Source organism: Schistosoma haematobium, chromosome 1, assembly GCF_000699445.3.
Source record: "Schistosoma haematobium chromosome 1, whole genome shotgun sequence".
NCBI lineage: Eukaryota > Metazoa > Platyhelminthes > Trematoda > Strigeidida > Schistosomatidae > Schistosoma > Schistosoma haematobium.
Window position 1 is genome coordinate 67,952,720 of NC_067196.1, and position 72,089 is coordinate 68,024,808.

The 72,089-nt window shown below is 35.7% G+C and overlaps 3 protein-coding genes across 4 annotated transcripts; 1 reads left to right on the forward strand and 2 right to left on the reverse strand.

Annotated features, from left to right (window-relative positions):
• Window positions 1-5,210: 5,210 nt before the first annotated feature.
• On the forward strand, window positions 5,211-7,323 carry MS3_00000895 (uncharacterized protein). The gene has a single exon (XM_051208478.1). It carries the CDS (start codon window positions 5,588-5,590, stop codon window positions 6,275-6,277), a length of 690 nt encoding a protein of 229 aa, XP_051074921.1. The 5' UTR covers window positions 5,211-5,587; the 3' UTR covers window positions 6,278-7,323.
• Window positions 7,324-7,650: 327 nt separating this feature from the next.
• Window positions 7,651-44,324, reverse strand: MS3_00001943 (uncharacterized protein; the record flags this gene model as incomplete). Of its 2 annotated transcripts, XM_012939741.3 has the most annotated exons (13): window positions 42,918-44,324; window positions 37,359-37,457; window positions 34,722-34,781; window positions 29,036-29,110; window positions 26,188-26,294; window positions 22,918-23,098; window positions 22,257-22,389; window positions 20,760-20,852; window positions 18,716-18,789; window positions 17,541-17,653; window positions 15,207-15,309; window positions 12,439-12,543; window positions 9,253-9,345 (listed from the first exon to the last, which is right to left on the reverse strand). In XM_012939741.3, the coding sequence occupies exons 1-13, from the start codon at window positions 43,245-43,247 to the stop codon at window positions 9,253-9,255; spliced, it is 1,566 nt and encodes a 521-aa protein (XP_012795195.2). In that variant the 5' UTR covers window positions 43,248-44,324. The 2 variants fall into 2 exon arrangements, with proteins under 2 accessions (XP_051074922.1, XP_012795195.2); XM_051209464.1 differs by having other exon boundaries at window positions 7,651-12,543; window positions 29,036-31,419.
• An 8,628-nt stretch (window positions 44,325-52,952) lies between these two features.
• LSG1 (large subunit GTPase 1) lies at window positions 52,953-66,513 on the reverse strand. Its single transcript, XM_051209465.1, has 7 exons — window positions 66,411-66,513; window positions 66,247-66,376; window positions 65,453-66,212; window positions 64,789-65,019; window positions 59,319-59,735; window positions 54,574-54,793; window positions 52,953-54,481 (listed from the first exon to the last, which is right to left on the reverse strand). Exons 3-7 carry the CDS (start codon window positions 65,518-65,520, stop codon window positions 54,272-54,274), a joined length of 1,146 nt encoding a protein of 381 aa, XP_051074923.1. The 5' UTR covers window positions 65,521-66,212; window positions 66,247-66,376; window positions 66,411-66,513; the 3' UTR covers window positions 52,953-54,271.
• Between the last annotated feature and the right edge of the window lie 5,576 nt (window positions 66,514-72,089).

Sequence of the window (72,089 nt, forward strand, 5' to 3'; positions counted from 1 at the left end):
TCAATATCCAATGTACTAGTGTAGTGAATGAGAACACAAGTGGGGACAATCTAATGTATTTTAATACAGTATTACAGAATATCTTAATAAAATCTGAGAGACCGGTTATAAAGAAAAACAGGATTACTCACATAGTGAAGGTCACCGCATATAAACCTTTACGGAACTAATATATAGAGATGAGTTTCAAGCTTAAACATTTTACCTTTTGTTATGTCCGAAGAATAAGTGAATAGTAACTGCTAGGATCTATTTGTGGACTATTGTTTTACATACTTTAATTTGTAACCAATAAGTAAATATATTATATGCATAGTCATATTCTTTTTATTATGAGCTTTCATTTGACTTATCGGCTATTAGTACACGATTTACTATTCTTAAGATATTTATAACTTATTACTAACAGTCTCTCACAATCACAGCCACTTTTGGGCTTGATCTTGTATAATTGTTATTTTCCATGTTATGGTATGATGCGGTTTGCTTCGTTTGTATATAAACTAAGTATTTTTTAAATATATGATTCGTATAGTGGAGTTTGATATTGATGTTCTGGACTAAGCCGGCTGGTTTAGGCGAAAAGCTACTATCTCGGTGGACAAATAAGAACTCAAAGTTGACTCTGAACTGTTCATACTGGTTTATGCATGATTGGTCTGGTCAGTAAGTTGTTGTTCTAATTGGCGATCGAATCACGTGATATAATAACCAGAGCATAAGAACATAACACTTTTGATAATCAAACTTCCACACATTGATGGTTTACTTCTGTATAACCAATTGTCAAATGAAGAAGAGCAAATTAGCAATGAAATAAGGTTACACATAGATGATAACAAAAACAATTTTATTTACATCTACTGAAACATATATAACAACAACGTTGAAGAATTTTTAATTTTGTTATTTTACAAAACATAATTAAACTAATTAATCCCTGTGATCAACAATAACTGCTGGTACATTCTCTTTAAATAATACAAAATTACTAGTCCAAATAAAATAATTCGACCAAATTAAAGTATCAGGGTCACTCAACAACAACAACTAATAAGAATATCATACATATTTGTATAAAAATTTAAATTACTTCAGGTTTAAAGTAGTTAGTAGATAATTATATGCAACTTGACTAAGCTGAAACGTATATACACTTGTCACGCTTTCTCGAAATGATCATTTAAGCTTTTTCCCAGGGATTTATCTCTGCATATTACAGGCTTATTTTGATGATGATGATGATGATGATGATGATGACATAAAACAGAAATTAAGGTTTTCTGAGGAAACCACATTTAAAGTTAGCTCAGTATTATGCTATAAATTACAGTCTCTCTATAATGTAGTTTAAAGGACGACTATCTTCGGGTAAGATAAATATCAAAGTGAAATAATTTGAAAACGTTTAACTACTGGATGCTGAATCAATAATATCGCGCATATACTAAGACCTGAATGACATGAATTCAGAATATTTTTTAAGAAATCTTAAACCAAGATTAAAAAAGCGTGATATTTATTTTTCATGAAAACTAACTTCAACCGATTACAAATTAACACACTGCAGTGATCATTTCTGCCGTTAACGAGATGACGTTTAAAACCATACTATAATTCAACAGCTGCCTTAACTATTGTAAGCCAGAAAATCCATTTGGTAGCACAAAACTGTATGACAATATATTTTCAAATTATAAATCAAGAAATCAGAACCAAAGAATTCCACTACGTAACAATATTAAATCTGAAAGAATATGTGCTCTTTACCAACAAACGAAAACTTCATTCGAATTAAAGATAAGTTGATCAAGTGTAACCATTAAAAGTAATCTATTACATCTGCAAGAGACTTTATTAAGTTTTGATATATGTTAACAAAACCTAACAGATATTATGACTAGTTTCAGTAATTATTCCTCATTACAATGAATAAGTGTACACACATTTACATAAACAAATGGATTATTCCAAAAAATGCTATAATCTAAACTCTGTATAACCCTTAACAAGAATTATATGCACAAATATGTGCAGTTATGTGTATAAGCTAACAAATATGTAAGTGTTTAGACATAGAAAAGTTTTCCCATTGCCTGGGAAAATGTTAAAATAAGTAACTCATAGAAAAAACGATGGACATATATAAAACACCTAAATATAATAAAGAAATAATTAAGTCAATTCCTGTTTAAACAATTAAACGTATATATATTGAGATGGTGAAGAAGATTTGTGGCTCAGGTGGATGATTTTGATGGAGTTTTGTTCTCTAAGCTGGATGGTTTGGTCGTGGAGCTTTCATCGTTCTTCTGAACGACATCATCAGCACAAAGATCAGATAGAAGTGAAGTGTTCGAATTTCTCCATATGCGTTCCACAGCTTGTTCTGTACACCTAGACGGTGATTGGTTCTTATTCAGTAAGAAGCTCCACGACCAAACCATCCAGCTCAGAGAACAAAACTCCATCAATATATATATATATATATATATATATATATATATATGCATTCATATAAATTCTTGTGTATTAATCAGGAAAAAAACAATTAATTACTTTGAATGATAAAATTAATGTATATAATTGCATAACAATGGATTATTATTATTACTTTATAACAAGTTTCAGCTATAACTTGCAATTTATGAAACATGTACCAGACAATAGGTATACATAATCATATACATTCTTATTGAGGAACTGGTATTTTAGAAAAAAACAATTTTAATTTGGCAATTATATCATATTTACAAATACTTCTGACTAAACGTATCCTCAACTTACAAAATCTTAAAAAGGATTGTGAATATTAAGGTCTTTAAATGAAAGTAAACAGAAGTATTATTATTTATTTGATAACTTAATCATTTGGATTGTTTTCATAACGAACTAAAATTAACTGGTAAGGCGTTAAAGACGTAGAACTTACTGACAGTCAGTTTTGTCTCTGTTCAGTGCTTACCAGTAGTATTTACTGATGATTTCTCTAGAAATTCAACTAAGAACCATCATGTATAATGTTAAGTGTATTACACTTAGATTAGTCATTTGAAATAGTCTGAAAATACAAGTTCAGCGATGGAATGTAATTACCGATTGATTCTTCATCACGATTCCACATCAACAAATACGTTTCAAAATTAAGCATGAAATCAATAGCCATATCAAACAACTAGTGATGGACTAATTTAACAACATATTCGATTGTTTTCTCGAAAAAAAATCAATTATTAACTCAAACTACGTAAAATTAAAAATAAAACAAAGTAATACAATCGTCTACTTATTACTAATCGTTGCGTAAGAATAGGAATAGAGATTGAGTCAGTTTGAAAATAACCAGCAAAATATAAATGTTTAGTGTTATTTGTAAAATACTAATTAGTTAACAACAAAGGTACAAAGAAAACTAGACAGTCAAACTATTAGGATTAACTACGTAGGGATAAAATCAGAAATTAAAATCGAGGTTAAGAGTTCACTGGCAAGACCGGAGGTCTTTAGTTCGAACCCCACGCGAGAGATCATGGATGCGCACTGTTGAGGAGCCCCGTACTAGAACGAAACGGCCGTCCAGTGCTTCTAGGTTTTCCATAGTGGTTTAGCTTCAAATGAATCATGATCTCAACCATTAAACTTACTATAATATTCACAAACCCCTATTCTGATAAAATTGAGAAACTGAAAAGTTCTAGAAATGTTAACGAGAATAAATATTAAGTCAGGTTAAATTAATAATATGTCCAAACAATTTTTGTACACAAAGGTGTAATTATGTATATTTCTGTGACTTCTGATGCATATAAAGAATGATTTCTGAAAGATGAGAAGGAGTTCGACGGGATTATATTTGCAGCTTAAAAAGTTAAACTTATATCACAAATTTATGACTGAGGATGAACAGAGTATTTTCAGCTATAATTTTAAAAATACCTTCACAAATCGATATATGCCACTTTTGAATGTTAGAAACACACTTCATCATTTGCTTAAACTAGTGTTCAAAATTAAATTTGACAGTACAAGTCAAATTAGTTAACTCCCAATAAAAAGGAGCACCCATCGTTAACGTTCCAATTTAAAAAATACATTGATTTAAGTAGACAATATGCAATACATATAGTAGTTGTAACTAGACATAAATGACAAAATGGGATAAAATTAATGGAATCAAATTTAGTCAAATCATTCTACTGACTGAACTATAAAACAAAGTGAACATTTTGTTACATTACTTTCTGATATATCGTTTTTCTATAACATTTCATTATTATTATCAACAGCCAAAGTAGTTGACACGAATTTAATTAAAATGTACATTTTTTTCAAATGACAACAATATTAGCTCAACATCGCTTTCATATGGATAAATGACTTTGAAAACATTGGTTACCAGGGCGAAATTGAAACAAAGCCATTCAATATTTTCTAGCACAATTAAAATACATCATATTTAAATTAAATATGGTAGTTCTTACTACAGGCTGACAACAACGGTTATGAAGATATCATGGAATGACATTGACTGACTGGGAGAAAGAAGCCACAATAATGAGAGATTTGCGAATCTATCTGCATTTAACAAATTGGTTATAAGTAGCACAATATTCCTACACAGACGCACAAACAAAGCTACATCAGTCTCACCAAGAAGAACAAGATAGATCATAACTGTAGCACTAAAAAGTTTAGAAAAACAATAAAAGACATGAGAACCAGGAGAGCAGCTGACATAGCTTCAGATAACCACCTAGTTGAGACCAAGATTAAGCTGAAGTTAAAGAAACACTGGTCAACCGGACAAACATCAGTAAAAAGGTTCAGTACAGCTTTCCTATGAGATATTGACAAACTCAAACAATTAAAGTTAGCTCTCAACAACAGGTCACAAGCCTTAAAAGATTTACTCAAAGAGGAAGAAACTGTTACGGAGAAAAGCTGGAAATGGATTGAAGAAACACTAACTTCAACGTGTCAGGAGGTTCTGGATAGAAAGAAGCATCATTACAAAGAGTGGATCTCCACAAAAACCCTGGAAAAGATTCAAGGAAAGAAGAAAAAAACACGGCCATCAACAACAGTAGAACAAGAACAGAGAATATCAAAGCACAAGCTGAATACACAGAAGCAAACAAACGAGTGAAGAGCAATAGAGCCTGCGAGCAGAAATACGTGGAAGAGCTAAAAATGACAACGGAAAAAGTGCATGAGGAGGAAATATCAAGCAACTATGCGACACGGCAAAGAAACTGGCAGAGAAATATAGTAAACCAGAGAGATCGGTCAGCGACAAAGAAGGCAATACAATCATCGAGATTCAAGAACAGGGGAACAGATGGGTGGAACAATTTGAGGAACTCTTGAATAGACCAGCCCAACTAAACCCATCGGATATTGAAGCAGCACCTACAGACCTTCCTATAGATGTCACCCCACCAACGATCAAAGAAATCAGTGTGGTCATCAAGCGAATCAAGTGTGAGAAAGCAGGAGGACCTAACAACATACCAACTGAAGCACTGAAGTTAGATACAGAAGTAACTGCAAGCATGCTGTAACTACCAGGAAAGTGTTGCTGAACCGGATGAAGGGTTCAGAAGATCCCGAAACTCGAGATCAACAGACTGGATTCTGTAAGGATCGGTCGTTTACAGACCAAATCGCGACACTACGGATCATCGTTGAACATTCAGTTGAATGGAACTCGTTACAATACATCAACATTATTGACTATGTGGCGTTTGACAGCGTGGATATGAGAACCCTATGGAACCTTCTTCGACATTATGGTGTACCTGATAAGATTTTCAACATCATACGGAATCCACACTGCAAAGTTGTGCATGGAGGACAGCTGACAGATGAATTGCACGTGAGGACCGGAATTAGACAAGGCTGCTTACTCTCCTTCTTTCTCTTTCTTCTGATGATTGACTGGATTGTGAAGATCTCGATATCTGAGGGAAAGCACGGAATACGATGGGCAGCATGGATGCAACTACGCGATTTGAACTTCGCAGATGAACTAACCCTTCTATCCTATACACACGAACAAGTGCAGATGAAGGCAACTAGTGTAATAGCAGCCTCTGCATCTGTAGGCCTCAGTATACACAAAGGAAAAAGCAAGATCCTTAAATACAACACGGAGAATGCCAACCCAATCACATTAGGTGAAGCTCTGGAAGATGTGGAGTCTCTCACATCCCTGGGAAGCATCATCGATGAACAAGGAAGATCGGATGCAGACGTAAAGGCGAGGATCGGTAAATAAGGGCCGCATTCCTACAATTGAAGAACATTTGGAACTCAAAACAACTGTCTGAAAGCCAAAATCAAAGTCACAATCTTCAATGCGAACGTCAAGACAGTTCTACTGTATGGAGGTGAAACTCGGAGAACTACCACAACCATCATCAAAAATGTACAAGTATTTATAAACACTTGTCTACGCAAGATACTCGATATTCGTTGGCTGGATAGTATTAGCAACAGCTTACTGTGGGAGAGAACAAACCAGCTTCCATCTAAAGAGGAAATTAGGAAAAGACGATGGAAATGAATAGGACAAATATTGCGGAAATCATCAAACTGCATCAGGAGGCAAGCCCTAACTTGGAATCCTGAAGGCAAACGGAAAAGATGAAAGCCAAAGAGCACACTGCATTGAGAATCGGAAGCAGATATGAAAAGAATGAATAGTAACTGGAAAGCATCGCCTAGGATAAAGTTGGATGAAAAGTGCTGGCGGGCGACCTATGCTCCACCAATAGGGGTGATAGGAGTTAATATATTATACATATATAAACCGCACACCGCAGTTTCCCAACAGTGTTCGACCTCGTCTCTTAGAATTTTCTATGAAACAAGCGAATTTACATTTCTGGCATGCTTTGTATAGATGAAAATGGAAAATCAATTTGTAGAAAGTTTCAAAGTGAACCAAGATTGTATACATCTTCATAATTTGATCTGATTAAACCGGCTAAGAAACACGATGCAACTTGCATTCTTATTATTAAGTTACTTGAATTAATCCAAGTGATAAATCTGAAATACTATGCACATTAACCGATCTCCAGTTTGCTTTATGATATTGTATACAATGTTTTGTTTATTATTTTTTCGAAGAATCTTATCCCCTATATATGGAATCCAATCATATGGCTTATCATTGAACAAAATATTCAATATATGGAATTTTCTTGGAAACGTTTATTTAACGATAGTGGCGTTGTCTAGAACCAGTTTGGCGTCGTGAACAATTACACTTATCTAGTTATATCTAAATACTTGCACAAGTGTTTCATATTCAATGCAAAATTAACCCAGGCCAAGTAAATGAAAAAATAACTGATAACTGTAAATAATCTTATACATATTTCATACTCAGAAAAGAAGCAAACGTAATAAATCCTCACAATGTCATAAATACATCTATGTTACCTTATAGAATGTAGATACTCATACTATAGTGGATATTTGGTCACGCAACTGTAATCCATATAATATATTATTTAACAATGATGAATAATATATCCATCATTCAGGGATTAGAACATGGCCACCGTATTGTTTGAATTGTCATTTAGATGGAATGTGTTTTGATGTTGGTTAGCCAGAATTAACTAAAAGCAGGTTTGAATCTAATAACTTTGCATTTAATCAACTGGGATTATTATTCAGATAATTATGCATTAACGTCTTTAGTTTGATTTATATCTAAAGCAAGTTTGACTTACAAGACTTCATAGATGCATCACAAGGGATAATACACCTCACCACTCTTGTGTACATAAAGCTGGCAACCTATGGTGATTAAATGCGTTTCACTGAGATAAATTATTCAAGATTAAGTTGTGATCCAACTAATGTTTGTCGGAATTAATGACACATAATGGAGAAGACGTAAAACACATGATGTTAAAATCAATGATTTTAGTAGTAAAGTTATTGAGTATCAGAGACATGTATCTATTAATCAGTTTAAAAATGTAATTAATGATATTGCACTTCTTGTCTTCGTCTAACAATCTTTTATTACCAGTTCTACTAAAATAAACTATGAATATCCAGCCCGTTCACTTACGTAGATACGACAATTAATGAGTGTCATGTAACAGTATCCTAGATACGCAAGTATACATGTGAACGGTACAATAGAATTCTCGATAGTCAAACTCATCAATGGCAAGAAATTGATTAGCATTAACAACCTATGAACATAGTAATGTATTGATTTTCAGGTACGCAGTTAACATTTTAGGTATCTTTTACTGCATATGCTACAAGTAGAACAGTAGAAGATTGGATGCAACATACAATGATAAGTCGGTTGATTGGGAGTCGGGTAAGATATTTGTAAAAAACGCTCAACAACAAAAAATCTTCCACATCCAAGGCTGGTTATATATATGAGTAAAATGAAAGGTAATTTTATGTAATCAAGATGTGCCATCAGTCGATAAAGTTACGAACCTGTAATTAGGACTTTGTAGACAGGTGTCGACTAGGTGGTTAGTGTCGGCCTTATAATCATAACCAGTCGTTGGAGAGATTACGTAACGGTTGAAAATCGGTCTCATTGGTGCAAATGTACTTATATGTCAAGTATTTACATGATTGAAATAAATCATTTTTTATGTTGTAATGAAATACATTAAAGCAAATAAGTGCTCCAAAGTTACTAGTTTTTTTCTCAATGGTTATTGCCATCTGGTAATATCTTAAAATAGGACATTTTTGTTTATACACTCTGGTTCAATAATTACTGTATAATCTATCAATCAAGCTTAAATTTTACTGCACACTCAAGATAAGGACAGAATTGAAAATAAATATTACTTTCAAGTGTTTTCGGCTATGTGTTTATTTGTGAATTATGTATAACAAATTGTTTTGCATCTACTCTCGTCCGAATACTCCTATTACTAACATTAGTTTATTTGATTACTGTTGCCAGAAATGGTAAAGTACGTGTTGTTTACTCCCCTTCGCAACAAATGAACGTTATTTCTACGACAATAACATAAAACTTGACCTAATCAAACTAATCTAACACTGAATTCTTTCGACAGAAGATATTGCGAAAATTATTCGTTTATTTCAAATACCACACATTTACAAAAGAAGGTACATAATACACAGATTATTGTATACAAAGAATGTAAACCCCCTACAGTTATTTTCCTTACGAAATAAAAACGTTAATTAGATAATAAAAATTATGATAGAAATTACGAAGACAACTCAATCCATATTTACAGATGAATACTCGTCCATATACCCTATTTGTTTAAATGAATCCAATAAACATTGAAAGTTCCATGCATTCATGAACACCTACATGAACATAGTGAAAAAAAGCACAAAATGTTTGCTGACATCAACTAAGATAGTGATTTCACAAAGAAAAAATGATAGAAACTTACTTTACATAAAACCATTTGTCAACTATGTCTAGTGATTCGATTAGTTATGGTTTGAAAACTTGAATTACGAGTTTCAAAACTATGGAATGCAATATTCACACAATTTGGTGACATGGTAATTGAAGTGGAATACGAAGGTGTATATAAAGATATTTAAATGAAAATGAATCAGTAAGACAGGAACAATATCATCATTTAGAATGATTCAATTATATGTTATGCATTAGGATTTCGATACAAGAAATATCCGCTAAGAGATTTTAAAGGTTGTTACAGATAACTGTTGAGGCGTTGAAAGGTGCTTCTAATACATCAACGAACTCGGGTCGCTAATAATTCCCATTAGATTTTATACATCAACATGATTAGTTGGTGCGCTCAAAGGATTTCTAATTCCAGTGTCTTCTAAAACTCGAAATTCTCTGGTAACTATAGCTTTTCACTTTTATGATGAGGTTAATTTTGCTAATCGAGCGTCAATCGTATTTTCACCATCTGATTTGTTTTAGGTTTTTAAACATATTAGACTGTATGCACCCAAATAGAAAGCAACGAAATACAATGAATTAACCATATTCTTTAAATATTCTCATTCTTGCTTTGTGAAAACGTAGAAATGGTTAACCAAGTCAGTTCCGTAAACTTTTCCAATAATAGATATAATAATTGATGACACAAAGAATTCAGAGTGACTATTTCCTTTGAACAAGTGAAAGGATTATAAGAGTATGAAAATAAGATTATTTATTTGGGTTCAGTTGATAATTACTAAAGTTTTTACACAAAAGACTTTTATATTTTAGCTATTATTTGCATTTGATGAGTTCAGGGTATCTACTCATATAGTCTTACTTAGAAATTTAATTCATGAAATTTAATTAGGCAGTTTGACTGGTGTCAAGTTTGATTCATGATTTGAATAATATGAAAATGTGTCCCACGGTAATATTGGAAAGGTAGATGATGCCACGAAAGTACAAATACATTTGAGAAACCTTGTTACTGGAGAACATGGATGCTGTAATAAGTTTGAAATTTTAAAAAAATTGTGTAGATCGCAGTTTCGATGACACGAATAATCACCGAGGTTGAGGAGAGTCAGCTCTACTTCTCAAAATACTCTCATACGACCACGCGTATTCAGCCACTACGAGGAAAGTCCTACTCACTGCCTTCTTGCGGCGGAAGCGCTGTTTACGAAATTAAGAGGACGAAAACCGAATGGCTGAAACTTTAACCGTGTTGGTAGATATCAAGGATCCATGTTCGGGAGTTCGAAAACCCTGATTCCAAGCCAATAGTGAACATGGAATCTAGGATCCTGGGGAAACAAATGAGGTATGAACCAATTATTAGTCACGAGCTACCATGGGACTGCATCTCCTGACGTCGCCCCACTGCCCTTTGGATCGGACCTTCAGGTCGAAGGCTCCCCCCCTAAAACCACCTGCTTCGGTCTGAGCACCCGGACAGTATCACAGCCCACATACAAAACAAGTGACTTGTGAGGCACATATGTATTCGGGGCCTCTTTGTACCAATATTTGTGTTAAAATAATGATAATGATAATTTGCATTTGAGAATCAGTCATCCTTAAAGATTTACGCATGATAAATATATGAAACAAACTATGTTACTAGGCACAAAGAAATACACTCGTGATCATTATAAACTGGCATTTTAAAGAAAGAAATTCATAATTTATCGCTATTTCCCAATGATCATCCTCTAAACTCAGAAGTAGAAGTCAATTTACGCGAACAGTGGACATTTATTTCGTCAGTTTTTTAGTCATTTTTAGCAGTTCAAACTAATGAATCCATTATATATCCAGAAAAGTTTGCTGGACAAAACTTTGGACTTATTTAAATTTCAATCGCTGAGATTATTTCAAATATAATTCTCACATATAATGACTTCTCTATACTCGGCGCCCAATTTTTGTCAAACTATTCGTTCTAATATTGACGAATATGCATATGATGAATCCATGTTGGACTGAACAGTTGCTGTAAATACATAATGTAGACTAAAAATCAAATCACATGATTATTACAAATTTTTTCGTAATAACTCCAACAACTGTTGATTTTTAACAGTTATATGTCATTATTGTTAATCATGTAGACCAGTGAATCAGTAAAATCTATTGATTCCAATTGGAAAAACAGAGGAATCTTCTTCTTGTTGTTCAATATGATTGTAGTTCAGCGTTATATATCATTCTTGTTACAAGTTCAAACCAAATGGTTGTTTGTAAATAGTAAATACGGTTCATAGCTAAAATGTTCTTATTACCAGTATTATAGCAATACTGACAAGAAATGTTTATAGTAACTAATAATTACTAAAATCATCACCGATGCTTCAATTGTTTATTTTTCCAATAGAATAGGAAAATATTAGACTATAGGTCTTTTTTAACTTAATTAACAGAATTTAGATCAATGATGCAAGATCATCTAGTCATGCAACAATATAATGTGTCTAATTAGAGGAAAAAATGAACCACTGAATCCCAATTCAGTAATTCGAACCATCCAAAAAGGACTTGATCTAACCAAATAATATGAAAGGTTTTTGTATATTGTATCCACTGGGTAGAAGTGATGTTAATTTGAGGGAATTGCAGTGTTTATGTAGTCTGTACATCCACCCTTCAGTCATCAATTTGCATTTGCGGGGTGTTCTGCTACCCAGTTGATTCTATATTTTCTTCTCTTCTAATCTCCAAGCTTCTGTCTTAACCATGCTTTTTGATGTACTGAAACTCTTCTCTCCATCCGTCGACTATAACAACTTTCACACCATATTCTACCATATACTACTTACAAGCAATAATGTTAGTAGTATTTACTAAATGAGGAACAATGTACGCTCACTATAAATTTTTTGATAAGGTATTCAAAAACCTCAACCGATAGTGGACAAAAATCATTATTTGAAATCAGAACAACACATTAACACCAAAAAGACGAATCGCATAACAACAAAAATGATTACCATATAAGGATATGATTCGCAATCTTTATTGATTTTATCACTTTTCTTAAGTTTGGCTATAATTCGTCTTGAAATCCAATCGCCCATTAAAGAAACTGAAGCAAGCTGTAAAATTTGGGAGAAGAAAAGAAAATAGATGGTCGTATTTTTGGGAATAGGATTATTAATCACATAAAAAACAAAGAAAGTAAACGATTATAGGTAATAAGTATTAACTGAGTTGATAGACACCTCAACGATAGACGCCCTAGTAAAAAAAAATCCGGATAACACAAACATATACATCATTTTTTACAATAATTACAAGCAAAAAAGATACATCTTTATATGTACATAAAGTCAAAAAAAACTAAACATTAATATATATATGAATTTGTATGATACTTTATCTGACTAAAATACCATAGACTTTCGATTGATAATGACCATAAAATAGGAAACTATACGATCTAATATTTGCCCAATGAAAGTAATTGGTATTTCAATGAGATAGTATAACAGTATCTCATCTTTTCAATGTTAACCCTTTATCTTATTCTTACAGACAATTTAAAATAATAATAATAATAATAACTGAATTCGACCGAAACTATCAGATTGTAAAGTGAACAACCCATTTAATCATATTCAATAAAGATACAAAAATCATTACAAAGATAATGAATATTACACTAATTGATTTATATCATATCATCTACTACTAACAAGTGTACAGTAATAAATTAATTTTTAGTTATATAATTATTTTTAAGAAGAGAAAAATTATTTTGACAAGAAAGAGAAAAATAAATTTAAAAAATAACAATAATGTTACGACATTATAACGCATAGTCCATGATGTAAAACAGAGAAACAAGAAAGAGAAAGATAAATTTCAATTCATAGAAAAAGTAAGGAATATGGTCTTTTTCAGATTTATGTATCTATGAATCTATGTGATAGAAAGATATTGTAGAATGATAAATTGTAAGTTTAAGAGGTGATAAAAGGATAACCATTATTTCGTGGAACAAACTAACAGTTGATAACAATTTCAATAAGTATTTAATTGTATAATCCGGATGATTCAGTTATGAAGTTTTTATTGTTTATTTTTTCAGATGAATTGATTAGTACATACTTCAAGAAGAAGTGAGCTAGCAGAGTTTCTCATCTACAATAGACTAAAATTTTCTTTTGTTAACCTGGAATCTGGTTGGTTGCTGTAAATAATTACATTGCATCCTCCATCTCATAACCGATAAGCCACAATATATATAAACAATGTATGATGTCTGCGAAAGTATTACACTATCAAATAAATCTACATAAATGTTCGAAACTTCAATATTCATGAAGATATCTATCAGTGATATAATATCGAAAAGTTTTAATCGACAAAATAATGAGTATTTACGTTTCACCACAATACAACTATAAAATAAGCAGTGTAAAGAACTAAAAATCTAATAATGAATAGTTCGGTTAGAATAATGTTTACAAAGGAGGAAAGAGATATAGCCTGGAGCAAAAGGTTGTCTAAAAAAACAGCTACGTTAATTCCTTAAAAAACAAAACATAACAAGTTCACAATACTATTTCGTGTTAAGAATATTCTCAATCTACTCAGGTATTGAAAATTGAAAAGGAAGATTTATTGAAAAATGTAACCTTTATAGTTGAGAAACAACTATTTTCACTACTAACCAACCATTCGGAATAACTGGGTATTGACGAAAAAACGGAGATGTCATAATGATAATAATAATACTGAAGTAGTCAGTTTGGTATGAGGATTGTTGATACATATTAGTAACACATAGTGACAATAAGCTAGAAAAATAAAAAGAATCATGCTTGGTTCAATAAGTATTTGTACATCTATACATCCGATAGTGATACATTTAGTAAATTTACATATTAATATATTGACTGATAAAATATCAACACTACTTCAGTTAAAATGAAGAGATAACGTTAATGAATGCAAGAACTATATATGATTTTCTCTTCACATAGTATTTTGTAAAATGAAATTAACACAGATGGATATTTGTATGATGAAATTAGGAAAATAGATTAAATCAACTGTAAAATAAATTATTCTCAAATATTTTCCCGAAATATATTCGTTTTATTATAATCAATCTCTTTTCCTTACTTATTTCAATGTCATGAGATCGAGCAAATGAATAAGTCAAGTTACAGATCATAGTAAGTCATGAGATACTAATCAGCACTATCATTAGTTAACGGCAGATAATAATAAAAACCTATTTAGTTTTGTACTCTACAAACATACTACTTACAAGTAACCTATGCATTTTCTTACTAAATTGTTTAAAACTTATGGATTTTCATAAAAATTAAATGATAATATTGAAGAAATTTTCATTACTGTTGTTGTAATCCAATACATAATATAGACCAGATGAATTCAATAACATCTACTAGAGTGAAAAATTAGCATTATGTGAAATGTATACATTTACACTAACAACCCCATATCATCTAATATTAACCAGTTAAAACTATCATTGACCCTTTTATAAAGAAGACTGAAAGATGGGATCCCACAAACAAACAGACTTATGCACAATTTGATGTTGAAAGGCGCATGTAATACGGTAATTTATCATTCTAAACTGATGCTAAACTGAGGTCAGTAAAGAATAAAACTTTAAATCACATAAAACAGTTTTCATATTAATTCAAGCATTTTTAATCGAAATTTACGGGGACAATATTTCTACTAGAAATTATAAACTCTCAAAACAAAAAAGACTTACAGGAATGGAAATCTCGATATCACTTGATGTCTTCATGTCGGTATACAAAACAGCACGTAACATTTCACAAGCATATAAATTGGAAGCCTCAGTATAAGTCAATCTGGAAATATTCGAAAATGCAGGTTGTTAAAATTATTTTGGTCTTATAACAGATAGTAAAACTAAGTCCATAGAATTTTAATATTAAGAATAATCCCATTTTACAACACCTTCAGTCATCTTCGACTCAAACCATAGTAAATATATAGTAACAATGATGAGAAAGACTGAACGTTGTGGTTCGAAAAGAGAGAATGCAAAGGTATATCTAGGAGAATACCGAAACTTGTGATCGAATAGAAAATATATCTGCGTCATTGTGAGAAATTCTGAGCATTATCAACAAAAGTCTCCGACCACATTGTTGTACGACACACACCATGTACGTGTATTAAACATAAGGTCCATCCCTTTGACTGCAAATTAATGATCGTCGGGGTTAATTCTGAACTTAATAACCATAAGGCGTCATTGGGCTAACAAAAAAGAGTTTGGATGACTTAAAACACAATTCGATTGGCCCAAACTGGGTGCTGTCTGATACCAATTAATAAGTAATTTTATTTGAGATTTGACGCAGTGTACAGCCTGGTGTCCAGTTAAAACATGCAATTACGGTTGAAGTATAGACAAATTATAACATATATTCAAATCACGATGTGCGTGTGTAAAATATTAGAGAACAAAACAAACTCGACTAGCCAGTGGTTTCATGTAATCGAAGACGACTGAACTTTGAAACGATCCCATGACTAAATGTTTCAGTATTACATCGAACATTTTGCTGTTTCATCTGATCATTGTTATACACACATAATATGAAAAAATATTCTAGAACAATAAACAACAATTTTAAGTGATCAATTTTAGTTGTTCTGTGCAAGGATTGACAGTTTCCAACACAATTAAACCTTTGACCAAAAGAAAAGTATAAACAGTTTTCGTAGGTTACATTTGGATGAAATTTCCTCCATTGTTTTTGTTTGTTCTTTAGACATTGGTGATTTGTGAGGTATATATAAATATAATGCATCACATCTGATATAAAATTGTCTGATACGTTAATGTTTACTTGTCAAAAATTAAAATGTCAGTTATACTTTATAGTATGGAGTAGGAATAGTCTACCGACTCGCTTCTTCTTCTTCTTCTTCTTCTTCTTCTTCTTCTTCTTCTTCTTCTTCTTCTTCTTATTATTATTATTATTATTATTATTATTATTATTATCAACGTAACGATCTTAAACTAACCAAATGATTGACAAATTAGTAGACACTCATAATCTTTTAGGCAATACAGTATACATATGTTCATATTTATTTAAAGATATGAATGATATCTACTAGCGTTGTATCTATCATGACTAACACTGCCATATTAACAATAATAATAATAATCTTACTAATACCATGAAAGCAGCTTTAGTAGACTTTGATATACATAAACATGAGTGGATATTATGTTGAATTGACTATTTATTATTACATCAGATTCGGAAGTTAATTTAATAAGAAAGCAATAAATTAACAAATACAAATAATAAATGACAGAATGAAGGGAAATGTTTTTACCGAACTGTGAGAAGATATTCATGTGAAAAAAATAGTTGCGAATAAGTTTCCAAAGGCTAGTTAATTAACTTTCAGACAAGTGATTGAATACTTATAACAAATACATTAATAAGTAGTATACAAATTTCGAACTTATGAAAGCGGAATCCGTCATAACTGTCATGAATTTCTTCAAATAGCACAAAATAGTATACTTATAAATAATGAGTAGTATTTTCTTTGTAATTCATTAAATTGAATCTAAATGATGTCATATCTAAAGTATAATATCTATGTGAACTATACAACCTTTTTCAAACGCCAAACTGAATGACAATGAAGCTTGTCATTAATCATTTGCTATGAGATTAATTGTCCAAAATTTATATTGGGAAGTTGTGAACAAGTCTGACGTGAACTATATCCTAACTGATGACAGTGTGTGATAATCAAATTAGAATAACATAAAGTGGAGGAATTTGGAAAATGGTATTCATTAAATTGTATATTTCTTGGCTTGATATGTAAATATTTATTTTATCCACAAAGAAAAGAATAAAGAAGTAATAATCATTTAATTAACACCATAGGGTATATCAAAAACGTATGTCGAATTATATTCCCATATGATTCATATAATCTCATATTATTTATTCACATAACTACAAAATTTTTCAATGTTTACAAACTATACACACATATTCAGAAAGAAAGAAAAACACATAGTCAATCAAAACGTTACTTGTATGACCAGCCTGGTTGATAATGTTGCCAAAATCTGAATAACTCCTCAACTAAAACGTGAAAACCAGCTTCACATTGATTCCAATCTTTCGAAAGCTCAAGGAGAGATATCTGCAAAATGAAGATTTAAAAAAAAACTAAATATTATAATTAAGAAAATATATATTAGTGTTGATTTATGCGTAAAGAAACAGAACCGAAAAATATTGTGCCCAAGTATGTGATTAGTAACCAAACCGCTTCGCTGCACTGGAAGAATTTTTACAAGATTGATTCCTATGATCATTAAAACAGGAAGATCGTGAATACTTATATTTTAAGTATATGTTTGTCCAGATATCAATTTGTAGAGGTATACTACGAATATTTTCTAATCACCCACGACCGCGCTTTCAGGAATAAAATCCAGGACCTTCGATCCCGTGCGCGAACCTTAACCTTTAAACTGTTGAGCCACCGTCCAACAGTATTAGTGTCTAAATTAAATCAATTCATGATATTACGCGACGATTTGTTCAATATAAAGTTAACCTATGAACCATGTACTTATATTCGTTAGTTTTGATGCTTGATTATTTCCCTTGAAAAAGTTTGGATCAGACTTCTAAGCGAAACGTTGGGTTTATTTAAGGTTTAAACGTCAAGATTTTCACCGATAAAATCTCCTCCTAAATCTCTTAATGATCATCCATTTTGTAAAATAAAAACCGTCAACTTTTTATAAGATATTCTACACTCTTAATGCGTACATTAACACTAAACATCAGAAAAACCGGTATTACATTAACCACGTAATAAAAACACTGTCAAAAATATAAGATATTTCAGTGAAATAACACTAGTCCAACGATCACTAAAAACTTAAGTGTACCCGATATTAGATTTGTTTTAATCTTGAAAGCTTTTAACACATATCTATCTAAATTAGTTATAGATAAAGTAGGAGGCTGACATTAATGCATGACAAATCACTGGATTATAAATAAATCATTAATGACTTCTTTTATGAACAAAGTGGAATTTAGGTTAAAATTAAGTATTTCGGCAAAAGATATGACGTTATGTGATACGTATACTTCTCACAATTGATTATTTATCAATCAAATAATTCCTTAGGTTTGACCACTGGTGATGACAAATTACGAAATTAGTAACATAAGCCTATTCACTAACCTGTTTGGATTGATGAAAAGGGGATTTGAAACTGGGTTGATTAGTTTGATCACCAGATAAATTATGAGTAACATCTGTTTAAAAAGAAATCAATATCCATATACATAATCAACAGAATAATTTTTTGAATAATACATTTAAATTATCGACAACGTAACAATGGACTAAAAAGAATGGATAAAGAGGATTACATCAAGAAAGCTGAGGACCCAGTCAATTATCTATACATCAACTAAAACTATAAATATTTTCAACTATTTGTGTCTTTGGTATTCTTGATGCCGGCAATAGTTTATTACCCTAGTATTTTGTAGAAATCATGGCAATACTGCTTATTTAACAGCTGAGCAACTCGACTTTTGATCAAGACACTTTGGTGGTGAAAGTAACCTTAAAGTACTTTAAGTACAAATAAAACTTTCATAAAACCTACCCAGCAATCTGTATGTGTAAACTGGTCAAATGCTGTAGTTTATTTGAATATTCACTGTACCATTTACTCATTACACTAACGATTGACTAAGAGTTATTCTAAAATTATCTGTTCTGAAATTCATTTATCATTTCAGTGATTGATCACTATATCGTAATATACGAACACATAAAACCAGTAAATAAGTAGTGACATGATAGAATAAGTCATAAAAAAATACAGAAATTTTAACGCTTATACTGTTCCAGAACGAACAAGTTAACTTCGATCAAATAAAATATGACATTCGATCAGAACATTCACAGTGCTTTATAAACATATTGAATCTTTGAAAATTGAAATGATAAAGCTACCTTCTGTATTTTCAAAAATTATCTTACATACATGTTGATGGTGAATTAACCGAAAGTTAAATCTAAAGACGCATGGTAAAATTTTGTGATCTAAATTATGGTAAAGAAACAGTGAATTAATAAGATACGTGACTATAATTTTGAAAGTTATTGGGCACCAATCTTCAGTATTTGAAAAAATAAAGTATTTAAAAGTACTGTTTTACTCATATCTGAGAAGTCTTTAGGATAAAATAGTGTAATTCAAACCCATCTCGCTGACATAGTTCCAAACCTGAAAGTATTTAGTAACTGTTCTGCTGGAAATACTTTGTTGACTGAGACAAAAAAATGTATCTTGAATAAACTTATTGTTGACAGATTTGATGCTTAAACGCTTGGTGGCGACTTTTTAACCTTTTCTTAGTCTTCCAAAACTGTCCTACACTTGGACTGAGAGCAAAAAACAGAAAATCTGCAAGTGTGCAGAGTTTAACTTCCAATGTTAGTTTCGTTACAGTAAACAAGGATATTTATGGGCTTATGTGTGAGACTAAGAGTCTAAGAACTTCTGAAAATATCCTAAAACAGTAAAGAAGTCTATAATTATCCGGTTGGGATAAATCACCTAATCTATCGTTAATTTAGAATTGTCTAAGGCGTCTCTGTTGGACGCCGACTGAACGACGTATCGTCAGCCTTTCCGCAACCTCTGGAAACTTTTCCGAAGAATTCTAGAGGGCTCCTAACACAAATCGGTTATGACGAGACGAATAATCCACAGTTCAGGTACTGTCAAAACAAATGAATATAATAGTGATTGACAGATGAAATTTTATGATATGATGTGTCCGAACGATAACAACTCACAATACTGCATCATTATTAACGCAAACTCCTGAATGAACTGAAACCAAAGGTAATGTCAATACTTAAATGGACAGGTCTTTTTTTTTCTGACAAAATAACATCCCTATTTATAGACTAGGAATATAAAACAAACGTGAGACATCATAAACGACTATTGGATATGAATATTGATATTAAGACCTGACTGTTAGACTGAATTCAACAAAATTTGCAAAGAAGTCAAGTTAGACAACATATTCTAAAGAATAAGACAAAAACCAAAGAAATAATCAGTGAACCCATTCATTAAATAATGAATGTAATCGAAAAAAAATTATTCATATTACATTATGTATGATAAAAGGAAAAGAAAACCAACAGCAACAAACATCAACAACGACTTTAAAAATATACGTATAGATATATTTACCATTTCCATTGTCGTTGATATAAACAGATCCTTTAGAAACGAGGCGTAAATATGAATTAGTGAACAGATTAGCTCTATGAAGCATAAGATAAGCTAGAGAGTGATTTTTTGGCAAGAAAAAAACACAGAATTAATTGATAAAGGTGACCAATTCGAAGAAATTAAGATGAATTAGGAAATGTGAGTAGAAGCAAATTTAGAATATGGCAAATAGTGACAATCAATAAACATTCATGAAACAGAAAATGTTGAAATCTAACAGAGAACAAAACATAAAACAATAATCAGTTAAACCCTGCATTGAAATTTCAACTATCTGAAACATGGTCATATTAATTAAACGTTTATGGGTCTAGGAACGGTGGAAATATTCTGGGTAATAATTTAAGCAAAAAATGAATAACCTATCTATTTAATCGATTGCTTCGACTATATACGTTTCAAATGTTCATTGAAACAAAGTCCTGCATTTTTTAAAACAAAACCACCAATAAAATTAAGGCCGCATGTTTTGCCCTGTCTGAAACTCTTCAACCGGATATAACTGCGCCCCAGAGATGTCCACTACGGGACTGGAATCCAGTACAGTTCGCTTCAAACCCCATCGCGTTTCTTCACTTAGCTACTGATTCCAGATAGCCATTTACTTGCGCAGAGGTTATCAGTTTTTATTAGAATCATTTCACACTGAATTAAAACCAACAATGGTTTGTCCCTGACTAATTTTAAGTTTGTCTATTGATGTGATTATGTTTATGCCAAAATCGTATTTTTCTCTTTAAATTAATACACACTAGACTGTATCACAACGATTAGACAATAGCTTTCTCTTCTCATATCACATCTATTACCATCAGACAGATTCAAAAAGCAGATAAGTGAATATCTACATTAACCCTTAATAAAGTAATAAGTTCATGGAAATCACAGAAAAATATATATAAACAAATATACATATCACAGAACGATATCAGTCACAGAACATAAGGACCGTGTTAATTAGAACTTCATTGAAATCAATAACCAATCTAAGTTAAACCACCTTTGAAAACCCGGAAGCCCTGAACAGCAGTTTCGTCCTAGTACAGAATTTCTCAGCAGTGCGCATCCGCAATCCCATACGCGGGAATCGGATCCAGGACTCTACCGTGAGACCATTGAGCTGGCACCCACGACACTGCACGACCATCTTCCATTGTCTTCGATGGATAACTGCCCCGAACCCCACACTTCCCACGGCCTCACACTAGAACTCCGAACATTTCGCCTCGAAGCTATCCACGGAACAGAACATGATAGATTCATAATTTAATTGAAATCTGATAATCTACACAACCCCACAATGAAAATTCAATGAGAATTATTAAACTACTTAGAGAATACCGATCTACAAATATAAATATATTAAACATTTTAAATAAAAAAGCAATTATTAACAGTTGTATGGATGACAAAAACATACACACCAACAAACATTCGTATTGTAAGAATCCTCACCCGAAAAAGCTGCAAGACTAGCTGAACCGACTAAGTAATCAGTTGTATGAGGATTGATGAGCCATTTACTAATTCCAGTATTCGGATCTTCCACTAACAACATATCATTTTTCGACGGTCTTAATCGAATTGCCTGATCACAATGGAATGATAAGAGGAAAAGAAGTGAATGATATGTACGTATTTGGTATTACAGTAGTGCAACGTGTTAAATACAAAATATACACTGAATATACATTCGACAATGTATTAATTGTATGGAGATTTGCATTTAAGAAATTCAAGACTAAATATTTTAACAGTTAGGGGGACTTTGTAATCTCAAGAATTCATTACTGATAGTTTCTACATATCAATTGAAAAACTCTTCTAAGGTATATTCAATGATCCTTCTTAAATATATGCTTGGTTATAAAGCAGCATGAATAAATACATCAAGTAATATTCTGAAGTTTCTATTGAGCCGAAAGCAAATATAAAAGGAACATTCAGTAAATGGGTAAAGAACAAACAATTTCCAATTCCAAACCACAAGTTGGAAAATTTGAACTGACATGTTACTGTTCAGAAAAAAAGCCAACAGTTATATCATGTGAGAACTGATTGTCTGGACATTTGAATGGATAACAACTATGAATATTTATAAAAACATTAACCTTACAGATTTTACACTTGGCCATGAAGTGGCCTCTAACGCCGGTCCACGAATAATGTCTGATAGACAAACAGGATAATTATATGATTGACCTTCGTTCATTCGACTGAGCCAATAGTCATTTACTTTATTCATGTGTGTGTATTCCAATTCCGCTAAACGACGTGTATAATACGTTCCAATAACCCTAAACAGGTTGAAAAAGGAATATGTGCAAGCATATACACAAACAAGCTATAGGATGTGTAAGATAAATGGTTATGTTATGCCCCGATAAGCATAATGAATGGTAACTTTCGGGATCCATTTATAGACCAATACTATGTGTATATTTTTATCGTATAATTGTTGAATAACTAAACTATTCATATTCGTATCACAGAGGCTGAGATTTGTGTTCCGGACTTAAATGGCTGGGCTAAGCAGGAAGTATGGACCAATAAGGACTCGAGACTGCTCATACAGGTTTTTATGCATCATTGATCCGATCGATAATTCACTGCTTTCTAATTGGCGGTATCATTACGTTATACATTAACAGATTGTTACGAAAAGGTTTATCGGCGAGGGGACGAGCCAATCAGAAGCGTTTGGGCAATTTCAATTATTAGCCAATCAGAAGACAGCTAGTGTAAAGTGAAAATATATTATAAGACAGTAATGAATTAGAGTGGATATTCTCCTTTTACATGATTTAAAAACTTGTCAAGGTTTGATAAAGTTTCAGAGGTTCTGAATTCATAATGCATACGGTATAGAAACTCGTCCATAGGGTTAGGGTGACGAGACTCTAATGTAGGGACGAGACAATCAGAAGCGTTTGAGCAATTTCAGGGTCACGAAGCCAAGTTCAACACGTGATGCTAACATACGATCGGTTTACAGCGGATTTTAGAGAAGAGGTGATTATTGAAAGGCTACAACCCTAACCCTATGGACGAGTTTCTATACCGTATGCATTATGAATTCAGAACCTCTGAACCTTTATCAAACCTTAACAAGTTTTTAAGTCATGTAAAAGAAGAATATCCACTGTAATTCATTACTTTCTTATAATATATTTTCACTTTATACTAGCTGTCTTCTGATTGGCTAATAATTGTCAAGGTCATTTGAGATTTGTTCAAAGGTCGTTCCTAAATTAGAGTCTCGCCGGTTTATCATGAACAATTAAAAAAGCGTTCTCAGATAAACTGTAGAACCAGTCTAAATCACAAATAATAATTACCACAGGAAATGATTGGAAATTACCAGCAACGTTTCCATTTATCCAGCTTTTTTTGTTTGTTATACTTCAGAAGAAGTGTCGAATACTTGATTTTAAACAGATAGGATTTTTGTTGGATATCTTTTTATTTATTAAAATCTCACACTTGCCTTAGTCACCAGGTTATGGATTCCGCTTTGAGTCATACTTTGTACTAAGGCTAATGATACTGCTCAGTTACCTAAACTAAAAGCCTAGTTGGCTTCGGACTAGCAACCTAGTGGTTGAAAGTGAACTGGCTACATCAGAAAATTATCAGTGAAAGACCCTTTGGTTTTTTGACAAAAAACGACATATTCATCCGACCATCTTAAAATAAAAACTCCCAGAGGTCTTTGAGAACCAACGCCACTCTCCCACTTCGGATGTGGATTAATAGTCATATAGAAAATATATGTCTATAGGAAGATAGAAAAGACTGAGTCACAAAAATGGATTCGAGAAAAAATAATGAATGTACAGTTTACGCAAATGATTTCGTCGAAAAGAAAATTTCCTTCGCTGATTTCTCTTTTTCTTATTCAATGACACTATGGGTTATTTTAATTATCTGAGGATTATTAGTCAACAACTTAAAAACAGTAGATTGTTCCCAGGTGCTCAATCTATCATCCAATTTGTCTAGTCGGAAAGTGGGTCACTGATATGATTTTCTTCTTAATAGTCTTGTTGAGGTCTCAAAAGAATTCTTCGATAACATCTTTAGAAGCCAGGAAAAGGCTGACAACGTTTCGTCAAATTAGAATACACCATAACGGTCGAGAACACTTCGTCCAATCAGGATATGTCATAAAGACTTCTAGAAAATTGACAGATTGTTTCAAACTCCGATTGGATTATTATTTACTCTGTTAATTAATTAGCCATGTTTTCAAAATTTTCCAAAATTTAACGGTTGTTAACAAACTTATAAATAAGCTTGTTTTTTGGAAACATATGAGCCTTCAAGCAAAGGTGTTGCTTATATTTAACACCTTCTACTGTTCTGCTTCATATAAAGAAGTATGAGGTTATAGAAAGCGGATAGGAAGTTAGTAGTAAGTGTTTAGGTAGCAGCCTTATCACTTTAATTATTTATCAAACATCAAAAACAGTTCTCCTTAATAAGTCAAGAACATCGAACACTATTAGCTTTGGAACTTATCTTCCATAAAATTTTGCCTTTTTCGACCACTACTGATAACAATGAGTGGATCGACTTTATGTCAACTTATAACTAATTTGTTGGCCTTCAATTTTTCAAATATTTTTATCAAAGCAGTATTAACATTCGCTGCACTGGGACGTTAATTTAGTTATTGTATAAGTTATCAGTGAAATCAAAAGAAGTTAAAACTCTCTAACAAATGAACTACGCTTTATAACAGTTAGTTATCAATTAAGCTGATTAACTTACACCCCAACATAAATTATTACAGATGGTTATTCAGCACTGGTTGTTTTTGAATAAAAAATTAAAACTGATAATAAATTAGTGGCATAAACGCTCCTTTTAGAGTTAACCAATGAAAATATCAACACACTGGACTCGCATTGGATTCAAAGTATTTATTTCAGTCTAGGCAGATAAGCAGTACAATAAAGCGTATATACAGAATGACAGTTGCAGTTTATTCCATGGATATATCCTAAGCAGAATGCTAACTTGAAAGCAATAACTCTCTCAATAAGCATCACAAACGAAATTTCCATTTATCTAATAGTAGTATAATACAAATCAATCTAGAGTATTTTCAATCAGAGTAATCAATCATTATCTTTATTCTGAGATATAGAATTTTATATTATTGATAAATCTTGACGGTTTACATTTAGTCTACGTCAGAATTCTTATAGAGATATACCTTAAATTATCATATACTGACTAATATGCAACAGGGTGAGATAAGGGGAAGAAATAATATATATGACATGAATAGGCAATAAGAAACAATGATTAAATACAACTATCAAATAATCGTTTATAAATAATATGAAATAATGATATCAGTGTTGATCACTCAACTTACTCATTGTAATTATCATCTGCTAGATTAGACCAAAGTACCTTTTTACTGGTACAAATTTTCTTACGATATGATTTAATTGGATTCTGTGACTTCATTGCATCGACAGGCTTGTATACAGATGTGAATATTTGAATAATAATAATAACCCATGTACATGTATATTGCCGTACCGCCCCGCCCAGCGTCCACACAAATCACAACAAACATATGAAAATAAAGGAAAAAGAAACAATAGTTAGTTTTTTTATTAATCAGAACGAATTCAGACAGATTTCTTAAATACTGAAATTATCAACTGTCAAAATATAACCCCAAAAAAAGGAATTTTTCTCTCTATTTACCAGTGATTATGTTTATTATTACCTAACGGAATTAAAATTGAAAAAAAAAGATTAATATTCGTCAGAGATAAAAGTAACAGGTTTATCGGCCAAAAAGAAACAAACATCACGTTTGATATGAAAAATCTATCACAGCTAAGTATTAAAAATGATAAATTAGTAGTGGCATGAGATCAATTTCAACTTACCGGTATAGTTGGCGATTTAATGATGCAAATGAATAAGTAATAAAAAGTCATGAGTGGGATGCTAGAAAAAAGGTAAACTTTTTACTGATGCTCCCAGTTGCTAGGGTTGAAGCTATCACCAGTTCACCTAATCTGCAAACGAGAACAAAGACTCGGTGACCAAACACCAGTAAGCTAGCTATTTGATGCATCCCAGCCACGCTAACTAGAGGAAGAAGTCCAGGTTTGGAACGGGGAAGTATATTCTGCAAACAGCCAGAAACGAGCGATAACAACAAACACAAATCAAAACGTATATATACAGCACAAAACCGTTCTTGGGGAGAGTTACCAAATAGCATACTAAAAGACGCAATGGACCAATAGCATTTAAGACATTTCCCAGTGGGAAATACGACATGTAGGTGACAAGAGCGCTTTTGGCGCGAAAACAAAGAAAATCAAATTTTCTAAATACAATTACACAATTAGATCCTTTTCCAAGTGAGTTCTGGGGATATAACGTCCCCAACACACCTCACCTTTGTAATAGTGTACTTTCCTGGGGTCGACTTGCATCTTGTTGGCTCAATGACTAGACCGTGTCCGAGAATGAGCGATCGCGTGGGTTTAGAGGCAGAATTAGGTTGCAATACCTGTCTAGTTCACTAGGACCAAACGGACCTAACAAGCATCATCCTGATTAGCAAAGTCAAATTTGAATAAGTCTTCGTAACGTCGAAACCACATATCAAACGTGACATTGGATTCCGGATCGTAATGAAACTCGGAGATACTGTTAGTGATACTATCAACTGATGGTCCAGTAGTAGTAGGATTAGAACTGCTTGGTTGAGTATTAGACGTAAACTCTGCATCTGCTAACATTTGAATAAGTTTCATCTGCTGCTCGAGTAATAATTCAAGTTTAGAAGGATCCATGTTTCCGAAACCACCGCCGCCAAACTAGTACAAATACTTTCTATTAGTTTATATTAACAAACATGACAGTACACATGTTGAACGAATATCTTGCTTGTAATATAATATTGGAAGAAACCAACACAGAATGAATAAAGCCTACAGATATTCCTAAGTAAATTTCTTGACAAATTGTTAATCTGAAAATTGTACAAGGATATCCAGGTTTATTGTTAAAGAAATGTACGATTATCAGTGTCGATCATTAGATAGGATCGTTCGAAATTTGAACATTTTCATGATATAGTTAATCAGGGTTTTTTTGGTTGCGTAATCTTTGCTTTCGTTCATTCATCCGAAAATTAATTGTTAATGACATTACGTAATGATCCCATGTTCCACGAAATATGAAAGTTTTCTTACGTCGTTTATGAACATAAAATGTTGATATCAAACTAAGATATTGAAATGTTGTTTACATCTGTTTATTACAGACTCGAGCAAAGATCAGAAGATGGGTGTCCTACATAAGAACAGCAAAAAGCCCCTTATCAAACACAATATGTTTGATACAGCAGAGAAATGTAGTAAGAGAAACACAGGAATATTGCAGGTATGTATTCTTACAACGGTGATTAATAACCATATCTCTTCAACTGCAAAGGTTTTTGTTTAGTTTTAACCTCAAAACATCTTCATATAATATGTGTGCTATACAAGGTATCTTATAGCTTTTGTATTTTACTTCATGAGTATATACTTTAATATAATTGTGTATTATTTTGCCAGAAGATAGACAAAGTGAAATTTATGAGTAGAGCATGTAGTTTGACTGATAAAATAACACTAAACAGTTGTTTACAAGAATATGTAAGTCATAACTCTTTGTTTTAAGACATAGTCAATATTCTTTTATTAGAATCGTGTTTTACGAGATAAATAGCTTAAGTGTGGTGACGAGACCACTTAGATTAGTAGCCATATTAAAAATTGATCGATGGAACTTGATTAGCATTGACTATTACCAACTGATCAATTATTAAAACATATCCAATTCATCTAGTTCGCTCTTAAAGAAAACAAAAATACTATTAACATCCATCTGAGTGATTTTCATTTGCAAATACATGCATAGTGGAAATTAACAAAATGAGATGAAGAAATAATAATGTTCATATCATTAGAAACTAGAACATAAGGAATGTGCTTAAAATGAAAAGAAAACTGAAGAGTGAGAGTATACAAAGAATAATCAACTGCTTATTCAGAAGTAGAAATATATAAAGCGTAAAAGGATAAATTCATCAAATTACCATATTATCCCTTTCAAAAAATTAACTATAATCCACAGTATAGAATATGCATAACTAGGATTGAATTAATGCATCTCAACTAACCATCTAACAATAATTAACTTACAGTTAATGAATGTATGATATTGGGTAAATTGAGTGATTCTTTTTTAAATTCATAATCCAACTTCTTAAATGATACCTGAATTAAAATAAGATGTGAGGAAAACAGTTGAATAAAGTGGTCGACGTGAATAAATATTAATTACAATAGTTTAAATCATGAGTCAATTGAAGCTAGACCATCATGGAAAACCTGGAAGCACTGGAAGGCCGTTTTGTCCTATTGTGGGACTCTTCAGAAGTGAGCACCCACGATCCCGCCCCCCGCGAGATTCTAACCCAGGGCCTATCAGTCTCGCGCGAGGGCACTTAACCACTAGACCACTGAGCCAGCACCCAACGGTGTTAATGCCTAACTTCAACCATTCCACGAAATTGCGCCACCGTACACCATTGTCTTCAGTGAGTTGACATCTCACAACAGACCTGGTTGAACTCCACTGGTCACGGCTTCTCACTAAACTCCAGGAAATGTGTCTTGAAGTCAGTCACTAATCAGCAGATGATTATTATCATAAGGGCTTTTGTGGAGATTTTAGTAATTTCGGTAGTTGAAATCATGAGTGGATGCGCACTGCTGAGGACGAACTGCCGTCCAGTGCTTCGAGATTTTCCATGGTGATTTAGCTTCGATTGGCCCATGATTTCAACTATTGAAATTACTAAAATCTCCACAGAACCCCTTTTGATAAATATTAATTAACTTATAGAACTACATCATTGAACTGAATGATTCGTAATTTCAATGTTATAACTTATTTGAACGAAGTTCTGAACAGATAATGAATGAATTTATTTAAAAATTTCTAAACATAATTTATCAGTTAAGGTAATATTGTGAAAACTTGGATCGCCTATTACTATAATTATATACCAAAATCATGAATAATGCAGATTTGAAATTTAGTAAAACAGTTTGTCAAACATATTTCAAGAATTTGAATAGTATAGATATGGTTTTTTTGACGAATTGATATCAGCTGGAGTATCACTGAAAACCAGGAATCCAAAGACAGTTGTAGTATTGTCTATAATAAGCACTTAGCAAAATACACAAAATCGAACTACCTAATACTTTCATATTTCGTAGAATAAGAAACCTTCAAAACATTAAACTGTAATCAAATCGTCCAAAATCACAGCTTCAATTTATTAACAATCATTACCCAATGTCATCGATTACTTGTTACTAGTAACTATCAATGGTTTACAGTCTGAATTGCCACATCTAACGTTAGCTTAGTGAGAGGAAATCAACAAAATGAGAACAGTATTAGAAATAGTGTTAAAAATAGTGGAGGCGAGACTAGAATTTATGGACGAACCAATCAGATATAAGATAATAAGTCTTGAACTTTAGAGCGAAATTGATTCACCCATTTGGCTAAATAGAGTCTCGGCATTTTAGCTGGTGTCAGCTCGTGATGAAAACCCTAAATCGAATTTCTAACCCTAACCATCAACTATAAACCATAATTTTAATTCCTCATACTAGTTTATAACCCTCATTCAGTCCTAGTTCGTAGGTAAACATTCCCAAGGTCACTACAGCGTCGCTCAAAGGCGTCCATAAATTATGGTCCGACTAGAAATCGAAACATAAGAAATGTTAGTCCGAAAGAAACAAATCTGATTGATACTTAGGATTTAGAGGAGGATGGAAAATGAATACAACTGATCATGTTAACCAATATCTTCAACTACTTATTAAAAGTATTGCGAAGACAACTTAAATCGAGATGTTCGCGCTTTTCGATATAAATTGTTATTTTAATATCTATTAGATAGAAAATATCAGACAATGGACTTATTAATTTATTTACTAATATAAACATTGACTAAAAATAAAAGTAACGTATATCTTATTTTTGGCCATTGTAAAATATCATAATTATGGACTTATAACTGTAGAGTCTGATGATGAAGTTATTGAAAACAATTGTTCGCTCAAATATTCTTCATTTAACGTATATCTACTAAGAAAAGATGACATAGCATAATGAAAATATTTTAGAAAAGGAATAACAATTAGAAACAATCGAAAAGGCGATCACATTTGTCTATACTGATGTTAACGTATATTCCAATAATTTAAAACTTTTTTCCGACTCGAATTGAATTTAAATATTTTCTGCAGTAAAAGAAAAGTTCATTGTGATAGTAAAACCTGTTATTACTTAAATGATCATATACAATGTAGAAACTGGAGCATATGTCCATCGACTGAAGTTGTTACCCCACATCAATACAGTGAGTTAAAAATATCAAAGCAAATCCCGAAGTAGTAGAAGTAATAATAGTTCCAGTGGTCGTATAAAAGATAAGTTTTAGAAGATATGATTCGAGGAGAAAATGTAGATTCCTGTGATTAAAAAATCGCAAGATAATCTAGAAAATAAAAAACGAAAAATGAAAGTATATATGCCATTGTTGCCGATTCTCAGCTATGTCACCCAACGTTTCTAACCTTCGGTTACAAAAATCGTGCAGAACTCAATCAGATAGTCTACACCTATTAACAGTCAGTAACTCCATGGACTAATAATATGTTTGGGCTTGGTTGCCCCTAGCTTTATTATAACCCATCAATACGCCAGAAAACATCCTACGTCGATGTAGGCGATGGATGGTCGTACGTATTGCATGTTTGAAATAAATCAACTGATAAGTAACAGCTACTTTACTAATCGGTTTTCCATCACTACCTAGTACCCAGCACCTAGACTCAGAATGGCTCGTAGGATGATCCTAACAAATACGAAATATTTTATAATACCATTTTATTCGAAATATTGCTACTATACAAGCATACAATAATTAGTTCGTCTACATTAATACGAAATAACCCCTTAATAAACAAATATTATAATGATAAAATAAGATAATTAAATCAACAAGTCACGTTGATGAACAGACAAGATTAAATAAAAGGAAAAGATTCTGTAAACTATTGAATTATTCTGAAGAAATCATCATTTATGGTCATATATATATATGAAATTTTTGGTATGTACACATGGAGGCGCCCAGACTAGGGAGCTAATACTTTATAGAAACAGAAAAGCTTCCTGCTAGTAAAAGTCAGTCACAGATTTCCTGTATAGAATGTTATTTTTATCAAGTGTGTTAGTTCACCTGCTCTTGTGGAGCAAGGTACACAGGCAGTAGCCAGCGCTTTCTTTCAACTCGGATACGAGAATATGTTTCAGTGAGATTCTACAGAGGTGAGAGGAAAGCAGTTAAAAGTTCCATACTTGAACATTTATTCGATTCCAACCACTTCACTGATCCACAGGTTGGTTTTAAGGTTGTTTATAGAATTCGTCCAAATCAACCTAGATTTTTTTCATATCCAACTCCTTAAAGCATCAGAAGCTCTTGCCAACCTTGAGATGCAGCCAAAACTGTGCGTACAGTCAGTCAGTCAGCTACAACGTAGGACCAGGCACATATATGCATCGGTCCAAGTTGCCATACCTCATTAACACAACAAGATGAACACTGGATTCATAAAATTAGTTAATTCAGAGGTGGTAATATATAAAAGAAAGATTGCATATAAAGATATAGTACAGGAAGAAAGAATTAGTTCGTAGAAAGAAAGATATGAAGAGATTTTCATCTCATAGTTTAAGGAAAGACAGTGAGTGTATACACCTGCACCATTGTGATCGATTCTGAGCCATGTCACCAAAAGTCTCCAACCATTGGTTACGATAGTCACGCGGACCCCAACCAAGTAGTCTGCATCTACCAACATGGCTCAGACCACAAATTAGTGACTTCAAGTACTGATGCCACGCTTTGGTTTGGCCGCCCCTAACTTTCTTCCAACCATCTCCAACACCGGTTAGCATTGCACGTCGTGGTAATCGGTGTTCAGGCATACGTAACACGTGGCCTAACCATCTCAGTCGATGAAGATTCACAACCTCATCAACTGATTTGCCATCATTCCCTAATACCCTGCGTCTAACCTCACTATTACTTACCCGGTGATCCCAGCAGACGCCAGCAATATTTCTAAGGCGTCTGTGGTCAAATACTAGTAGCTTACAAGTGTCTTCTACTCTTAAAGGCCATGTTTCGCTGCCGTAAAGTAAAACAGAACGGACTGCCGCGCAGTATACTCGTCCTTTTATTGATAGACGGATATCTCGCCTTTGCCATAAGTGACGTAAGTTGGCAAAATCTAAACGAGCTTTTCGAATCCGTGCTGAGATTTCCTCAGGCAGCAACCCATTAGGGCTGATCAGACTTCCAAGATAAGTGAAGCGGTCGACACACTCAACTACTTCACTCCCTATCCTTAATTCAGGTGTTGACGCAGACCAGTCCGGAAGCAACAACTTGCATTTGGAGGGAGAAAAGCGCATTCCAAACATTCTGGCATTGTTGCTTGGTGCTACCAGAAGACCCTGCATTTTATCAGCGTCTTCACCAAACAGGACTATGTCATCCGCGTATTCCATGTCGATAAGTGGACCTCCTGGAAGGAGACCAATACCCGGGAATTCAGTCGAAGAGAATGTGCGTACAAAAAAATTGCATTTAATATTTGAAAATATCCCCCTTTCTCCTTAAATATATCGTAGATAATCATGACTTTATTCATAATTGTTTTTGAAATCACTGTCTAATTGTACAACTCTATAACTCTTAATTATTGTAACAAAAATATTTTAATCATCTTACTTCATTCACATTATAATCTACTGCTAACTTATTAATTTTACAATGTTTTCTATTTGCACACACACAATTTATTTATTTATTTATTTGAACACATACATATGGGTACAAGAGTGCGCCAAATATATATGCGCCACACAAAACAATGAGAATTTAAAGAGAAGGAAAAAAAGGTAAGGAGTGTAATAAAAAAGAGAACAATAACGAAGAGATTGGTGTAGGGAAGTGTAATAATAATAATAATAATAATAATAATAATAATAATAATAATAATAATAATAATAATAATGATAATAGTAATAATGGGGGAACGGAAAGGTACAGTCAGAAGAAATCTTTCAGTTTAGGAAGATACAACCACTTTTTATGAAGAAAGTAAAAGAAGGTTACGGCAGGATCGCCACTGGCTTCTATTCTCAGCCATATCTGATGACGTCTATAGCCACTGTGTTGCACCACCTCTCGGGCCCCAACTAGGGAGTCGTGAAGGACCGACACGACCCAGTCCTTTGCAGCTTTCTTTCATACCACGACACCATGTCATACACTGACCACCTCTCCAATTTTTCCAACCAGTCCCAGAGTCGGCAAATAATGTACGACGTGGAATTCTCTGGGACGATATTCGTAGGACATGTCCAAGCCACCGAAGTCGGTGTTTCAAGATTATTATAATTATTATTATTTACACACACAATCTTTAATAGTTATTATTTAAATTACGTGATCTAGTGTTGCAACCTTTCTATTACATCATAATATTTATTCCTTGTTCATATACAGACATGAAACTAATACTTTGACAAGTTTATATATATATATACAGACGATTGCACAGCATGAGAATTAATTCTCTGAAAAGAGATCCCTTCACTGAACTTCGTGTTTTTAATGATAAAAATGACGAGAACAACACCTTTGAATAACTAACGGTTAAACACGCTATTGAACACTTGATTGCATAAATTTATGGAGGGCAATGAAAAATGGCAACAAACCTCTAGTGACTTTTGTTCACTTCGTAATGCACGTGCAGCAGCTTTAACTTCATCTGGATCCTTTCCAAAAAGAAAATATATAGAAATAAGGAAGACATTTATCTTCACAAGTGTTAAATGGAAGAAAGATTGTCAGTGACTAAATTTTTAACTTACATAGAAACTATTCCGATAGTTCTAGATCTACGGGAAGAAAAATATTAAAACCTAAATGCTACCGTCACAAGGCTACTTACATTCTTTAAATGGTATGATTAATCTAATTAAAGATTTTCTTCAGTACCTTGCAGTTGATCCACTCAATCCTGGTATGATGATATTAAAAATAAGTCAACCCACCCAGCCCAGTACCACAGTATTTAAAAAAACACAAATTCACACAGCCAAATTTATGCTCTACTCACAGTAATTCAGATGAATAACACTTAGAAATTTATTAACTTTTGACAATGGACCATGGTTATTTATTTATTTATTTAAACACATAAATATTGGCACAAGGAGGCACCAAATACATATGCATCACGCTTCGTTATTTGATTTGTGTGAGGGCTGAAATACTGCCCGGGTGCCCAAACTAAAGCGCGTGGTTTTTTCAGTGGGCCACGCCTAAGCCTTTGACCTAGAGATGTAATTCACAAGGCAGTGGAGCAACGTTAGGGGATGTAGTTCAATGGTAGCAGGTGACTAATAATAGGTTTATACGCCATTTGTCCCCTCAGGATACTGAAGTTCATGAGCACCACTGGTTTGGAATCAGGGTTTACAACTCCCTTAAGTGGACCCTCCGTGTCCACAAACCTGGTTAAAGTACCGGATATTCGCTCTTCGTCCTCCCAAGTTCGTAAACACCCCCCCCGAGAGAAGACAGTGAGTATGACTTCCATAGTAGTGACTGTATACGCGTGGCCATGTAAGAACATTTCGATAGGCAGAGCGGACTCCTCACTCGCGGCCGTACCAGGATATTTGGGGGCCATGGTGGAAAGGTAAACGTAGAGGCCAAACTCAAACTTTCGTTCACAGTTTAGAAATTCTAGAATGTATATGTATATGGTTAACTCTACTTGACGCTCAGAGAAAATGTAACAATACTCAACAGTATCACAGCTAATCTTCATACAATAAAGTGAAAACGTGTGCTTTGTATATTGATGTGAAAAAGAATTGTAATTACTGCATATTGTGGAACCTTTTTAGACTAGCACAATTATCACATGCACATAATTATTTTTTTCATAACTTTTACAACAATACACCATTCCATATTTCTCCATAGAATGAAAATAAATTGTCTAGTTCATTGTACTCAGAATTTTATAACCATGTGAAAACGGGTACAGATATATAAATGGATTTCAAGTCTAATAGATTACATCTTGTCTACGTTGTACCAATAAATATACTCACATCGTTTCATCGGATAAGAAGAAAGGGCATGAAGTTTCGAGAATTTAAACAAGTTATAACTAGAAATAAATTTTGTGAAAGTCAATTATATAACCTTCGAATACCGTGTTCGAACTGTGGCTCATCTACCTCGATTTTTCGGCATTTGAGTGATATAATAAGATGATGTAGGCGATTCGGGATTCAAGAGGATGCTTTTAGGATTGTTCTATTCTCCGAAATAGATAGTTTAATTACGAAGCCGTCATTGTAGTTCTATATATTATCATCAGCGCCTGTTTCATGTGTAAAAGTGGACTTTTCACTTTTTCCATAAATGTCAAATTAGAAGATAAATGCGATATCATCTATAAAATATGTTACACCAAATGAGAGAAATATAGCGTTGAACAAAGTGGATGCTCCAATTACTTACACATATATGAACAGAGATTAGCAGTTAAGCGAAATGGTATGTTATTATTGATATCAATATAGATAGATATTCATGTACATGAAGTTTAGAGGTATGACATTCATATCGATTGGCGGACATATCGACAAAGATTCAATATATCAACCCGTACGGAAGAGGTTAATCAAGTAAATGCTCAGAGGTCAACCGAAAACGACAGTAAATAGGAATGCCGAAATAAATGGAGATAATAAAATTTACGAAGACAAGCATTCACGAACAGTCATAAAAAAGAACTAAATTAACACTAGTAGAATAACGGAAAAGCTCACTTCAATATGAAATAGGAGTTGATGATACTATCCAGAGCAATATTCAAAGAACCACAATTAAACCATCTACATCAGAGAATACAATATAATTAAAAACTGAATAGTGTCACTAACCATCATACAAAACATACGACTTCAAAACCAAATGTGCATCTATATTTGATTGTTGGGTTCCATATATTTATTAATGTCCCTCCATTCAACTGAGAGAAATATATATGTATCATTAGTGAATTTATCAAGTAAATATATTTAAGAAATCAAATACAATTTCTTGTATTTCAGTTCCGACTACAAACTATGAAACAATGAGTATTACTTTAAGTCCATACTACAGTCTTTTCACTAACACTGATTCTATTATTTCTAGTATCTTTTTCTAAACAATATTCTTAATTTATCAACGATAGTACATAGATTTCATTGAATTATTTCTGAGAAAAACAGGAAGTTAATGAAAGTTGTAAAAAAAAAAAGAAAAAGAAAAAGAATTGCATATACCTGTTTATTGTGTTCATATTGATATTGAAGTGAAATTCTATCTTCTTTTAAGGCATTTACTTGTTCATGAATACCATCCATTTGCTTTTTTAAATCTATCTATTAAATATTGGAATACAGTTGTTTGTTTTATTCAACAAACACAAAATACTTTTTTAACATTGAATAACATTTACAAATTTAAATGTTTAGACATCTTGTTTATGGTAACAACTGTATACAGACACACACACACACACACAAAATGTATTATGGCGACAATGATAAACTCTGATAAGTGCAATCTTAAATTATACTTCTTTTTATAAATATATCAATGGATTTCGGGAATTAAGTACAGTTTGGAAGATAATAATCATTTTTATTATGAATCGGATTATTATTGAAAGTTTATTAAAATGAAAACTAAGAAATAAATAAATCTTGACTGAACGACTTAATGATATCGTATTACTACAAGAACTGAAAGTGTTAAATTTGATTTTACGTGAAGGTTTTGCTTTATTATGTAACTGTGAACATGGACTGTGAAAGTGGACCAGATGTGTAAGCTAAAAGTTCATAATTATAGATCCTTTCCCAGTAACGCTCGCATATGTTGGAAGCAATTAGTGAACAATGTTGAGGTTAAGATTAGAGAACAAGGAAAAAAAACAATTCCATGTACAAAGCTACAAACTTTCATCGACGAATATAGCTAGGAAATGTGTTACGAATACCTAAATACTGCCAACCTTAAAATGCAATATACGTTGACATAAGAAAAGATCAAATAACAGCTAACGGTACCAAAACCAGAACGTGGCATGAGTTCATGAAGTCATTTACGGTTGGTATGAGTCAAGTTGTTACATGCAAACTATATACATAGTAAATGCGCGATAACCGCAAAAAGTGGTTGGAAACGTGGAATGATATGACTCAGAACAGATCAGAGGTTCAGATACATTCACCTTTAGATCAAGCATTTCCACCATTTAACAATGTCTACGACGCGTCGTGTTCATCATTGGACACCCCGGTACTTGTAAAAAAGGATAGGTGCAAGGTTTCCGTGGCAGTGTATAGATTTGGACTTTGCTGGTCCACTTCATGGACAAACTTACCCTCTGGCAGTTGATGCATATAGCAAGTGACAAAACATTTTTTTCATGGAACACCCAAATTCAGGCTGCACAGTCAGAAAACTACGTCAATTATTCAGTCGTTTTTGGGTCTCAAAATTAATAGTTAGCGACAATGGAACACAATTTACGTCAGCTATCTTCTCGCGATTTTGTAGGCAGAATGGAATCAATCATATCTGAACACCTCCGGTCCATCCCCAAACCAATATGTTTCTCTCAAGATTAATCGGTACGATGCCCGCTTACAGTTAGACACAGCTTCCGACATGACGCTTATAAGCAGAAGAACGTGGGAGAAAATTGGGAGACTGTCCCATACACTCGATCTGTAACAAAGTCAGTACGTCGAAAGTTGAGGAGAAAAACTCTGTGGAAGTATCATTAAAACGACATAAAATGGTATTTAGTGAGGGTCTTGGAGAATGTACTAAATTTAAAGCTGCTCTTACCCTTCGACAGGGATCAAAGCCAGTGTTTCGACCTAAGAGACCTGTACCATTTACTGCCTTCCCAGTGGTTGGACAAGAGCTAGAACGACTTCATAAATTGGGTATCATTGAACCGGTGAATTTCTCAGAATGGGCTGCACGATAGTGCTAGTAAAGAAGACTAATGGTAGCGTCCGTTTATGTGCTGATTACTCAACCGGGTTAAATGAAGCCCTAGAAACTCATCAGTACCAATAACCCCTACCCGAAGATCTTTTTGCTTAAATGAATAGAGGTAAGCTCTTTGCAAAGTTGGATTTGTCGGAAGCTTATTTACAAGTTCCTGTTGCTGATGAGTGTCAAGATCTGCTCACCATAAACACACACAAGGGGCCTATTCCGGTATAACCGACTGCCATTCGGAGTTAAGACGGTCCCATCCATGTTTCAGCAAGTAACGGATACTATGCTACAGGATATTCTAGGTGCTGCAGCTTGTCTGGATGATGTAATAATTATGGGAGTAGATAGAATGGATTTAGAAAAGAAGCTCGACCAGGTGCTGTCGCGAATAGCCGAATATAGACTTCGGTTCTGTCCAGAGAAATGTAACTTTTGTATGCAAAAGGTACGCTACTTCGGATTTATAATCGACAAGGATGGCAGAAGACCAGATCCAGAGAATATCCAGACAGTGAAAACTATGCATAGATGGACGGACGTCCCCACACTACGATCCTTTTTGGGACTAGTTAGTCAATATGGAGCTTTTATTCCTAACATTCATCAACTGCGTGCCCCTTAAATAATCTTCTGGCGAAGAATGTAAAATGGGATTGATCTGCAAATTGCCAAGCTGGTTTCGACGAAATCAAGAAAATGCTAGTCTCGGATCTGTTGCTCACCTATTACGATCCATCTTTACCCATTGTAGTAGCATCAGACGCTTCAAAATACGGCATTGGAGCAACTATTTCTCATATCATGCCGGATGGATCTGAGAAAGCCATATCACATGCGGCTGGATCATTAACTACACCAGATGCCACAATTGTTCGTCGTACCTGCAAGCAGCTAAAAGTTCAAAGAAGTGTGAACCACAACAATGAGAGAGGCTGCATGCAGATTTTGCCAGCCCAATACGAGGAAGAATGTTTCTAGTCATAGTGGATGCACACACAAAATGACCACAAATCTATGCCATGGTAAACTCCACAGCGAGTGAAACAATTAGCAAGTTATCTGAACTGTTTAGCTGCTTTGGAGTTCCGGAGACTTTAGTGACCGATAACGGCTCACAACTCACTGCAGAATCATCCAAGCACTTCTGCAACATTAATGGGATTGTACATATACGCTCTCCATCCTATCACACTCAATCAAATGGACAGGCAGAACGCTTCGTGGGCACATTCAAAAGAGCACTACCGTAAGAGAAAGGCGAGGACACAAGTCAGGTAATTACGAGATCCTTAACAGCTTATAGAACTACGCCTAACCCTATCGTCCCATATGGAAAATCCCCTGCTGAAGCGATGCTCGGGAGAAGCATCCGAACTATATTCGACGCCATGTTGCCACCTAAACCAATGGTTGAACGCAGACAAAATCAGAATATCCGGAGTTTTAACGTGGATGATAAAGTGCTCGTCAAGTCATACATTGAGAAAAATCGTTGGAAACCAGGAGTCATTGACAAGAGAATGGGAAATGTTTTGTACAAAGTGTGTGGGAATTTCGTAACGTGGATTAGACACATCAACCAAATACACCGAGAAAAAGGACGCTAAACACGGTAGATAGTCGAGTGAGTCTTCCACTAGAGATAATTACATATACTCCAATGGCAGGAACTCTAACAGACACTCATAGACGCTGGATACTAAGAAAGTTCGAACGCCGCAGAAAACCACTTATCAAACTGCACGTAGATCCGAAGAAAGTCTTATTTTCTGGAAGAGGGGAAGTGTTGGGAGATCCAGAAAACTCGAAAAAAAGCCAACAAAGGCTCTGAAAACACTGAGAAGCATCTTATCCAATCAGCGTCCACTAGAGGTTTTGCCAGAAACATCTAGAAAGTGAAGAGTCACATGTCGAGTTTCTGATTGGATAATTACTTACACTGCTACTGTGTTTAGTAGCATTCCAGAATTTTCGGGAAACCTAAGGACTTCTAAAATACCATAAAACCCTAGGTTTTCTCTACATAAACGAACCTTTGGAATAATGTGTTTCTTACATATTTCACGCCTTTTCTCTCGTGTTCAAGTCGCTACGTAGATCTAACCTGGGGGTCACCAGAAGAGCTTAGGAACCAAATTTAGCGTTCAATTAGAAAGACTTGTCAAATAGTCTGAGGGTTACGTGTAGAGCGATTAATAAACAGGAACCTCTCTTAGATCTCTTCGGTGGTCCCCTCCCCTCCTGGTCTTCGCAGAACATTTCTAAATGTGCCAACAAAGCTTTCCACTTTGTCATTGGTTTGGGGATGGACCGGAGGTGTTCAGATATGATTGATTCCATTCTGCCTACAAAATCGCGAGAAGATAGCTGACGTAAATTGTGTTCCATTGTCGCTAACTATTAATTTTGAGACCCAAAAACGACTGAATAATTGACGTAGTTTTCTGACTGTGCAGCCTGAATTTGGGTGTTCCATGAAAAAAATGTTTTGTCACTTGCTATATGCATCAACTGCCAGAGGGTAAGTTTGTCCATGAAGTGGACCAGCAAAGTCCAAATCTATACACTGCCACGGAAACCTTGCACCTATCCTTTTTTACAAGTACCGGGGTGTCCAATGATGAACACGACGCGTCGTAGACATCGTTAAATGGTATATCGATTATTCCAAGTTTTTTTAGCATATCTAGACGAAGAAGTTCAAGGTTTGGCCGTTCAGCCAGATAGCATATTCCTTTGCAGTTAGTCCCATTGTAGGGAACTTCACACTTTAATTCGCCAACCAATTTTAGCACTTCTGATGAATTTTTAGCAGTTTTCTTAAATGGCTTTACTTGCGGTTTCCCAAGCAGCATATACGTTTCTCCAGACACTAGGGTGATATGGGATGCCGTGTGAATTTGAAGACGAGCTGATATGCCGTTAATCTGGATAGAAGCATACTTTCTCCGAATACCATAGTCTGTTTGGAAGGCTGCTACCACAGAATGAGATGTAGATTACGCTAATTTCATCACATGTCGAGGATGTATATATTTGTTCTTGGGCTGGGACGTACGATTCAGTGGACAATGACCTTCTTTATATCCACGTCTGTTGCACACCTGACATTTATGCTTCCTGAATGGGCAGAATCATACATAATGCCAATCACCGCATAACCAACAGTCAGTTGATAGTTTGTTACGAGTTGTTCTTGGCTTCTGAGCTTTTAACCTAGTAATAGCACTGAAACTATTGCAAGTTAAATTAGGATTTACCTGTTCAGTTAACTCATTGTTGTGTCTGATGTTTTGTAGCTGCTTACACTCATCTGTCATTTTCCTGAGTGTGACGTTTGGATCTTGATTCAGTCGAGTTAAAAGTCGAACAAGAAGTCTCATACTCGGACGAAACGACCATCTTTAGATCAGAAGCACTATAAGCAGAGATGAATGGTAACTAGAAGTGGAATCGAGGATGCGCGTTTCGTCCTATTTGAGGCTCGCCAACTAGATGTACCTGCATCCCAGAGTCGATGTGCACTCGGGGACTTCACCCCATTGTACAAGCTAGTGGCCATCTGGACTCAGTAGCTAAGCCTACAACGCGAAGGGTCCGAGTCCTGGAGTGAACGTCAATCTTGAAATACAGGCACATACAGCTAACGAGCCCCAAATAGGATGAAATGCGCATCCTGGATTACACTGTTAGCCACCATACATCTCTGCTTAAAGAGATTCTTGTTGTAGATCACAGGACTAATCAAGTTCTACCGACCAGAGAAGAGAAATAATCGAAATTAAAGAACATATAAACAATAAAATACTAATTAAACTTACAATTTTATCAATATTGAATCGTTCATGCATACGCCTAGCGTTTACGCTAGTTCTGATAGATTCCCAATTGAATATAGGATCAGGAAAAACAACTGGAGAAAAATGATCATCATCTTGATATAAAGCTGATCCACTAGGAGGATTGTCTTTAGCAGCATTAAGCTTTTCTAGAAATTCACTACTGTCCTCATTGTTATTATTATTAGTCTGATTATATGATTGAATAGAATGATTCCATTGACATTGTAATGAAATAAATGAATTCACAGAAGATAATTTACTGATTTGACACCAATTTACATGTGATAATATGAAATTCTTAGAAAGCATAAGTTAATCTGTTTTTAAAAAATAAGGAAATACAAAGTTGTTTTTTTTTAATGAATTTTTTGGCATGTCCAGTCATAAGTGAATCTAGACAAGAAAAGTAGATAATAAAATTAAAACAAAGAAAACGGAAAACCTTATTCATATCCTATGATGTGTAAAAACGATTACAAAAATAAGAGATCTACTCCTCCTATGCGCTGCATACTTGAACTATGCTTCCTAGATATTCACTAACCCTAGGATGAGATGAAAAATCCTAGCACTTTGACCAAGATATGTCTACTTCTTTTAGAAAATTTACCTTCAGATGAAACTGTCTTAAAAAGAATAAGGTAACATTGTGATATTTTCTAAAATCTCTTGAAACACAGTTTAATGGATCAAGGGTTGACTAATGAATTTTAGTAGTATATTCGTTGCTACATATCCATTATTAGAAGTATCGGTACTAAAAAAAGGAGAAAATATGATAGGACGGACACGTAGCTAATTGAGTACCCTAGTCATCGTTTATTCAGACCATTTACAAAAAAATGTTGAAATTATACAAGCAAAAATAAATAAAGATTACTGGATTGATACAATGTATAGAACTGAGTGCGATAGTCTTAAAAGCTCATAATGTAAACCTCAATGATGGAAGCTCGATGCTATTCTATTTAACAGTTGAACAATTAGAAAATATAAATTATATCGAAATAAGCTGATATCATTCTACTGTTTAGATTGAAACTGGAAGTCTTTCAATTAGCAGTACTTTGCTATTAACCGCTAAAAAATTGATGTATCATGTAAATAGTAGATCTATGGTAACACTATGATTTCCTTCTTATGAAAAATAATCATCAAACATAAACTACTTAAAACTTCAGTCGGTTGATTAGGAAGTAACGTGTTTAGTTAGAACTGATGTGGTAGAAAAAAAACCATAAATTCGTATCCATCTTTTCACATTTGTATATGAAGTGTTTTTCATTACAATCATTTAATGAGTCTCTCGCTTTTATCATGTTCGTATGATGCGTATGAATTAGTTCAAATGTCAAAATCTACACATTTTTTACATATGGAACTAAGCTCTAAGAATGAATAATGAGATTTTCATCCACATTCTTCTGTAAAAAACAGAAGCCCAGTTTTTAAGTCTATGTCGAAATAGTATACGTTTCCATGAATCCTTAGAGCACTCATTTTTTAATCTTCAAAAAGTTTCGGGCATTTCGCCTTCCATTTAGCAAACGAGCGTTATATAAGAAAAAAGTACAATTTTCACTGAGGATTTTATTTCAAGCTCCAACACTCACTTCATTAGCTTTTTCATCCTAAAAGTTGGAATACGCAACAGTGGTGTGTTCATAGATCTACGTAAGTAGCTTTAGATTAGTTAAGGATAGATGACCTCACACGTTTGCTCAAAGTTACAATTTCCAGAAATCGAAATAAACACACTACTTAGTTACAAATCGGTACCATATTTCTTAAATTAAAAACTTAAAAAGAACAATCACATGCAATAAATATTGTCAGCATCGTTTATGTACAAATAACTTAATTGTTTTTAGAAAAAAAAAAAACAGATATATGAACGAAGAATATTCCTTTCAACAAATTCTCCTCAGATTCTACAGTTAATTATCCAAACTTAGAATTTCAGTGGCCAGGATTAAGACAAATACATCATTTAAAACCATAGCATTTGAACCTAGGATCATAAGCAGAGATGGAGGGCGGCTAAAAGTGAAATCCAGGAAGCGCACTGCGTCCTATTTGAAAAACGTCAACTAGATTTACCTACATTCCAGAAATGAAATTCACTCCGGAACTCAAACCCAGTACCGTTCGCTCCAAACAACCAATACAAAAATGAATTTCGGATTGTTTGTAAAATAATATAAAATTGTTAGTTACGGTGATTAATATGTAATATTAACTTAAATAAGTTAATACGTAAAACGAAACTGGAAGATTAATGAATAGGGTAGATATAGATAACATAAAGTCAAGGAGGAATAATAATCCAATTACAAATCAGAATAAATATCTCGTCAAGGGCTACGTAACACGACATGATATTAGCTATTTATTCAAACACATAAGCATTGGCACAAGGAGGCACCAAATATATATGCACCACATAAACCATTCGATTTGTGTGAGAACTGGGATACTGCCCGAGTGCCAAAACCGAAGCAGATGGTTCTCTTAGGGGGCCACACCCGGAGCCTTCGACCTAACGGTCTGATCCACAAGGCAGTGGAGCAACGTCAGGATGCAGTCCCATGGTAGCCGATGACCAATAATTGGTTCGTACGCCATTTGTTCCTTTAAGATACTGGAGTCCATGTGCACCATTGGTTTGGAATCAGGGTTTTCCAACTCCCCTAGGTGAACTCTCCGTGTCCATCAACCCCGTTAAAGCGCCGGACATTCGCTTTTCGTCCTCTCAATTTCGTAAACAACACCCCCCTCCGCGAGAAGGTAGTGAGTAGGACTTCCTTGGCAGTGGTTGTATGCACGTGGTCATGTGAGAGCATTTCGAGAGGAAGAGCTGACTCTCCCCACTCTCGACCGTACCAGGCATTTGGGGACCAACACTATCTGATCTATTAATGTGAATACCTCAAGCTTATAAATCGTTGGTATTCACTCCGAAACTCCAACCGAGTACCGTTCGCTTCAAACGCCATCGAGTTGTGGACTTAGCTACTGAGTCCGGATAGCCACTAGCTTGTGCAATGGGGTGAAGTCCCCGAGAGCACACCGACCCTGGGATGCGGGTACATCCAGTTGACGAGCCTCAAGTAGGACGAAACGCGCATCCTCGATTCCACTTTTAGCCACTATTCATCTCTGCTTATAATGCCTGTGATTTAAGGAAATATGGGGGCGGTCCGCACATGATGCACATATACCAACAAGAGACTGATCAATTTAAGTCTTAAACATCAATGGGATGATTCAAAAAAAAAGTACAAAAGTGAACTTTAAACGTTTTATTATTCACCATTTGACCTATCAAACTAGATACAACAGTCGTCTTTTTTCGAATACTGATGAACTATAGGTCCAAACACAAAGGGTAATTTGTGGAGATATGTTAGCGTTTAATTACAAACGGCTATCAGCTAGAAAACTATTGTACACCTTGGAGGATTAGACAACTACTTTATTCCGAACTAAGTCAAAACAAATGTTCAGAGACTAAAATTTCATTGTAAACCATCACGAAAACTACATATACTCTGCTAAGATGACTTGGTAAAATACAACTGACCAACTGAAAAACAAATAAGTTAAAAGAATTATACAGTAAATTTAAAAATAAAAACAAATTCTGATGATCCAAAAAATTTATTTATCAGGTATTTAGATAAAAAATAGTCAAATGTACTTAGGACTGAGAAGAATCTATAGTTTATTTTTTAGGATGCAATTTAGGTGGATAATAGTTTTCTTTCATGTTCTTTCATGTTCATCTAAATAACGATAAACTCGACGAAGTTTTTCTTTGCGTTTTTTATGTTTTGTTATATGTTTTACAGCCTCTGTTTGGTTTGATAATATTGTTGAATGTACTGAATTCAAGCGTTTAGCGTGACTTAATAGACGCCAAGGTTTTTTGACTGTACCATCTTCTAAGATAAATTGTGTTGTCCCACTACTAATGCATGATAAATTGCTAACAGTCTCAACTGAGCCAACAGTACTCCAAGATGCATTCGATGATACCTCATCGTCGATCTTTGACTTCTCTATGTTAGAACGTAAAATAGGTATCTGCTTATGAGATTTAATAAGTTCGCGTGCAGGTTGATCCTTTATGAAGATAAAAATATCAGAGTACAGGGATATATTATTTAAATAGTAAAATAACAATTAGTGTATAAATCAATAACTTTAGAATAAGGATTCAGTTTCCATTAGAGACAACAAAGATTGCCATTTTCAATATGAAAGAAGAATCTTTTTTCTAGTTTACTTGTCTTTGTACACTTGATTTAAAGGTTTTAAAAAATCACAGAGCAATTACCGCTGTTTTTGATCCCTGCATATACTTAATAAATAGCCATGTCATTCAGGGTCTCTAACCATCGGTTGCTATCATCTCGCGGTCCCCAACCAGGTAGTCTACACCTACCAACATAGTTCAGTCCACTAGTCAGTGACTTCATGGATTTGTGCTATGTTTTGGTCTGGCCGCCCCTAGCTTTCTTCCAACCTACTCCTATACCACTGAACATCGCATGTCGAGGCAGTCGGTGGTTGGGCATACGTAACACGTGTCCCAGCCATCTCAACTGATGAAGCTTCACTACTTCATCAATGGATTTGCTATCCTAACAACTACATTACTTAATCGATGGTCCCAGGATATACGAGCAATGTTTCGAAGACACCTAAGATTGAATGCTAGTAACCTACGAATATCCTCTACTCTTACCGGCCATGTTTCACTGCCATAAATTAGGATGGAACGAACTGCTGCACAGTAAACACGTCCTTTGGTTGATAGACGGATATCTCGCCTACGCCATAAATGACGCAAGTTGGCAAGAGCTAGTCGAGCCTTCTGTATCCGTGCTGAGATTTCGTCACACACCAGACCACAAGGGCTGATGAGACTTCCAAGATAAATGAAGCGGTCGACACGCTCAACTACTTCACTCCCTATCATTAGTTCCGGTGTCGATGCAACCCAATCCTGAAGCAACATTTTACATTTCGAGGGAGAGAATCGCATCCCGAACATGCTTGTATTGTGGTCAGAATACTCTGCATTTTGTCAGCGTCTCCACCAAATAGAGCTATGTCATTGGCATATTCCAAGTCAACAAGTGAACCTCCTGGTAGAAGTTCAACCCCTAGAAATTTAGATGAGGAAAGTGTTATCTCTAAAAGTACGTCGACGACAAAGTTGAACAAGAATGGAGAGAGTGGACAGCCCTGACGAACACCACTTGAGATAATCAATTCTGATGACAGTTCGCCATAAGTTCTCCTCGACCAGTTGTGTTCGAGTAGAGAGCCTTTACAAGGTTAATGTACTTCTTTGGTACTCCTTTCAGTGACAAACACTGCCATAGAACCTCACGATCAACAGAGTCGAATGCCGCCTTAAGGTCGAGAAATACTACGATTGTGGGGCGTCTGAATGTGTGTCTGTGTTCTAGAACCTGACGTAGTGTGAATATCTGGTCTACACAACCACGTCCAGGTCGAAAATCGGCCTGGTTTTCTCTAATCTGCTCTTCACGAGCTTAAGTTAGGCGTCGAAGTATTATTGAAGCTAATATTTTAGACACTATATTAGTCAAACTGATTCCTCTGTGATTGTCACAAAAGGAATTTCGTCCTTTCTTATAGACTGGCACAACCAGTGATTAAGACCACTCAGATGGGATTACGTCCAGTTCCCAGATTCTACCTAAGACCCCAGTTAATCTCGCTGCTAATAATGGACCACCATCCTTAAAAATCTCAGGAGTAAACCTGTCAGGACCTACTGCTTTCCCTCGCTTCAGACTTCCTATAGCTTTTTCAACTTCATAAAGAGTCGGAGGACCTAAATTAACTTGCCATTCAAGTTGACTGGGGATCGTGGGAAACCGAAGTGTGGCTGAAGGCCAGTTGGACTGATCCCTAAAGTGTTCTGCCCATCGATCCAATCTCCTGGATTGAGAATGTATAATATGTCCATCTTTCTCTGAGATTGTTTCGCTAACAGTCGGGTTCCTAATACCGGTTTCCTTAACGAGTCTGAACAATTTTCTGCTATTACCTATTGCCGCTGCCTTTTCCATCTCTCTTGCTTTCGCTACCCACTACTGTTCGCGATCATTGCGTAGGCTTCTTGTCAGCTTGAGCTTAAGCTGACTCCGCTTTTCGTTATGTTCACGAGAAGCAGAATCTGGGCTTCCAGATACACGAAGTGTGAATCGAGTTGGTTCTTTATTTTGACATGGTGAGGTCAAATGAATGACGCCACTCGGATCCTGTATGCGTGTTTCAGAGAGGCAGCACACATCGATGGCGCGAGATTCTAAAGTCCTAGCTAAGGAAGCTTATTGTCCTATTTGGCACAGTGTTCGGACGTTATAAGCTCCAACATGAAGTTTAGAGCGTGGTTTCAGGAGACCAGGAATAACGTTCCGCGTACTCGAATCGTTTGCCCTAGCGGTGCGTGAGAAGGGTTAGTCGGGGAGATAAGAGTGGTATTAAGAGGTATAGGAAGGATTTGAATGTGACCAACTTGGTCTCGTGTGCTTTTACGGGTATGAGGGTTGGTGTCACTTCCCAAATGCCCACACCGTGGAAGGGTATTTCTTGAGGAACCTGAAAAGGAAGTCGGATTAATGTTGGCCTTAACGACCTGGGAGCGTGACCACAGAGCCCAGGGGGCAACTGCTTGAGGCCGGTCGCGCGCGGCCTTTGTGTGGGAGGTTTTTGACGTGTTAGCTCCGTTCTTTAAAGGGCCATACCGCCGGAGACGGAAATCCGTGAGATAACGTGAGGTGTGATATTTTTAGGGTCGACCTTTTCTAACCCCTTCCTCCCTTGTGAGAAGGCAGCATCGCTGCAGATGCTGGTTGTTCGAGGGAAACACCTTACTGCTGTCACACCCCTCTACAGTCAGCAGTACGACTTCGCCCTCAGACCTTGAGTTGCTGCTTTTAGTCTTACCGTTCTCCAATCGACCTGCCCGGCATGGTAGAACCTACAGGAACATATGTTCCAGCCAATATAGCTCGGTTGGGTCATCACGATAGGCAAGCCAGACCACCGCGTCAAGGTAGCAGCTACGGTCGGGGTAAACCCCTTGAAAAAACACTGGTTTGTATCGAGAACACAACATACTATTATATTCATATTCCGTCAAACATTCAGGAAACTGTTTATATTACTTTGTGATTTTATTCTTGAAAATCGGAATTTCTGCTTATAAATACCAAATATTTCCACGCGAACAGTCTTTATTTTTACCGTTATCAAAGACGCTTCTATCCCATTTTCTGATTACTCTGTTATTAAGCTAATTTTTTAACTAACTTACAAGAGCATTGCCCCGGCTGCCTGCTCATTACCACTTTAAATAGTTACCTCAATAAATATTATAAGTACGGATTATATGGAACTAGGAGAATACGATGCTGCATGCGACCAATAAAATAAAAGTTATGATTGATTCACTCCATAGATGTTGTATTAATACTATACAAGGTTTCAGTTTAAACTGATAGCTAGCAAATGTGTTTCTTATGATCTAAGTGAAATTAAGCATACCAAAACATTAACGCTTGAGCAGATAAAGCTTTCTGTTGACGTGACGCAATTAGCATACATATCTAAACAAACCTGTTTAAACGCCAATCGATCAAATTCAGTGATAACTTCATCAACACATTGACTAGACGCTCGTTTCTGTTTTTCATCTAATCGTTTAAGAAACCGTTCAGCTTTAGATTGATCAGGAAAATAACCAACCCCGCAGGGTAAACTATCATTTCGCCCAAGTGATTGAAAATCAAGAGGATCAATTGTGTTTGGAGGAGGATGACAGTACAAAAGTCGACCCTGTTTATAAGAGTAAAATAAAACAAATGATTTATACAGTTTAATTACATCGTAGGTATATAGATTAGACAATTATCCGTAAGATGATATTCACTCACTATTATTATTACTATTATTACAATTATCACACATAACTCATCATTGTTTATCGTGACTATTATTTGTTCACTCTATTGACTGTGTAGATCATACATCTATTTTGCAATTACCAAAAAAAAAAAAACAAATTAGTTAAATTACTCTACCTTCAGAACTAAGATTCAGGTTTACACACGCTTTCACATAGTTAGATTTAAGCAAACAGATAACACCACTAGTTCTCAATACAAAATGCATGGTCCGAAGATCCAATGTTCATGAACCTAAACCTGGTTGTCAATTTGCCCCAAATTAAATCAAGTTTTCATTCTTCATAGATAAATATAGATTAATATACTGTAGAATACATACAAATGAAGTTTCAGAATAAACGATAAAGTCGACTATAAATCTTTAATAACATCTTCATAACATTTAAGATTGAAAATATACACCATACACAAATACATTAGAAAGGAAGTGTGACAGGTTGCTCTTCTTAATCCTCTCCTTTTAATGAGTCAAATAAATGTAGGAAATCCGGATGACCAACTTACCTTTACATAATCTTTTAAAATGATTCTTGCAGAACGATCATAATTTGGATTCCCTTTAGCTGTCATAAAACCATGCATAACTAAAGGATTGGAAGAAAAACAAAGATATCAACAAATAAACTTTTATAGACATGGAAGGATATTTCCGATATATATATGGAGAAATATAAGAATATAATTTCCTAACCCGTTTACCCAATTCAGTTTGTAAAGTATGTCTAAACATCATACGATAAATCTGACTCTAAGCCTGGTTGCATCAACATTTGTACCTAATTTCTGAATGAACGGACAGTATAAATGAATCACATGAAATATTATGGCGGAAAAGTATTAAACTTATAAAGAAACTAACATGCGTGAGCAGCTAACAATTCATGTGGTGTCAGGATGCGGTTTAAACTATCATTAACTTGTGCATTTTGAAATTTAAGAAGGTTGATTCCATACATTGTCTCTAAAATATGACGTGGAATTCTTTCACAAACCTTAAATATGAAAAACACAAAAAGGTTTCATGTTAATTAACATAGAGGTTAGTGAAATTCTTGCAATGCAAAAAGATGTAAAGATGAAGTTATCTGAATAAACTACATTTCTGAATACAAACATTAAATAATTACAGCGATTTCTACTTGAACTACTTCAAGTCAGTATGACAACTATGCTGTATACTAGTGGAAGTAGCATCAAAGTATGAAAAAGGGAAATCCAGTTTTAACTTTAACATTTTAAGCAATAGACAAATAAGAACTTAACATAAGAAAAGTACGTCTATACTAAAACAAACTAATAGTGAGACAAGTGAACAAATTTACAAAGTACTAATTACTTCCCATTTCTAAGACTAATACTCCCTATGGAATCTATTACGGCTTTGGTGTAACATATACAAAGTGTTTTCAATTTGTATTACCAACAGAATATAGGAGTGGACACGTTAAAACTAAACCCATGAGTAAAAAGCTCACATGACTAAAAGTTATACAAAATTATGACACAATTTTCAATTGTAGTTTACCCTGTTTTCAAATATTTGACAAGCAAGATTTACAACCTAGTATGTAAATATGTACACGTTTGATAGAACACATCACTTTTAATAACACTACTTAATCCTTATCTTTTGCTAACCATTGTATTAGCTCGGAATTTATCTTGGTTAAGGCGGTTCGAAATTCGATGAATTTAATTTATATAAGGCATTTAGCTACTGATTTTGTCAGTCTTGATGTGAATTTCAATGAGAAACCCAGTTATAAACAAAATCGAAGAATGATTTATTTTCAAGAAAGGCAACACATTTTATCATCTTAAAGCTAGAGCATCATTCTTTGATACAAAATAAGTTACATTTAAGTAATTTCCTCAATACTTACTTTTTTATAATAGTTATCATTATCTCACATAAAAACAGCACATAATTTGGCAAAAATGTGCAACAGTTTGAGTCGATATACTTAATATTAGCACATTTAGAGTACATCAGCAAGAGAAAGGTCAAAGGAGTGAAAATAATGATGATATCAAATAACTAAAGGATTAGAAAAAAAGGTGAAACCTGATATAAAAGTTTTGAAATAATAAAATGACTACGGCAAAGAAGATATACATATTCTCCGAAGAAATGCCTTACAATGAGTCACTAGACGTTAGGAAATTAAACTTTCCACTAATTTGGATATTAAAAGTCTATCTATCTGAAGTTTGTGCTGATGATGTCGTTCAGAAGAACGATGAAAGCTCCACGACCAAACCATCCAGCTCAGAGAACAAAACTCCACCAAAATCATCCACCTGAGCTACAAATCTTTTCCACCATCTCAAGATATTAAAAGTATATCGTTGTTATTAGTGAGACAAACATTGGCTAATTTTACGCTGCTGTAACCTACGTTATGTTACGAAAATCCGCCCACCACAAGTTTCGGTAACCTAACACGGCATAAGTAAAAAATTTATACTTCCCTACCCAACTTAAACAGTTAATTAAAGGTTTCACAGACAAACAGGATGTCTTTAACTCATCAATTCTGATCTACTGCAGCTACTCCTATACCAGCCTCATTTGTGAAAGCCAATAATAAGTGACACATCCTGACCACCTCAGAAGAATTAGCTTTACAGACTTACTGATAGTTATAATAACCGTATGTATTATTATATGATCAACCAACAAGCTAACAGCTTATACTACAAGTTATAAGTATTTGAATGTCTTCAAGTGACGGATAATAATTGTATCACAGGACACTTTTAGTGAAGCTGAGTCCTATAAGCTAGATGGTTTATTCCGATTTCATGATCCCTAAAGACAACATTACCAGACCCCATTTTACTGGGCTATTTATTTTCTGTTCGTTTTCGATGTCTAGGACTGAACTACTTGGAATTCCTACAGGGAATACTAACACTGGGCTCTCAAAACATTTACGTAATGAGTTCAAAATAAAATGCAACTCATTTCTCGAATTCTATCAAAGTACAATCTAATGCTACTATTAGCGGGACATAGAGTGGATTAAAGCATGCTCAATGCATGATTGTTTCGGTGCACGCTGATTGGCTAATTCTTGTCTAATCAGCGTTAGGCAATACTTAGTGAACACTGTAGAAATCTCATGTGGAAAACTATAAATATACTAACGTTTTCCCTATTACTTACTTGCTTCTTCCATATAAATTTGTTATTTGGAATATAATCTCTTTCCTGTTCAACCGTGTTCTGATTTGGGGACTTGTCGAGTGAATCGGTGTCCGAGAATACTAAGCAACAGGAATAGATGGGTCATAACCGTAAGAAAGAGATTATAACAGCTACCATAAGAACCGTGTGAAAACATATTCTTTAAATATGGTATGATACATGGAAAGTTTACTTACTAAACCAACAGGAGCTAAATAATCACGCATCTCATCGATTGATAATATGCCAGCTACAACTAAGTCCGCTCTAGAGTAAGCAAAAGATGGCATCACCAATCCCGGGCAATCGCAAAGTATCAAGTCTGATCGGACATAAATGGTCTAAAAGCCAAGAAAAGAAATTACTTCATTCATAACATCAAAATAATGAATTTTTCTGTCACCGCGGATAAAAATGAGCATAAAACATCTACCTGGAAATGTTTGGTTTTCCCAGGTGTAACTGACACCGGAACCTTTTTATGACCTAGTATCGCGTTGAGTGTACTAGATTTCCCAACGTTTGGGTAACCAATGAAGCCAACTGTCAAAGGATCCTTTAATTGACGACTGGAGGGACTGAATTTTTCGGTTAACAAATTTATTAGCTCCTCAACTCCAACAACCTTAGCTCCCGCCTCACCATTTTGTCTACTTAGTAGAAAAAATAAAGATGAAATTACAAACAGGACGTTTTTAACAATATCTTCTCAGATGTACATTGTGAACTAGACTCTTTGGATAAAACTATAAACTGGTTTACAAAGGAGCGTACTGAATTCCAATTTTCGTGTAGACAATAGAACTAAAATACGTGTAAATAACTAGTGAGAGAAGAGGAAATGATTACAGTTCGAAGTAACCTGAGTTGAAGGCAGATACCAGCCTAAGACTAGTGAATTATGAGTTTCTGTAAGACAAGCTACTGAATACTGTGCCAAATTATTTGTGTGAATATAAGCATCATATCAGTTCCCAAACCACACCTCCTGAATATCTAGCTGGTAGAAGAATGAACCAACAGTTTTGTGGTATATAGTTGTTGTCTTCTCGTGACTTTCTATGATGCTAAAGTTTGCCAGATGGATTTATAGCACATAATTCGATTTGATGGAAGACTAAAACTATCACTCACAAGTAACACGAAGATGGAAAATTATGTTCAGTGGTTAGTTTACTTGAAATATTTGTTTCGCACAGCATAGAGACGATGTACATTATAAATGAAGTGACTCGACAATATTACGGTAATACAAAGGAGAGGAAACTCCGCCTGGAGTCCCTCTGGGGGCTACTGCCGGTCCCAAGCCCGGATAAAGGAGGAGGGTTGGGCATGGGGTTAGCGTCCTCATCCCGTAGAAAACTAACTCGCTAAAAAACGCTAACCAGAAAAAATTATTCAAACCTTTTAAACTCTGCCCTGGGAGTCAGAAGGTCTTCATTTAGAAGAATTATGACGCCTCATGATGAAAGCCGAATCCCTTCGGAAGTTACGAGGCCGATGCCCCTTCTGACAACCAGAGTGACCATTTATTTAGGTACATGGATTGTTCGTACAATGTGGGACACCGGAAGAGCCTTCCAAATTGCTGCAGAAATGAGAAGATACAACCTAGAGGTACTTGGGATCAGTGAAACACATTGGACACAAGTTGGACAACAACGACTAACTACAGGAGAGCTCCTGTTATACTCCGGCCATGAAGAAGAAAATGCACCACATACACAAGGAGTTGCATTGATGCTGTCCAAACAAGCGCAAAATGCGCTTATAGGATAGGAATCTCATGGACCAAGGATCATCAAAGCCTCCTTCAAAACAAAGAAAGAGAGCATTTCAATGAACATCATCCAATGCTATGCGCCTACCAACGACTACAATGAAGACGCTAAAGATCAATTCTACAATAGGCTGCAGTCAATCGTCGAGAAGTGCCCAACAAAGGACCTGACCATTCTAATGGGAGATTTCAACGCCAAGGTTGGAACGGACAACACTGGATATGAAGACATCATCGGACGACACGGACTGGGAGAAAGAAACGAAAATGGTGAGAGATTTGCAAATCTATGTGCCTTCAATAAGCTGGTCATAGGCGGCACAATATTCCCACATAAACGCATACACAAAACCACATGGACTTCACCGGATCACTCTACACAAAACCAAATCGACCATATTTGCATCAACAAAACGTTCAGGAGGACTATAGAGGACGTGAGAACCAAGAGAGGAGCTGATATAGCATCAGATCATCACTTGCTGGTCGCCAAGACGAAATTGAAACTCAAGAAACACTGGACAACGGGGCGGACAATATCACAAAAGTTCAATACGGCCTTTCTTCAGGATACTAACAAACTCAACAAATTCAAGATAGACCTCAGCAACAAGTTCCAGGCCTACTCAATGGAGAAGGAACTACTGTGGAGAGCAACTGGAAGGGGATCAAAGAGGCAATCACTTCAACATGCCATGAGGTCCTGGGTCACAAGAAGCACCATCACAAGGAATGGATCACTGTTGATACACTGAATAAGATTCAAGAAAGGAGGAACAAGAAGGCAACAATCAATACCAGCCGAACAAGAGCAGAAAAAGCCAAGACACAAGCTGAATACACAGAAGTAAACAAACAGGTGAAGAGGAGTATCAAAACCGACAAACGTAAATATGTGCATGATTTAGCAACGACGGCGGAAAAGGCTGCAAGAGAAGGAAACATGAGACAATTGTACAACACGACAAAGAAACTCTCTGGAAATCGCCGCAAACCAGAACGACCAGTGAAAAGCAAAGAAGGCAAGGTAATCACCAACATTGAAGAGCAACAAAACAGGTGGGTAGAACACTTCAAAGAACTCTTGAATCGACCAACTCCACTGAACCCACCCAACATCGAAGCAGCACCCATGGACCTCCAAATCAATGTTGGCCCACCAACAATTGAAGAAATCAGCATGGCCATCAAACAAATCAAGAGTGACAAAGCAGCAGGACCGGACAACATCCCAGCAGAGGCACTAAAAGCAGACGTCGCGGCAACTGCAAGGATACTCCACATTCTCTTCAATAAGATTTGGGATGAGGAACAAGTACCAACAGACTGGAAAGAAAGACTTCTGATCAAAATACCGAAGAAAGGCGATCTCAGCAACTGTGATAACTACAGGGGCATCACTATTCTCTCAATACTAGGAAAAGCCTTCAACAGGGTATTGTTAAACAGGATGAAGGACTGTGTAGACGCCCAACTTCGTGACCAACAGGCAGGATTCCGTAAGGATAGATCGTGTACAGACCAAATCGCAACTCTACGGATCATTGTGGAACAATCAATTGAATGGAATTCATCACTCTACATCAACTTCATTGACTACGAAAAGGCATTTGATAGCGTGGACAGAACAACACTATGGAAACTTCTTCGACACTACGGCGTGCCTCAGAAGATAGTCAATATCATACGGAATTCCTATGATGGATTAAACTGCAAAACTGTGCATGGAGGACAGTTGACAAAGTCGTTCGAAGTGAAGACCGGTGTCAGGCAAGGTTGCTTACTCTCACCCTTTCTCTTTCTCCTGGTGATCGACTGGATCATGAAGACGTCAACATCTGAAGGGAAACACGGGATACAATGGACATCTAGGATGCAGTTGGGCGATCTAGACTTCGCAGGTGATCTGGCTCTTCTATCCCAAACGCAACAACAGATGCAGGAGAAGACGACCAGTGTGGCAGCAGCCTCGAGAGCCGTAGGTCTCAACATACACAAAGAGAAAGCAGGATTCTCCGATACAACACAGAATGAACCAATCCAATCACAATTGACGGAGAAGATTTGGAATATGTAAAAACCTTTACGTATTTGGGCAGCATCATTGATGAACAGGGTGGATCTGATGTAGATGTGAAGGCGCGGATCGGTAAAGCAAGAGCAGCATATTTACAACTGAGGAACATCTGGAACTCAAAGCAACTGCCAACCAACACCAAGGTCAGGATTTTCAATACAAATGTCAAGACAGTTTTACTGTATGGGGCAGAAACCTGGAGAACTATGAATGCCATCATCTAGAAAATACAGGTGTTTATTAACAATTGTCTATGCAAAATACTTCAGATCCGTTGGCCGAACACTATTAGCAACAACGTACTGTGGGAGAGAACAAACCAGATCCCAGCGGATGAAGAAATCAGGAAGAAGAGCTGGAAGTGGATAGGACACACATTGAGGAAATCACCCAACTGCGTCAGAAGACAAGCCCTCACTTGGAGTCCTCAAGGCCAAAGGAAAAGAGGGAGACCAAAGAACACATTACGCCGGGAAATGGAGATAAACATGAGAAAAATGAAGAATTGGATGGAACTGGAAAAGAAGGCCCAGGATGGAGTGGGTTGGAGAATGCTGGTCAGCGGCCTATGCTCCATTGGGAGTAACAGGCGTAAGTAGTAGTAAGTACAAAGGCGAGGAAAGACAATGAATAATATAAATGATAGGAAACACGACCGACCATGATTCATATACAATGATACATAAAATGACTGAACTACACCCTAACTTACCAGACTAAACAAAATCTACAGAAGATAGTGTCCCAACTCATTTATACCACCACTTAATAAAGTCAGCCAGACACATATATGCGTCGGTCCACTTAATAAAACTAACAGCTCCGTTATTTATTTACATCAGTGCCAAAAGCAGGAAACTGTTTAATATGAAAGTAACGTAGATATTTGATTCACGAGAAGAGGCAAAGTAGGAGGGAGTTATGCTGGTGAACAATGGATATAACTGTGTTTCAGGAAGAATATGACGAGATCTCATTTTGAACCACTTTGAGAGAAATTCGGGATCGATACGACAGGCTGAACAATAAACTAAAGGTTATCTATGTATACACATCGCATATAATTTGTACTTTAAAATATTGCATATTGAATTAACCTTAATTCATCAATATTTCTAACTTCGTACCACTTTCGTTTCTACAACTTTAACGCAGATTTTCAGAAATAAGTGAAATTAATTGCCTTCATTTCCAACTACACAATAAGGAACCAATGCGTCGTAAGTGAGAAAATCAATAAAAGAAATAGAATGTACCTTATAATAACTTATAATAACATAGTTTATACATAGACGTTTTTACATCTTAGTGGCTAACGTACTTGGATTGAGCAGATGTTTCAGCATCAATAACATCGCATCTAACAGAATTGGAAGAGAACTCGGAAATCGGTTTACTGATTTCTTTTGTATTGATTGTACTATTACAAGGATCACTTTTTTTACAATCCAGTCTATTCGGCAACTGTGTAGTGCATCTGACAACCTTAGGGCTTTCCTCGTTAGTTTCTTCATGAACAGTTACTGTACTGGCCTCACTATCAGTGTCTGACTCGGTTTGACTTTCCTCAGAATTACTCTCGGATTCCAAACTGGTTCCACTAATTATTTTGGTTGAAATATCACAAGGTTGGGTCATATTGGTAGGACTTTGTCCTAGCATCTGTTCACTGGCTAGTACAGCCGACCAAAATATGGCGTTAATACCAATAGTTCTAAAATACTCCGCCCATAAAGCTCTGTAATAAAATTAAAAAAGAAACATCGGAAATCCTAAATGAACACATTCAAAGCAGGAACCAGTTATTCACTATAGAAAGACAGTACAAGAAGATACGTAAACACGAAATAACAACCGTCTGTTGTTCCAAATTAAAGCAATACTTATGTTATTGTTAGCAACCATACATTTGTGATACATAGATCGTAGTATTCTGTAAGTTCAGAAAAAAGCAACTACTGTCATTACGTAAAGTAATTAGCAAAATAAGTTTTTGTAAACTCAGTAGTGCGTTTGTGCAATAACAATATGCCGCCTTCAATAGACAAATGTTTAAAGCAACGGTATCCACATACACTAGTAAAGAGTTGAAAATCATTCTCAAAAGCTTAGTGAGCTTATCAATCAAGCTTGTAGTGATACCCAAATTGAATAACTTAAATGTTTCCTACAAATATCAAGAATCATTACGATAACAAAAGAAAGCATAACATGACACTTGACATATACAACAACTCATTCGGTTTAAATGTGAATTGTAGATTTGATTGAGATAACATTAAATAAGTAATAACAATACAAAAATATGGAATAGTAAAAATTCAAGACAAGCCATATTTGGAAAAACCTTTGAATAGGTAATGAACTAGATTAGTTTTTGTGCATTGTAAATCGGTAAAATTACACATCGTTTTTTAAAGAAGAGACCGAATATACTACCAGTTGTCCTGTAACGTCCCTAAAACTTATAGTCTTATTATCTAGCATTTATAAGTTCTGACACTTAACTCATCCGGCCCCCTGAATGCCCTGGTACGGCCGAGAGTGGGGAGAGTCCGCTCTCCCTCTCGAAATACTCTCACACGGCCACGCGTATACAGCCTCTGCCAGGGAAGTCCTACTCATTGCCTTCTCGTGGCAGGGGTGTTGTTTACGAAAATGAGAGGACGAAAAGCGAATGTCCGGCGCTTTAACCGGATTCCAAATCAATGGTGCACATGGGCTCCAGTATCCTGCAGGAACAAATGGCGTATGAACCCATCGTTGGTCACCGGCTACCATGGGATTGCATCTCCTTACGATGCTCCACTGCCTTGTGGGTTAGACCTTTAGGTCAAAGGCTCGGGGAGTGGCCCCCTAAGATAACCACCTGCTTCGGTTTGGGCACCCGGGCAGTATCACAGCCCACACACAAATTGATGAACTCTTTATGCCTATGGAAATTACCTTTCTCGCTTTGAAAAACAAACAATTGATTCAGATTATTATCATTACAATTATTGTCATTATTAATACTATTATTATTATTACTATTATTGTCATTATTGTTATTATTATTATTATTATTATTATTATTATTATTATTATTTTCCACATTATTCATCCTCTTTTATACTTATACAGCGGCTCATCTTTGGTGGAAATTCGACTCTATCTAAACGTTCTCGAGTCACTGTCCAGTTGAAAATTGTATGTTACCACCGAATACGAGGACTGAAGCAGTTTTTTTGAAACCACGTGCACCATTCAAACTGGCTGCCTTCAACGTTCGCACATTTATGCAGGTCGGACAACAGATAGGGCTGGCTATGTCTTTGGAAAGTCTTAATATTGATGTTTGTTGTCTATCCGAGACCCGTATTCAAGACTCTGGCGAAGTACTACAAATTCGATCTCCATCTGTCACTTCAAAAAGCTTGTTTTACGTGCGCTTATCCGGGGACCCTGTGGCATCTTCGTCTGGTCTTGCAAGCGTTGGTGTCGCACTAAGCGCTAGAGCTGAGGCAGCACTAGTCGATTGGATCCCCATTAACAGTCGGTTATGTGCTGTTAGATTAGAAAGTTCCATCAAAGTGAGAAGAAATCGGCGTGAGAAACGATGTCTTTTCGTCATCTCCGCCTATGCCCCGACAGATTGCAGCCCGGATGCAATCAAGGATGAGTTTTACCACCAGTTATCAGTTCTTCTCCAGAAAGTGCGTTCGACAGATATTGTAGTAGCAGCTGGAGACTTGAATGCGCATGTCGGGCGTCTAAGCACAGAAGAGAGTCGTTCAGGTGGCGTATGGGGACTTGTTGGTCGCAGGACAGATAACGGGGACCGTCTACTGCAACTTTGCACAGACCACAACCTGTTTCTGACTAGCACTAACTTTCGGCACAGTCATCGCCGATGTGCCACCTGGCGTCCTCCCTCTGCATCTCAAGCCTGGACTCAGATTGATCACATCGCGATCAGCTACCGCTGGTGTGGTTGTGTACAAGACTGCCGCTCCTTTTGGAGTACCTATCTGGACTCTGACCATGCATTGGTCTGCGCCAATCTTGCCTTACTTTTCAGTGGCCAACGAAGTGACCACCACCAAAAGATTGATGTTAGCAAGCTGGTTGCAACTTCTGTTGCAAGTAAGTATCGAATCGAGTTAGCTTCTAGGCGAGCTACCATTCCACCGAGAAGTATAGATGAGCATTGGTTGCAATTGCATGACGCCATGAAAAAGGCGGGAACAGTCAGTTGTGGGTTTGCGAAACGTCCCGCTTTTAAGCACTGGGTTTCTTCTGGTTCCTTACAACTCATTGAAGCCCGTTGGTCTACTCCGGGTGACCGTGAGTTTGACCATAAACGAAGGATGTTACGTAAGGAAATTGGGCAAAGCTTGCGTAAGGACCGAGAAGCCTGGTGGTCGAAGCGTGCTAATGAGCTGGAAGCAGCAGCGGCATCTGGTAACTACCGGAAGCTCTTCCAACTCATCCAAGCCACTGGTGGCAAGAAGTCTGGTGTGAGTGAAACAATCTGCGAGGACGATGGGATGCCAATCACTAACATCCATCGACGTCTTGGACGATGGGCAGAATTTTTCGAAGGGCAGTTCAACTGGCCTGCTGCTCCGGCAACATCGGTCAGACTGTCCTGCCCTCCATGGCCGGTGACGACTGATCCACCAAATGAGGAGGAAGTCTGCAAGGAACTCCAACTGTTGAAGCGTTACAAATCACCTGGCCCAGATGACTTACCTCCGGCTCTTTTTAAAGATGGTGGTGACTTTTTGACTAAGGAATTGACGACGTTGTTTACAAAGGTTTGGGAACTAGATAGTGTACCAACGTCATGGAATGAGTCGATAGTTGTCCCTATCTTTAAAAAGGGTTCACGTCGTTCCTGTAACAACTATCGGGGGATAAGTTTACTTCCGATTGCGTCCAAGCTATTGGCTTCCGTCATACTTCGTAGGTTGTTCAAAACTCGAGTAAGATTGACTCGCGAGGAGCAGGCTGGGTTTTGTTCTAGTCGAGGATGTATTGATCATATCTTCACCCTCCGCCAAATGTTAGAACACCGCCATACTTTTCAAAGGCCAACAATCATAGTGTTTCTTGACATCAGGGCTGCCTTTGATTCGTTGGACAGGACTGTTCTCTGGGATTGTCTACTGAAGGGTGTGCCTGAGAAGTTTATTAACATCCTAAAAGCCCTATATAAAAGCACCTCAGGCAGAGTGAGGGCATACAACCACCTCTCTTCGTTGTTCCATTCGAGCAGTGGGGTTAGGCAGGGTTGCCCAATCTCACCATTCCTCTTCAACTTTGCCATCGATGACATTCTGGAAACAGCTCTGATGAATGTAAGTAATGGTGGTGTGGATCTGTTGCCTAGAGAAAGACTTCTCGACCTTGAGTATGCGGACGATATTGTCTTACTGTGCGATAATGCCCAAGGCATGCAATCCGCACTTAATCAGTTGGCAATCAGTGTCCGTAGGTATGGTATGTGCTTTGCACCTTCGAAGTGCAAAGTACTTCTACAAGACTGGCAGGATTCCAATCCTGTACTCACCCTGGATGGTGAGCAGATAGAAGTAGTCGAGAAGTTCGTGTATCTGGGTAGCTGCATAAGTGCTGGTGGGGGTGTGAGTGATGAGATCAATGCACGAATAGTGAAAGCCAGAGCGGTTTATGCCAATCTGGGTCACCTTCGGCGCCTTCGTGATGTTAGTCTGGCTGTAAAAGGTCGGATCTACAACGCGTCGGTGAGAGCAGTTTTGCTCTACGCTTGTGAAACCTGGTCTCTCCGAGTTGAGGACGTTAGACGACTCTCTGTGTTCGATCATCGCTGTCTCCGAAGGATTGCTGACATTCAGTGGCAACACCATGTCAGTAATGCAGAGGTTCGGCATCGTGTGTTCGGGCACAGAGATGATAATTCAATTGGTGTCACCATCTTGAAACACCGACTTCGGTGGCTTGGACATGTTCTACGAATGTCGTCCCAGAGAATTCCACGTCGTACATTATTTGCCGACTCTGGGACTGGATGGAAGAGGCGGAGAGGTGGTCAGTGCATGACATGGTGTCGTGGTATGAAAGCTGCAAAGGACTGACTTCTGTTGGTCCTTCACGACTCCCTGGTTGGGGTCTGAGAGATGGTGCAACACAGTGGCTAGAGACGTTATCAGATATGGCTGAGAATAGAAGCCAGTGGCGATCCTGCTGTAACTTTTATTTACTTTCTTCATAAAAAGTGGTTGTGTCTCCCTTACCTGAAAGATTTCTTCTGATTGTACCTTTTCGTTCCCTCGTTACTACCACACTACCTTACTCCAATCTCTTCGCCATTGTTCTCTTTTTCTTTTGCGCTCCTTAGTTTTTTTCCCCACTTCTCTTCGAATTCTCATTGTTTTGTGTGGCGCATATATATTGGCGCTCTCTTGTACCAATATTCATGTGTTCAAATAATAAAAAGTAAATAATAAATCTTAACTCATCCAATAGTTTTCTTAGAAATATTATTATTTAGGGGAAGGAAAAGTTAGACATCAAGTGTTCGGAAAGTATAACAAATAAAAATTTTGATTTAAGCACTATTTTTGCTTAGAAGTTATCTTATTGTCTTGCGTCTGCTCTGTAAATATTAAATACACTACTAATAAGATTCACTTGAACGTTGTTAATAACTGAACCAAAATGTGTACAAAATTTTAAAGGTCAGATAATGCAGATGAACTAAAAAGATTTTAATTACCGCTAATTCTTTTAGCATATATGACCCAAGAAGACACGATGGATAAACTCACCTTTGTTGATTTGTGAGAAAGTCAGACTTATTAACAAGAACCACAGATGTCTTGTTCGAATCAACTTCATGAACATAACTATCTAAATCACTCGAATAATATAAAAGAGGTTGACGAGCATCGACCACCTGAACAACAACGTCGCTACGTTCCACGACACGCCACAGCTGACGCCAGAACTCCAAATTCCGCTCAAAAGGAGTAAGAACGATGCCGTCTTTTTCTTCAAGCCTACAATACAAATGGTAGTTCAACTTTTCAAGATAATTGGAAAAGGTCAAGTGTTCATAATAAAAGTACCAAAATCATCCCATACATCATGTCCATGAACAGGTTTTTAAATAAGTATGAGTTATCCAGTCATCTACCACGTGAGACCGGGTACATATATGCATCGGTCCAAGTTTCCATACCTCATTTTTTCGGAAACTAAGTTACGCCTGTTTATAATTAAATAAGCATTAACATTAATCATAAACAACAGTAACTAAGTTGCCAACAAAATCTTAGGATAACGTTTCCTATTACTCAACAATGATGGGAATATACCAACCTGATGTTAATAAAAAACAAAGTAACTTTTATCAAGCTTGTTTCTCGGAAAAAAACTACACATTTCTAAGGAAAAAATGACAAATCCTGGTCTATAATAAGATAAACTCACAAAGCCAATGACCGTCTCCATTTCAAGAATTCTTCCTTTTCAAGACTATCCAACGTATCAACTGACATTTCTGGACTCCACTTAGGTCTGTAGGAAGCAAATAAAAATCAAACGGTGGAACCCTTTTATTTGGAAATAATCCTATGCAAAACGATCTGAATATTAATAGGTTACTAAATGAATGAAGAATAAATTTGCTGGATAGTTTTTTTTACCAGTAAGTGACATATCAAATCATGGAAGCTTATCCACCGACTTAGTTATTCTCCAATATCCTTGCAACGCAACATACCTAATGAAACAATTGCACATTATTAGTGATCTTTAGGCATTCAGAAACATGTGTGTCTCTTGCGTCTACTTACCTTAACATACAAAAGCAAAATCGATAGAAAGTTAAACCTCTAAAGACTAAACCAAACAGAATTCTTTTAAGTCAACAACTCATTTCTACTATTCCCCAACAGTAATGAGAAATACTTTGGCAAAGTTAACTTTATCTAACGAGATAGAATTTATGAGACCTGAAACTAGTAAAAACATCAGCAACCAATTAGGTAGATTTTAAAGCAGCTCACATGAATTAAAAAGGTAAACAAACACCCCACTCAACACACACATAAATAAACATTAACTTAACTTCTGGGTATTTTGAGAAAGTCTTTATACATATTCTGGACTTCTGAAATTTTAGAGCGGTCGGCGGGAGATGGTATGCCTATAATTTCGGATGGGGTGAGAAACCTGATGTTCTTTTTCTCTAAAAACGATATGAGGAGGATTAAAAGTCTTACGAGCTTTGAATTCATGATTGGCAAGGTTGGCAATACTAAAGAATTCATCTAAACCTGTTTGTTCTGTGACTGAATGAACAGGTAGACGAGACCAATCCCGATCACTGTTTGTTCGAACTACGTGACGCCCCTTTTTTATAGATATAACTGACTATAAGACTAACTGATCTTTCAGAAAGTTCTGATCCCATATGTTTAACAAGAGAGCGTCCAAGACCATGCTTTCTGCCCATGTAGCGCAGCGACCTGAAATTGCAACTCTCCAAAGGACGAATCTTAAATGTCCTCATGTTTGACAAACGGATCAAGATGTTTTTTTAGGTAAGGACCTAGATATATGATAATAAGGGCAAATAAAAGTTTTGCTAGATAAGTAGGATGAGATCCTATAGTAAATCACTAAGAGTATATCAAGAGTAATGGTGTTTGTTTCAGGAATGACTAGTTCATCGTTGCTCGGATGTTTGGAATAATTCCAATCTTCAGTCTTTAGTAGTAAGAATGAGATTTTACTCGATCTATGTCGTTAATGTACGCTATTCTTATCTGCTTCCAGAGTGTAAGGAAACAGAAAATGAAAAGGAATATGCATTTGTAAACTGAATAAGAATGTACATGATCTCAAATGGTTCAAATGGTTGTGGACGGAATAGGAGAAGTTTTCGCTTAACAAGCTTCCGTGTCTAGTAGCAGTAGATCACCAATACCTCCAGGAAGGAACCTATGTCGCATAAAATTTGTCAATTTTATCCAAGGTTTGCAAAGCAAAATAAGCAAGAACCTCCACGTAAATTTGTCAAAGACTCTGTCGAAGGAACAATTTTGCTTTGCTTTCCCGGAAAACCCCGAAAGTTCTCTCTACAATCTATCAACAGTGAAGTTAAGTCAGATAAAAACAGAAGCCTTGTCGCTTGGATTTAAATTTCAGATCCCCAAAACACATGCCGATAGAATCGACACAGAAACTTAACTTAATGATTTATTTGATCAAATTAAAGATTTGCACCCAGTTGGCGAAGAAAAGAAAGGCTGGTTTAAATCCATATCGATATTGCAAACCAATACCTCGTTTCACCCGCACCGCAATCCAAGCTTTTATCCAAAGACCACCAAACAGCATTACGATATATTAAGCGAAATGATGATATAATGATATTACGGTCAGATAAAGGTTCAAGTGTTGTTCTAATGAACACTACAGATTATGTCTCTAAGATGAAGTCCATTTTTAGTGACCACACGAGATTGAAGTTAGAAAAAATTAACGAGGACTTAACTGACTCCACTGAGAAAAGTATCACAAAAGTACTCAGAGATCCACTAAAGAAGAAGATAATCGATAATCCTACTTACAATAACCTACGACCTCGTGGGTCTCGTTTGCCCCACATGTATGGTTTACCGACAATACATAAACAAGATAATCCTCTTTGACCTATTCCGTCAATGGTCAATTCACCATACCACAAAGTTGCACGACGGTTGGCAGATAAATTAGAAGCAGTTAGTCAACCATTAGCCACCTATACACTAAAGGATTCATTTGTACTTGCTGAGAGCAAGAATCACATAAATATTACTGATTTGCTTATGGCTTCTTTTGACGTGACATCAATTTTTACAAAAATGCCACTTCTTGAGAGTATAGACATAATTTGACAGCATTGTAGCGTGGCGTCGAGTTGAGAATAACTATGAACACCGCTACAAAGAAACACGTGCCATATAGATCAGAAGGCGAAGGTCGAACGTAACCAAAGAAATCCATAAAATCCCGGAGAAGCCAAATATTAGAAGACAGTTAATGGACCAAGTCGAGATATATTTGCTGGCGATCTCGTGGCATCGAAAAGATACCGAGATCGTGCCAGGATACAAGCTTGGTTACAGAACGTAACCGAATTCGCGCGAGGTTACAATCAAAGTGTAAGTATAAGAATGGAAGCACAATATAGCTGTCATTAGCACAGTCAAACAAAAGCACATTAAAACAAGCACTAGTACAGTTGGTTATAATAATAATTGTTTTTATTAAACCAGTCGTGTTCTCGTGATAAATGTGAGTCATTACAGCGTCATGACATTCTATTTCTACCAGCAACAGAATTCAAACGACTATTACTCATGTGTATAAAAGATGTTCAGTTCCAATTCAACAATATTATATACCGACAAACCGATGATGTAGCAATGAGAAGTCCGTTAAGTCCTGTCCTAGCAAACATTTTCATGGCTAACCTCAAAAGAACCAAGCTCAGAGGAGCAATTGATGAAATGATGTATTATTCGCGGCATGTTGATGATACCTTCATCGTATGTAATAATCAACAACATGCAACAAATCTGCTGAAATTTTTCAGCGAACCTCATCCAAATATCCACTTCACTATGGAACATAAAAAAGAAAACAAGTTCCATTTTCTCGATATCGCGATGAAACGGAGAAAGGATTATACAGTTGAACGCTCAGTTTATAAGAAGACACATGGAAAGGGATTTATCTCAATTTCAACAGCTTTTGTCCAATCAATTACAAAAAGGCACTGGTCAAAATACTGTTTCACAGAACAGAAAGAATATGTACTGCCGACACAGTAGAAGAGAAAGTTATGAATGTTAAAAAGTGTTTAAGGAATAAGGATATCCATTTAATTGTATTGAGAAATATGTAAAACGTGAAGATAAAATACCCAAAGAAATTACAGCAAATAAAAAGCCTATTTTTATTCAATTTCAATTCAAAGGTGACGATGTCACAGGATCAATCAATATGAGACTAAAAACTGAACTGACAAGAACTTATCCTGAAGCAAAATTGATTGTCCTGTCCAAAACATGTTCTCTGACAGGTATCCCTTTCATGTCACCACCAACTGTGTATACACATTTACATGTATCTGCCAAAGCAGTCATATTGGTAGAATAGAAAGGAGAGTCTACGTCCGATTCAAAGAACATATTCCGAAGGGTTTAAGATCAAACGGACTGAAAGCATTCAGCAGCGCTATCGCAAGACATCTCCTTGACACAGGACATGAAGTCGATATACCGAAGTCCTTCAAGGTGATTAACAAACAATCAAACTCAAATTTTTTGAAAATTTTCGGAAGTGATAGCAATCAAACGTCTAAAATCAGATCTTTGTATACAAAAAGAAACAGTAATAAATCTTTCTTTGCCCTGGTAATATTACCACCATTTTTATTTAATTAATACGTCATTCACTATTCCAACTCTTTCTGAATTTTAAAGTTACATCATTTATAACTGACCAATTTCAATTCATATCTTTCTTTATTACCATTAATCTATTTTCTGTTACTTCATCACATAGTCATCTAATGTGTTTTTCAAATCCATGAGTTCTGATCACAATTTCAATATTCTGGAACTTTCCCTCCCAAACTTTATTTATTTGAAACAAACATTTTATGACCTCATTAACTCTAACGGAATCTTTGCTACGTCATGATACATATATTCATCCTTAATCACCCCCTTATGTATAAGTATGTCAATATCTGTAATAACGCTGATTTTTAAATATTTTAGGTTGCAAGCAGCTGATGAGGACCTAACGAAATAAAATGAATTCATATTATTCCCCATCAATCTTTGTTCTTGCTCTCTTTAAAATAATAAATGGAACTAGGTGTATGAAATATTAACGATAATAGAAGAAAAATAAATTTGGTAAATCATAGTAGGATATTGTCCTTAGTCCTTGAGAATATGTCAAGTTTCCCCTTAAAGGCCTTAAAAGACTTCTAAAAAGTCGTTTGGACTGGCCCAGCCTGCAGCAAATTCCAGTATTTGACAACTCTTAGGGAGTAGAAGTTGTGTCTACACTTCGTTCTGCTGAGTTGTGTCTCTAGTTTCTGGGTGTTACCCCTTAGGTTTGTGTTGTAGCTAAACCTTAGTAGGTGTTTAAGGCGATGTCCAGAAGTATTAAGGATACTGTAAGCCACCAGAAGGTCACCTCTAAGACGTCTATACTCTAATGAGTAAAGGTTTAGTGATTGGAGGCGCTCTTCATATGGCTGGAATTTGAGTCCCCGAACTGATTTCGTGGCTCGCCGTTGGATACGCTCCAGGGTGTCCTTATCCTTTCGGAGTGAGGGAGGAAATACTATGTTTTTGCATTCTAAATGAGGAAGAATAAAGCTGTTGAAGATTATGTGGAAACTTTTACCGTCGAACTGCCTGAAAATGCGCTACAATGTTATCACTGCAAGGTTTGCTCGGAAGGCATTTTCGTCACAGTTAGCGTAAGAATTCAACTAGTGGGTTACAAGCACTCGTAAGTCTCTTTCAACTCGGGATACTTCCAGAGAGGAGTTCCACAAGTTGAAGTCTGCGACATGTCTCAGATGAACTACTTTACACTTTGAAGTGTTAAAGGTAAATCCGTTGTCATCTCATAAGTATAGTTCCAACATTTAGTGTAGGATATTGGAAAATGACCCTGTGTGCATAAAAAAAGGGCGAGTTGGAGCTCTGGATATATTATTTTGGAATTTAGTCATTTTAGTGTAATTTTTATAACAATAACGAGTCGATGTTAATCAGTAGTTTTTTGAAGTTTTAGTTTTGGGCCATACTCCACGTCACCTGAGATTCGCGTACGAACGTCCAAGTCTAAGATTTATTGAAGTCAATATACAGAACAACATACTTAGATTATTTATCTTTCAGTGAACGTAGCTTAAAAATCTCGAGTTGTGCGTCAACTGCGTGAGTTATTTAAAAAGGATGGTGGTATTTTTCCTCACTGAGTAAATTCCATTGTTTTGATCGTTTATTACGTAACAAGACCACTGTTTACACTTTAATTGAATTTATTTCACTTAAAGTATCCGCTTAGAGTATCGTTTCTGATTCCAAAGTAGTTTATCGTCGATACTTCTGAGTACTTTGTTTCTATTGTATTTGTTAGCAGTTTTGGTCCAAACAATTTACAGTTCTCCACCCTTTTGGTCATAAATTACTTTTGTCTCTGGGTATTATTGTATCTAGTTTGCTTTTGAAACCTCCGTTTGATAGCTGGACGGTGCAGGAATATTAATTGCCAACGCCCGTGCTGTTGTTACCCCGTTGAAAGCGGCATGCGGCGCGATGAGTGCAAAGGCTGGTATCACGAAGTTTGCGCGAAACTAACACCTGAGGCTTTCAAATGGTTTAGTAAAAATGGTTGCGTGTGGTTTGTCAGCAGTGTTGCTCGGATGCAAACAGCTTGCTAGCCAAGGCCATTTCAATGGTGAATGCCGCTAAAAAGTGTATTGGCACACGAGGTCGGGACACAAAGAAAATTACTCGCTCATTCAACACACAAATCGATGTGAAGCCACCTCAAGTGAGCTCGGTGACGGCTGATTCACATCGGTCAAAGGAGGAAAGACCGAATTCAAAGAAGTCTGTCCCAAATAAAACCCATGAAAGGAAGTTCCACGTGTCTCCCGTCCTTTAAATGTCGACTGGTAGGAAACGCCTAGGAAGCGCAATCGCAAGGTTCGATCGGTTTCTAGCGGGAAGCACAACCTGACTGCTTAAGTCGTCGATGACCTTCAGGAATCCCACAGTGCGTTTGACGCGACTTTGGTTGCTAATCAAACGAAAGTTGATTAATAGGTACAGGTTGAGAAGAAGAAACTTAATGACGCTATCAAAGAAAATGCACTCCTCCCGACCAAATTAAATTATCCGAAAAATTAACAACTGGTCACACTGACAGATCAGTTATCCTTCATAGAATCAAGGAGAGTGAATGCTCAGAACATTGGACTCGTTTTGAGCATGGCATTGTTCCAATAAAACAGCTACTAAATCAGCTTATGCCTCAGGTT

What these genes read in the sequence shown, in the direction of transcription:
- MS3_00000895 (XM_051208478.1), top strand. Translation starts at nt 5,588, where the DNA reads ATGAAGGGTTCAGAAGATCCCGAAACTCGAGATCAACAGACTGGATTC.
- LSG1 (XM_051209465.1), bottom strand. Translation starts at nt 65,520, where the DNA reads ATGTCAGTTGATACGTTGGATAGTCTTGAAAAGGAAGAATTCTTGAAA. An exon ending in GAAACATCTGCTCAATCCAA is followed by an intron (nt 54,794 to 59,318) that starts GTACGTTAGCCA and finishes TTTTCTACTAAG; the next exon opens with TAGACAAAATGGTGAGGCGG. An exon ending in GGAAAACCAAACATTTCCAG is followed by an intron (nt 54,482 to 54,573) that starts GTAGATGTTTTA and finishes CTTGGCTTTTAG; the next exon opens with ACCATTTATGTCCGATCAGA.